We start from the raw sequence: 72,089 nt of genomic DNA, 5'->3' as shown, positions 1-72,089 counted from the left end.
CCCTGGGCTGGGTATATACTGTGCCCTGGGCTGGGTATATACTGTGCCCTGGGCTGGGTATATACTGTGCCCTGGGCTGGGTATATACTGTGCCCTGGGCTGGGTATATACTGTGCCCTGGGCTGGGTATATACTGTGCCCTGGGCTGGGTATAGCCTGTTCCCTGGGCTGGGTATATACTGTGTCCTGGGTATATCCTGTGCCCTTGGCGGGGTATATACTGTGCCCTGGGCTGGGTATATACTGTGCCCTGGGTTTGGTATATACTGTGCCCTGGGCTGGGTATAGCCTGTGCCCTGGGCTGGGTATATACTGTGCCCTGGGCTGGGTATATACTGTGCCCTGGGCTGGGTATATCCTGTGTCCTGGGCTGGGTATAGCCTGTGTCCTGGGCTGGGTATAGCCTGTGTCCTGGGCTGGGTATAGCCTGTGTCCTGGGCTGGGTATAGCCTGTGTCCTGGGCTGGGTATAGCCTGTGTCCTGGGCTGGGTATAGCCTGTGTCCTGGGCTGGGTATAGCCTGTGTCCTGGGCTGGGTATAGCCTGTGCCCTGTGCTGGGTATATACTGTGCCCTGGGCTGGGTATATACTGTGCCCTGGGCTGGGTATATACTGTGCCCTGGGCTGGGTATAGCCTGTGCCCTGGGCTGGGTATATCCTGTGTCCTGGGCTGGGTATAGCCTGTGTACTGGGCTGGGTATAGCCTGTGCCCTGGGCTGGGTATAGCCTGTGCCCTGGGCTGGGTATAGCCTGTGCCCTGGGCTGGGTATATCCTGTGCCCTGGGCTGGGTATATCCTGTGCCCTGGGCTGGGTATATCCTGTGCCCTGGGCTGGGTATATCCTGTGCCCTGGGCTGGGTATATCCTGTGCCCTGGGCTGGGTATATCCTGTGCCCTGGGCTGGGTATATCCTGTGCCCTGGGCTGGGTATATCCTGTACCTTGTGGCTCCATCCCTGGCACTGAGCAGGTGATCAGGTACAACTCATTAGAGTTCTGTGAATTATTAGTACTGTATCAGGTGTGGTGTATATATAACATAGGAATAAAGTGCAGCATAAACCCTGATGCGAAGGTAGTCACCGCTCCATTTTTCTTCTATGGGAGTTATAGCCACAGGCAGTCTCTTCTGCATCCGGGATAGTAGGATATGCACATCATTGGGTCATGTGTAATGTAAATGTATGATTAGCTGTATTGTTGTTGAGGACACAGACACTCTCTAACACTTTTATAACCAGTATGGGTGGGGGTGACGGCTGCAGGGCCATCAGTCATATAGCGATGAAAAGATAAACAGCGCTCTATGGTGTAGATCGTAACAAACTGGTTATAGTGAGCGGAGAAGTTTGGAAACTCTCACCTAGAATGGTTGTGCAAACCTGAGGCACAACACTCACAAGGGTGTCAACCAAAGTGAACTGCAACCGCTCCCGTATACTCCTCTACAGCCCTTCTTACACAGGGCGACAAGAGGGAGCAAGCGAGCTCTGACCTGACATGTGCCGACAGTGAGCGAGGAGGAGCAGGTGAGAGCTGGGGAGCTGCGGGTGAGCCCCCCGAGTTATCGTCTGATCGTCCGGGCATCCCATAGGAGACAGCTGCCGCTACTCCTATTACACGGCGCGATGGCAGCATATCCTTAACATGCTGATCGTTGCCATTTTCAACCTGTTGAAAGACAAAGATCAGCCAACATCGTGCATGTTGGCTGATCGTTATCATCTATTACACAAAGCGATTATCGGCCAAATGCGGTCAATAATCGATTTGTGTAATAGGGCCTTAAGGGAATAGAAAACAGACAAACTTCCTTCACTTCAATACAAGTTCAAAAAATCATAATGGATTAACCCCTTGCCTCTTCAGCCTGTTTTGGCCTTAAAGAGGATGTATCATCAGGTACATCCTCTTTAATCTGACACAGGGATAGAACGGCGCCATCACAGTGAAGCCGGTGCCGTGGACCGTTTTTGAACCGTGGCCTGGTTCCCATGTACGGCCCCGTTCTATCTACGGGTCCCGGGCCGGAGCTGAATCACATGAGGCTGGCCGTCCCGTCCCCAGTGGGAGGAATCCTCTGCCCCTGTATGACGTGGCTCCATTGATTTTTATGAAGCCGTGTCATACAGGGAAGGGAATTACTTCCCACTGAGGCCGGTCCGCCTCCTGTGCTTCAGCTCCAGCCCGTGGATAGAACGGCGCAGTACACGGGAACCTGGCCATGGTTCAAAAAACAGACCGCGGCATCGGCTTCCCCGTGACGTCGTTGATCTATCCCTGCGTCCTGATGGTACATCCTCTTTAATGCCCGGGGCCTATTTTTCAAATCTAACCTGTCTCTCATTATGTAGTGATAACTCTGCGGTGCTTTTAACTATCGCGGTTATTCTGAGATTGTTTTTTCGTGACATATTCCTCTTTGTTTGTGGTATACTTTGGTAAAAAAAAAAAAAAAAAAAGACATTTGCGCAAAAATTAGAAAAATTTACATTTCTTTATATTCAAAATTCTCTTTTCCTAAGAAAGATAGTCATGCCACATGAACTAATTACTGCAACATCTACAACATGTCTGCTTTATGGTGACGTCATTTGGTGAACGTCCTTTTACTTGTTAGGATGTTAGAGGGCTTATAAATTTTACAGCGATTTTTCAAATTTTCTGGAAAATTTCAGCTCTGATTTTATCAGGGACCAGTTCAGTTCTGTAGTGGATTTGTGGGGCCTGTATGTTAGTTACCCCCATAAATCCTTCCACTGTAAATACTGCACCCCTCAAAGTATTCAAAGTAACATTTCATAAGTTTATTAACCCTTTAGGTGTTTCACAGTAATTGGAGGGGAAATTTATTAGGGTCAGATATTCTATTTTAATAATTTTTTTCCTCTTACTCAGCAAATACTAACTGAGAAATGGAACTCAATATTTATTCCCCTTATTCCAGTGTTTCTAGAAATCCCCCATATGTGGCCGCAGTGCGTCATCTGACTCTACCACAGGCCGCAGACATGACAGAGACCTGGTGAATTTTGGGGCCTTTTTTTATTTCAGGGTTTTTTCTAGCAATTATACCATGTCACAGAGGCCTTGTGGTGCCAATATATTTGTGTAAGACGAATTGACGTTTCCATCGGTACCATTCAGGGGGACATGTGACACCCTAATCATTTTTTATTACATTTTTTATGAGGTGGTATGAATAAAAAACACAAGTCTTGCCACCCATGACCTTGGAGTCTTGAACACCCATGACATTGTCACCAGGTCACCGCTTATTCCTCCTTGGACCACTGTATACCAGGACCACCCCACAAGAGCCGCTGTTCTGGAGATACTCTGGTCTGGTCGTCACCCCGATCCTTACTCTTGCTCATTCTTTTTGCAACAACATATCCACGTCAAGAGGTGACTGTTTACTTGCTGCCATGTGTATCTCTCCCCTTTACAGGCGCAATTGTTCTGAGATAATCCTTGTTATTTACCTCTCTTATGGTTTATGTGATGTTCCGATCTGATTCATATATTATTGCTTCTCTTTGCAGTGGACGGTTTTCTGGCCGACACAAGTGCCGTATGAGCAGCTGGGACCACTGGGATCATTAGCACAGTACATGGTGAAGAATCACTACAGCCTCTTGTATTATGGGTATGTACATTCAGGTGACTGTGTGTATATGAGAAATAGCACTATATCTGCCCATTATATAATGTGTATATTAGGACCAGCACTGTATCTGCCTATTATATAATGTGTATATGAGAACCAGCACTGTATCTGCCTATTATATAATGTGTATATTAGGACCAGCACTGTATCTGCCTATTATATAATGTGTATATGAGAACCAGCACTGTATCTGCCTATTATATAATGTGTATATGAGGACCAGCACTGTATCTGGCCATTATATAATGTGTATATGAGGACCAGCACTGTATCTGGCCATTATATAATGTGTATATATAAGGAGTAGCACTGTATCTGGCCATTATATAATGTGTATATATAAGGAGTAGCACTGTATCTGGCCATTATATAATGCGTATACAGTATATAAGGAGTAGCACTGTATCTGGCCATTATATAATGTGTATATATAAGGAGTAGCACTGTATCTGGCCATTATATAATGTGTATATGAGGACCAGCACTGTATCTGGCCATTATGTAATGTGTGTATATGAGGAGTAGCACTGTATCTGGCCATTATGTAATGTGTGTATATGAGGAGTAGCACTGTATCTGGCCATTATATAATGTGTATATGAGGAGTAGTACTGTATCTGGTCATTATATAATGTGTATATGAGGACCAGCACTGTTTCTGGCCATTATATAATGTGTATATGAGGAGTAGCACTATATCTAGCCATTATATAATGTGTATATGAGGAGTAGCACTGTATCTGGCCATTATATAATGTGTATATGAGCAGTAGCACTGTATCTGGCCATTATATAATGTGTGTATATGAGGAGTAGCACTGTATCTGGCCATTATATAATGTGTATATGAGGAGTAGCACTGTATCTGGCCATTATATAATGTGTGTATATGAGGACCAGCACTGTATCTGGCCATTATATAATGTGTATATGAGGAGTAGCACTGTATCTGGCCATTATATAATGTGTATATGAGGACCAGCACTGTATCTGGCCATTATATAATGTGTATATAAGGAGTAGCACTGTATCTGGCCATTATATAATGTGTATATGAGGAGTAGCACTGTATCTTCACATGATATAATGTGTATATGAGGAGTAGCACTGTATCTGGCCATTATATAATGTATATATGAGGAGTAGCACTGTATCTGGCAATTATATAATGTGTATATGAGGAGTAGCTCTGTATCTGGCCATTATATAATGTGTATATGAGGAGTAGCACTGTATCTGGCCATTATATACTGTGTATATGAGGAGTAGCACTGTATCTTCACATTATATAATACACATTATATAATGGCCAGATACAGTGCATATTATTTGGCATCCCACTCTCCAGCTCTCGTATCCTGTTCCCTGACCCCCACTTCCTCCGACTGTCAATCATTCGGAGGAGGCAATGGCCAGAGGATACTGCTGGCGGACAGAGAGCAGGAGGGGAGAGCTGGAGAGCTAATACTGGAGCACTCAGAAGCACAGAAGGTATGTATGCACTGCGTGTGTGATCTGGAAACTTCTTAAAGGTTCCCTTTGCTATCGTCCGCTAACCTCATGTTTACAAAGGAAGATGTGTGGCCAATAGTGGTAAATTATGAAGCAGTCCAAAAGCTGCGATCAGGTACTCTTTAATATGCACAGCACTTACTAGGCCAGTTTAACCAGTGTGGCTAGTTTAGCAAAAAATATCATCTGATCATATTATCTATCCCTATTGCGTAATAAAGTCAATCCCCAGCCAGAAACTTGGGAACTAAAACCTGAGCCTGTGTTGGAGATTCTGCCTCCCTACGTCTTCCTTTAGCCGTCCCAATCTAATGACTGCTGCTTCAGCCTTGTGACCACCTGATGTGTCACTGAGGGGGTAAAAAAGAAACGGAGGGCGCCTTCTGGTGCAAATTCGCAATGACAATAGAGTGATCGTAAAGTGCAAAATGGTTTCCAACATGTGTAGACTCCACCGGTAGTAGCAAAATCAACTTTGTCAACGTGTTTCGGCTTATTAAACAACGGACAAGCTTGAAAAATGCTTGTTCGTTGTTTAATAAGACGAAACGCGTTGCCAAATAAAGTTGGTTTTGCTACTATCGGTGGAGTCTACACATTGCGTCTCTGTATACATAAAAACCCAAATTTCAGGATTAACAGAGAAACTCGCTGTTGATCCAGCAGCGGCCCGTAGTGACAGGTGCACTTTAATATGGACCTTTTTTTTTTTTTTTTTAATATCTGTGTTACATTCACAAATCCCGGCCCAGCATTGGATCTGGTGAACCAAACTGACAGCTGTCCCACCATGGGGCCATAATACTGCTGTATAATAGGCTTGTGTGGACCTAGGCTAAGGCTTTGTTTACATGTGCATAAGGAGGCTCCATTGCAGATTCCGTCCTATTGGATGTATCTTTCTCATCAGACCTTAGTGGACTCTCATGGGCTCCAAAATAGTTTCGTGGTGTCATACAACCTATCCATCATTTACTTTATAAGCAGAAGTGACGATGGGGATGTGAACAGAGCCATAGCTGTAGGCTCCCGGCAGCATTAGTACATAGACTTGCTCTTTGGCCTCTTGTAACACACTCTGATATGGAAACAAATATCAGTGATAGCGAGGAACTCCCGGTGCACAGTCCACATTCCACACCCGACCTGCAGCACTTATAGCTGGAAGTATTCATGGTAGTTAATTGTTCCCACATATAGATGTACAGTTATATTCTGCTGCACTCTCCTTACCACAATAGGACGTGACAATATATCCTGGGGATGTTGTGAAATTTGCTCCTCATCCATTAGTCCAGGCATGGGGAACCTTCGGCCCTCCAGCTGTTGCAAAACTACAATTTCCATCATGCCTGGACAGCCAAAGCTTTAGCTTTGGCTGTCTAGGCATGATGGGAATTGTAGTTTTTCAACAGCTGGAGGGCAGAAGCTCCCCCATCCCTGCATTAGTCACGGGCTGGTCTGTAGACCACTGATAGAAGGGAGTGTACATTTTATCTGCTGCCCTTTGTATTTTTGCTATTAGATAATTGCAGTTCATGTAGTTTCCTGGCATCCTGTGGGCAGAAGTTTAGTGTATTTGCTGTATGATTAATATTCTGCCATAGTAACAGTATACCCATGTCTCCTTTCAGGTTTTGGGCAGCGTGGGCCGTGCACTTTGCTGAGGCTTTTTATAGTTTACGACTCTGCAGGTCAGTATCTAATGGTGTGTTTACACAGACAGATTTATCTGGCAGATTTTGAAAGCCAAAGCCAGGAATGGATTTGAAAAGAGGAAAAATCTCAGTCTTTCCTTTATGACATGTTCCCTGTTTATAGTCTCTTCCTGGCTTTGGCTTAAAAAATCTGTCAGATAAATTTGCCTGTGTAAACACACCATAAAGCTACATATATGATCCATCACTGTAAACACTGTTCATTAGAACGTCAGCCCTAAAAACAATATTGCAAACATCGTAAAGTGTCCCTGTAATCATAAAAAAAAAATGTGACATGTTGCAAAGATATGTGAAAAGTTTTGATCAGTCTTGATCTGAGTTCTTGGGTTCCCAGCAATTTTATGATAGAGCTGGGAGAAGCAGGTGGTTGAGCACTTCTCTCTCCAGCTCCAGCACATTCTGTGCTTATGCACTGTGAACCCAGCCTAGGATGTAACTTCTTACCTTCTCTTTTCTTATTACTTATTAGATATTACTGGTGCTCCTGTCTCTCCTCTTTTCATTGGAAATCCATTCTTATTTTTACATTTCATGTCCAATTCTCACTGTTTTTCTGAACAGATAAACCTCTTCAAAACCCTACTGTACTATCCCAATGTGTACACTAGATGGCAGTATGTTCCAATAGGAGATTTCACCAAAACAGCCGTTAAACATAACAGAAAGTATAAGGGCTTATTCCCACGTTATATAAAATACGGAACCTACAGACAGGTAAGTGCTGTAGTGGTCTCTATCCCTGCCCGGCATCATGTGTGAAAAGAGGGAAAGAATTTAAATCTTCACAGCACTGTAATAAAACAGCCGCTCGTTCATTATAGTGTTGTGAAAATTCAAACACTCTTCCTGCTCCCGGCGTTCTATTGATACATGATGCCAAGTGGGGATAGAGTCCACTACAGCGCTTGCCTGTCAATAGTTTCCATATTTTACGGAATGTGGGAATAAGCACCATAGTAAAAAAAAGAAATAAAAAACACTAAAGAAACCACCTTAAAATTAGCATGAAATTTGCAGTAAGGTTATTGGTGCTGATTTTTATGTGGTTTCTTATGTGGCTTTTCCGTTTTTTAGTACTATTCACATTTTACAGAAACAGATGCAAATACGGATGATTTTTGCAGATGATTTAAAAATAGCGGGAGGTCTTACGGTCCTGAAAAATTACTGAACGTGTGAATGAAGCCTTAGTGACTATTATCAATGTTAAGCTATGTTCCCACACAGTATTTTGGTCAGTAATTTGCAACCAAAACCAGGAGTGGATTGAAAACACAGAAAGGATCTGTTCACACACTGTTGAAATTTAGTGGATGGCCATCATTTAATGGCAAATAATTGCTGTTATTTCAAAACAACGGCCGTTAATTGCCATTGAATGACAGCCATTAACTAAATTTAATCAGTGTGTGAACATAGCCTTTCTGTGTTTGCAATCCACTCCTGGTTTTGGTTGCAAATTACTGAGCAAAAATACAGTGTGTGAGTGTGGCCTGAATGAAAGGTGGCGCTTCAGTTAACATCTCTTTTTATTCTATTTTTTTTTTTTCTTCAGTGCTAAAGGCATCACAGACTCTGGGGCTAGAATGCAGTGGCTTATACAAACTGCCCTCTTCGGAATAGCCTCTCTCTCCCTCCTACTCTCATACAAACCAGGAAAGAAACGAAGATAAACCAGAGGAAAGTCTGAACTAGTGACCAAGGCCAATGTGCTTCCTTGGTTATTACATAGTTAACCCTTTCCGTTTGAGGGATTTATTATGTAAAATCCTTCTAGGAGTTTTTTTTTTAAATTCTTCATTTCCAGGTCATACAGCGTCAGAATCTAATGTGAATCCAGACAAAAGAAACAAAAAGAAAAATTTTAATAAAAACTCCTGCCGCTGTGATGAGAGTTTATGTTTGTGGGATGAAGAGCAGTGGTCGCCTTCCTGTGGAAGGGGAAGGAATGGATTACTAACACGTCATGTATGAGCTGATTCTGGATTCTAGACAATAAACTGACTTTTTTGTGGTTTCCGAAACGTAAATGTTCTTGTCTGTTTTATTTTAGTATTGTGGTTATGGAGAAAATGTAGATGTTCAACCAATCTACTTGCTTTCCTACATCTGAAACTGAGAAATCTGTATGCAGTGCAATATAAATCTAGGTCCACACTGTGCTAAAAGAAGCAAAAAGGACTCACAGGACTAAAGCAAGAAGGACTCACATCAACAAATAGTCTGGCTCCAGGGTCATTGGTGCAAAGCGTATCTGTCATAATAAACATTTGATATGTCGCTGGGACATGTGAAACGTTTTGATTGGTTGGGGTCTCACTACTGAAACACTTTTCCGTTGTGAGTCATCTGACAATGACAAAGTCAAGCTGTGAGTCATCTGACAATGTAGCAGAGGGGGGCTGGCCCTCTGTGACAGATGTCATCGACACGCTGGCCGTGATCCACAGAGATCAGGTACATATGAATTTTATTACTTGTTTTAATTTCCTTAGAAAACCACTGGAGTTGTCCTTTAAGCCACCAGTATTCAAATGGCGAATGATTGAGTCGGTCTCATCTCTAATATTAGATGGCAAAGCTCTGGGAGTCCAGTAAATCTAAATGGAGAAAACCATAGCAGGAGTAGCAGGTCCATCAAAACAGCCATTTAACAACTCCTCCATGGGAGTCCTGATCAATGCCTAAAGAACTGCAGGTCTTACCTGCCTTAGTTAAAGGAGTACTCCAGGCACCCCCTGTAAAATCTAAACTCCTCACACACTAGGGGATGGTTACTGGCTTCCTCTCTGTCACATTTCTTCCCCCTCTGGCTGCTCTAGCTGCCCCCTGCACTGTTCTCTGTTGCTGCTGATTACATCTCCAGCTTCCTGTTTGGACCAGTGCCTGTGTGCTGCATATTCCTACAGTCCCCACAATGCCTTGTTTCCCTGGCCTGCCTCTGTATATCTCCCACCTCCTCCTCCCACCCACAAACATGGCCACAACCCCACCTTATTCTCCTCTATTCCCTGCCTCCCTCCATCTATTCCCCTCCCACTGCACAGCTTAGTCCCCTACACCAGTGCTTCTCAAACTGTGAGGCGCCCCCTAGTTGTTGGTGAGGCCCAGCAGTGGAGCCAGTTTTCACAAAAGTAACTATGATCTGCACAGTCCTTTTGCTGTTTGCAAAGATCTCCATTTTAGCAACATTATTAATTTATGTTGTACTTTATTAGCAAATAGAGCTTGGGAGACGGGTGAAAGGTAGCCCTAGCATTATTTTCAGCTTTTAAATGGACTTTCACCACAGATGCTGAGGCCCAGGCACCCTCTTGGTCAGTCTGGTGAGGCCCAGGCATTGCCTTGATTTTGGTGGGTGAGGCTCCAGTAGAAAAAGTTTGAGAAGCGCTGCCCTACACAATACTGACAACCCAGCCCCCTTATTTGGGTGTCCAGTGAATAAAAACTACAGCCACCATTGTCTACTTTTAATATGGCATGATGCTGAGGGTTGTGGCTGTGCAACCTGGAGTTGCACTCTAGATAGTGTAAAGTTGCCGGATCCCGGAAGAAGCAGGAGGGGGGGAGCGGAGGGGGATGATGGCTGCGGAGGGGGATGAGCGGCGATCTCATAGCGATAACCCAGCTACTACTCTACGAGTACTCTACTCTATGAGCAGGTGATGGGAGTAGTAGTTCAGTGTAGTCCAGAGCGGCGGTGGGCAACGGCGGTTCGGCGGGCTTACTGTGATGGATATCCAAATGTACTGATCGATTACATTTATGGAATACTTTGGGGAGCAAGGACACTTGCTCCCCAAAGTATTTCATAAATGTATTCAATCAAAAACACTGTATATTACATTTACATACACATCCATTGTAATTCCAACGGAGTATCCAGCAGGGGCGCACTATATATAGAAGTCAATGGTACTCATTGACTTCTATATATAGTGCGCCCCTGCTGGACACTCCATTGTAAGTACACCCCTGGTTCGTGACGTCACTTTGTTTAGACAATCTGAAGTCTCCCTGATCTACTAAATTAAGGGAAATAGCCCTATATGTGCATTTCCCATAATTAATGTACATTAGAAATTTGTCTAACTTTCTGTAAGTAATAACATTAAAAAATTTTAAGTTTTGGCCTCACTTCTCCTTTAAAGGAAAATGAGAACGTATATCCCTTTAAGTGTTTGCTAATCCACATTTTTAATTTTCTTTTTGTTGCGCCCACATATTGTAGGTTACATGCCGTGCATTCTGCTAAATATACCGTGTATGTTGTGGCACAACTAATAAAACTTTTTATTCTAAATGTGCGACCTGTAACGCACGAAGTGAAAGTAGTTTGTTTGGTGGCAAAAATACACATGGGACACCTAGATGCGGCACATTTATAGAAACCAACCGTCCTGAGCCAGTTACCTTTAGTTCCATCTTCTGTACTTGGTTTCAAAGTGGAGGGAGACAACATATTTCCTAAAGTTCCCCTCTTCTAGCCACGCATCTGACTTCACTAGAAAGGACCTGTTCACACTGCCGAGTGCAGTCAGTGCGGAAAGCCTGCATCGGAAGTGACGTCAGGCGGGAGCCTATGCACGTGCCGGTGATACTGGAAGTGATGTCATGGGGAAGCCCAGGATGGGAGAGGAGCACAGCCCCACGGCTGTCATCCGAGTACTGGCCTCAGTAAACTAGATTCTATTTATGATAAAGAGACTCTGTGATTCCTCATCCCGCACCAACACAGTACACACACAATCCTTGTCACAGCCCAAGGGACCCCGCAACAGCCCGGCAGATCACTGACCACAGGGGGAAAAGGTGTATCCGTCCCTTTAAAATAAAAGCAGGTGTGCCATCATACCTGTGTGCCCAATAGGTACTGGCTTCACATCACAACACCCTAGGGTCCGGCTACATCTTGGCCAACCACCATAGAGCTTAAGTCACACTTCACCATATAGCAAGTGACCAGCCGTATCGCCTTTATAACACCATAGATGTGCACCACAGGTGATCTCACCGGCTTGCCCGACAACAAGCACCAGTCTAGGTGGGCGCACAGTGGTCCGCTAGGGCTTACCGTGCCTCCCAGTGAACATACACACAACCCTCAGTACAGATACAGTTAAGTAAATTTATTGGTTAGAGTGACACACATCAATTCCCAAAGGAATGAGAGCAATGGAGTGTGGGGTCCCAAGGTGTTGGGGGATGATCTGTGGGGTCAAGCACAGTGGCAAGTACAGGTCCAGGTGGAGAAAGATAGAAGGAGGAAAGGCAGATCATGGAAGGCCGGTGGCAGGGTATCCATGGCAAAGATGGTCCCACTGATCCTCTCGCCTGTAGGGCACAAGGAGAGAATAGCTATGGTAAGTATATGAACATTACAGGTTATTCAACACAGGGTCTGAGGTCCAGGGGCAGGATAGCAGGGGTAGTGGGTGAAGGAAGGACACGGGGGGAGAGATGGGGAAGGGGGGCAGCTCGGGTGACATGAGGGAACGAGTCAGCAAGACGCAGGGGCGGCAGTGAGTTCTGCAGTCTCCGACAGGGCTTGTGAACTGCAGTGCATCAGCAGCGGCATCAGCGATGGCGGCAGCAGGGATGTGGTGGTGATGGGGATAGCCCTGGTACCATTCCCCCAACTATGACATCAACAGTCATGCTTGTAGTTACCTCCTCTGTTGTCTGTTGCGGTTTTCTGGCTTGGTGTTTCCTCCCAGCTCTCCGCGGCTGTGGTCGTTTTTTGGCTGTTCATCATATGACTGGGCCCGGGAGCGGGTGTGGGGAGGATCTCAGTAGGCTTGCTGAGCACACACACGTCCTTTTGCCAATCTCTTACATGAGCGTCCTGTGTATGACACAGGTGTGTGAGAATCTTCCTGTTCCCACCTTTGTTACTTCCACAATTCTGTTCTCATAGTCTGTAAGGACCTGATTGGTTGTTTCCACTATGGAGGTAAAATCAGATAACTCTCTGTAAGTTTGTAGTGTTGTCTCCAATTCAGTTACAGCAGCATCCAATGTGACAAGTTTGCTCTTACCTTTAGCTATAATGGTCGCCATGAGGGTGCAAGAGACGGTGGATAAGGCAGCATTCCTCTCAATGGGATATTCTTCGCCTTCCATGGGATCGGGAGGTTTTCTTACTCGTAGACCCCTCGGGATCATCTTTTCGTCCACATATTCTTTGAGTGGAGTAACATGCCACCAATTTTTTTGTTGTTTTCTTTTTTTTTTTGTAATTCCATATAGTTCTCCCCACCTCACCTCATCCATCACCTTCATCCTCTCCTCCACAACACCCGCTCCTCCAGCATCTCATCAACCACCTCGACACTCTCCTCCACCACCCTGTCCTCCTCACCTCTTCCTCCACCACCTCATCCTCCTCCAGGACCTCCTCCTCCACCACGACCTCCTCCTCCACAACTTCCTCCTCCTCCACGACAACCACCTCCTCCTCCACCACATCCTCCTCCACGACCACCTCCTCCTCCTGCAACACCTCCTCCTCCACCTCCTCCAGCTGTAGCCCCTCCTCAACTACCTCCTCCAGCACCATCACTGCCTCCATCACCACCAGTTCATCCACTACCATCACTACCACCTCCACCAGCACTACCGCTCCGTCCACTACCACCCGCCTCATCGCCATCACCACCTGCACCAACACCTGGCGCACCACTCTTACCACCAATCCTTCCACCACAAAGTCGTCCAGGACAACCACCAAATCCTGCATCAACACCATCACATCCTCCACCACTACCCCTGCCATCTCCTCCTCCACCAACACTACCTCCCCACCAAAACTACCTCCTCCTCCGCCAACACCAACTCTTCTGCTCGCTTTTCTCTGTCCTACAAATAAAGAACAGTAAGGAGTTACTCGATGGGGAATATGTGGTCCTCAAGTTGTTGCAAAACTACAATTCCCATCATGGCTGGAGAGTCAAAGGCAAAGATTTCAGAGCTCAGCCTCCCCCTCCCTATACAATGATCTCTGCACAGGCCACAGGACATGCCTAGTAAACTATACAACTGATGTGAATAGGGGCTGCTCCAGCCTATTGTGCCTAGTATATACCTGTAGGGATCAGGATAGAGGGGTAATCCTATCATATATAATATAGTATATACCTGTAGGGATCAGGATAGAGGGGTAATCCTATCATATATAATATAGTATATACCTGTAGGGATCAGGATAGAGGGGTAATCCTAACATATATAGTATAGTATATACCTGTAGGGATCAGGATAGAGGGGTAATCCTATCATATATAATATAGTATATACCTGTAGGGATCAGCATAGAGGGGTAATCCTATCATATATAATATAGTATATACCTGTAGGGATCAGCATAGAGGGGTAATCCCATCATATATAATATAGTATATACCTGTAGGGATGAGGATATTCTAGCAATAGTTTCATCCTATATTATAGAAGAGAAGGAAGGACACAGCAGACTTACCTCCACCAACCACGAAACACCTCTAGAGATTCTAGAGCTCTGCAGCTGCTTATATACAGTGTGTGATGTCATCATGACCTATACAGGAGCCTTTTGTGATGTCATCATGTGCGGGGGAGGGGCCACAATAGCCAATGATGTCATCTGCAGGGGAGGGGCCAACAACCTCCATGTGACAATGTGCAGCCAATCCAATGGAGAGAAAAATATAAGTGCAATGCGGAGACAGTGTCAGCACTAATAGTGAATATGACAGATAATAGATGTACAATCTCCTGTGCATGATAACACTGTATACTGCCCCTCTATATAATCCACACATACATCACTCTGCTCTATACACTACAGTGTCCCAGAAAAGCCACGCCCCCGTGACGCCCCGCCCCCTGTGCCCGCCCCCATGCATAGAAGCTCAGGCTTATAGATGTAAGCAATGTGCTGTGGCAGTTATAGCTGGAGGCTGTATATTCTCCCTGCAGCCACTAGAGGCCGCTCTCTCCTCCCAGCTCCAGGGCCTGGCAGGGAGGACACTCCTGCAGCTAGAGAGCCTGAGGGGAGAGAGGAGGCTGCCGGGAGCCGGGACCTATGTGTAATGGGAGATGCTGCCCAGGAATGGTGCCTGCCTGCAGTTCTTATATACAGGTGTGTGGAGCAGTATATAGTATATATCATGTGTGGTGACCAGGGATCTGTATAGAGGTGACATGGTGTAAAGTGAAACTGGCTCAGTTGCTCCTAGCAACCAATCAGACACCACCTTTCATTTTCCAAAGAGTCTGTGAGGAATGAAAGGTGGAATCTGATTGGTTGCTAGGGGCAACTGAGCCAGGTTCACTTTATACCATGTTTGATAAATCTCCCCCTATGTTCAGGTGTATGATGCTGTATACAGGGGGAGAGGAATGGGGGGAGTGTGCATGTTTTTATAGTGGAGAGGGGTGGGGGGAGCTTGCATGTGCTTATAGTGGAGAGTGGTGGGGGAGTGTGCATGTTTTTATAGTGGAGAGGGGTGGGGGAGCGTGCATGTGCTTATAGTGGGGAGCGTGCATGTGCTTATAGTGGAGAGGTGTGGGGGAGCGTGCATGTGCTTATAGTGGGGAGGGGTGGGGGAGCGTGCATGTGCTTATAGTGGGGAGGGGTGGGGGAGCGTGCATGTGCTTATAGTGGAGAGGGGTGGGGGGAGCTTGCATGTGCTTATAGTGGGGAGGGGTGGGGGGAGCGTGCATGTGCTTATAGTGGAGAGGGGTGGGGGAGCGTGCATGTGCTTATAGTGGGGCGGGATGGGGGAGCGTGCATGTGCTTATAGTGGGGAGGGGTGGGGGGAGCGTGCATGTGCTTATAGTGGAGAGGGGTGTGGGAGCGTGCATGTGCTTATAGTGGAGAAGGTTGGGGGAGCGTGCATGTGCTTATAGTGGGGAGGGGTGGGGGAGCGTGCATGTGCTTATAGTGGAGAGGGGTGGGGGGAGCTTGCATGTGCTTATAGTGGAGAAGGTTGGGGGAGCTTGCATGTGCTTATAGTGGAGAGGGGTGGGGGAGCGTGCATGTGCTTATAGTGGAGAGGGGTGGGGGAGCGTGCATGTGCTTATAGTGGGGAGGGGTGGGGGAGCGTGCATGTGCTTATAGTGGAGAAGGTTGGGGGAGCGTGCATGTGCTTATAGTGAAGAGGGGTGGGGGAGCGTGCATGTGCTTATAGTGGAGAGGGGTGGGGGAGCGTGCATGTGCTTATAGTGGAGGGGTGGGGGGAGCATGCATGTGCTTATAGTGGAGAAGGTTGGGGGAGCGTGCATGTGCTTATAGTGGGGAGGGGTGGGGGAGCGTGCATGTGCTTATAGTGGAGAGGGGTGGGGGAGCGTGCATGTGCTTATAGTGGAGAAGGTTGGGGGAGCGTGCATGTGCTTATAGTGGGGAGGGGTGGGGGAGCGTGCATGTGCTTATAGTGGAGAGGGGTGGGGGGAGCTTGCATGTGCTTATAGTGGGGAGGGGTGGGGGGAGCGTGCATGTGCTTATAGTGGAGAGGGGTGGGGGAGCGTGCATGTGCTTATAGTGGGGAGGGATGGGGGAGCGTGCATGTGCTTATAGTGGGGAGGGGTGGGGGGAGCGTGCATGTGCTTATAGTGGGGAGGGGTGGGGGAGCGTGCATGTGCTTATAGTGGAGAAGGTTGGGGGAGCGTGCATGTGCTTATAGTGGGGAGGGGTGGGGGAGCTTGCATGTGCTTATAGTGGAGAGGGGTGGGGGAGCGTGCATGTGCTTATAGTGGAGAGGGGTGGGGGAGCGTGCATGTGCTTATAGTGGAGAGGGGTGGGGGAGCGTGCATGTGCTTATAGTGGAGGGGTGGGGGAGCGTGCATGTGCTTATAGTGGGGAGCGTGCATGTGCTTATAGTGGAGAGGGGTGGGGGAGCGTGCATGTGCTTATAGTGGAGGGGTGGGGGAGCGTGCATGTGCTTATAGTGGGGAGCGTGCATGTGCTTATAGTGGAGAGGGGTGGGGGAGCGTGCATGTGCTTATAGTGGAGGGGTGGGGGAGCGTGCATGTGCTTATAGTGGGGAGCGTGCATGTGCTTATAGTGGAGAGGGGTGGGGGAGCGTGCATGTGCTTATAGTGGGGAGGGGTGGGGGGAGTGTGCATGTGCTTATAGTGGGGAGGGGTGGGGGGAGCGTGCATGTGCTTATAGTGGGGAGGGGTGGGGGGAGCGTGCATGTGCTTATAGTGGAGAAGGTTGGGGGAGCGTGCATGTGCTTATAGTGGGGAGGGGTGGGGGAGCGTGCATGTGCTTATAGTGGAGAGGGGTGGGGGAGCGTGCATGTGCTTATAGTGGAGAAGGTTGGGGGAGCGTGCATGTGCTTATAGTGGGGAGGGGTGGGGGAGCGTGCATGTGCTTATAGTGGAGAGGGGTGGGGGGAGCTTGCATGTGCTTATAGTGGGGAGGGGTGGGGGGAGCGTGCATGTGCTTATAGTGGAGAGGGGTGGGGGAGCGTGCATGTGCTTATAGTGGGGAGGGATGGGGGAGCGTGCATGTGCTTATAGTGGGGAGGGGTGGGGGGAGCGTGCATGTGCTTATAGTGGAGAGGGGTGGGGGAGCGTGCATGTGCTTATAGTGGAGAAGGTTGGGGGAGCGTGCATGTGCTTATAGTGGGGAGGGGTGGGGGAGCGTGCATGTGCTTATAGTGGAGAGGGGTGGGGGGAGCTTGCATGTGCTTATAGTGGAGAAGGTTGGGGGAGCTTGCATGTGCTTATAGTGGAGAGGGGTGGGGGAGCGTGCATGTGCTTATAGTGGAGAGGGGTGGGGGAGCGTGCATGTGCTTATAGTGGGGAGGGGTGGGGGGAGCGTGCATGTGCTTATAGTGGAGAAGGTTGGGGGAGCGTGCATGTGCTTATAGTGGAGAGGGGTGGGGGAGCGTGCATGTGCTTATAGTGGAGAGGGGTGGGGGAGCGTGCATGTGCTTATAGTGGAGGGGTGGGGGAGCGTGCATGTGCTTATAGTGGGGAGCGTGCATGTGCTTATAGTGGAGAGGGGTGGGGGAGCGTGCATGTGCTTATAGTGGAGGGGTGGGGGAGCGTGCATGTGCTTATAGTGGGGAGCGTGCATGTGCTTATAGTGGAGAGGGGTGGGGGAGCGTGCATGTGCTTATAGTGGAGGGGTGGGGGAGCGTGCATGTGCTTATAGTGGGGAGCGTGCATGTGCTTATAGTGGAGAGGGGTGGGGGAGCGTGCATGTGCTTATAGTGGGGAGGGGTGGGGGGAGTGTGCATGTGCTTATAGTGGGGAGGGGTGGGGGGAGCGTGCATGTGCTTATAGTGGAGGGGTGGGGGAGCGTGCTTGTGCTTATAGTGGAGAGGGGTGGTGGAGCGTGCATGTGCTTATACTGGGGAGGGGTGGGGGAGCGTGCATGTGCTTATAGTGGGGAGCGTGCATGTACTAATAGTGGAGAGGGGTGGGGGAGCGTGCATGTGCTTATAGTGGGGAGCGTGCATGTGCTTATAGTGGAGGGGTGGGGGAGCGTGCTTGTGCTTATAGTGGAGAGGGGTGGTGGAGCGTGCATGTGCTTATACTGGGGAGGGGTGGGGGAGCGTGCATGTGCTTATAGTGGGGAGGGGTGGGGGAGCGTGCATGTGCTTATAGTGGGGAGGGGTGGGGGAGCGTGCATGTGCTTATAGTGGGGAGGGGTGGGGGGAGCGTGCATGTGCTTATAGTGGGGAGGGGTGGGGGGAGCGTGCGTGTGCTTATAGTGGAGAGGGGTGGTGGAGCGTGCATGTGCTTATACTGGGGAGGGGTGGGGGAGCGTGCACGTGCTTATAGTGGAGAGGGGTGGGCGAGCGTGCATGTGCTTATAGTGGAGAGGGGTGGGGGAGCGTGCATGTGCTTATAGTGGAGAAGGTTAGGGGAGCGTGCATGTGCTTATAGTGGAGAGGGGTGGGGGAGCGTGCATGTGCTTATAGTGGAGAGGGGTGGGGGAGCGTGCATGTGCTTATAGTGGAGGGGTGGGGGAGCGTGCATGTGCTTATAGTGGGGAGCGTGCATGTGCTTTTAGTGGAGAGGGGTGGGGGAGCGTGCATGTGCTTATAGTGGAGGGGTGGGGGAGCGTGCATGTGCTTATAGTGGGGAGCGTGCATGTGCTTATAGTGGAGAGGGGTGGGGGAGCGTGCATGTGCTTATAGTGGGGAGGGGTGGGGGGAGCGTGCGTGTGCTTATAGTGGAGAGGGGTGGTGGAGCGTGCATGTGCTTATACTGGGGAGGGGTGGGGGAGCGTGCACGTGCTTATAGTGGAGAGGGGTGGGCGAGCGTGCATGTGCTTATAGTGGAGAGGGGTGGGGGAGCGTGCATGTGCTTATAGTGGAGAAGGTTAGGGGAGCGTGCATGTGCTTATAGTGGAGAGGGGTGGGGGAGCGTGCATGTGCTTATAGTGGAGAGGGGTGGGGGAGCGTGCATGTGCTTATAGTGGAGGGGTGGGGGAGCGTGCATGTGCTTATAGTGGGGAGCGTGCATGTGCTTTTAGTGGAGAGGGGTGGGGGAGCGTGCATGTGCTTATAGTGGAGGGGTGGGGGAGCGTGCATGTGCTTATAGTGGGGAGCGTGCATGTGCTTATAGTGGAGAGGGGTGGGGGAGCGTGCATGTGCTTATAGTGGGGAGGGGTGGGGGGAGCGTGCATGTGCTTATAGTGGGGAGGGGTGGGGGGAGCGTGCATGTGCTTATAGGGGAGGGGTGGGGGAGCGTGCTTGTGCTTATAGTGGAGAGGGGTGGTGGAGCGTGCATGTGCTTATACTGGGGAGGGGTGGGGGAGCGTGCATGTGCTTATAGTGGGGAGCGTGCATGTGCTTATAGTGGAGGGGTGGGGGAGCGTGCTTGTGCTTATAGTGGAGAGGGGTGGTGGAGCGTGCATGTGCTTATACTGGGGAGGGGTGGGGGAGCGTGTATGTGCTTATAGTGGGGAGGGGTGGGGGAGCGTGCATGTGCTTATAGTGGGGAGGGGTGGGGGAGCGTGCATGTGCTTATAGTGGGGAGGGGTGGGGGGAGTGTGCATGTGCTTATAGTGGGGAGGGGTGGGGGGAGCGTGCGTGTGCTTATAGTGGAGAGGGGTGGGGGAGCGTGCATGTGCTTATACTGGGGAGGGGTGGGGGAGCGTGCATGTGCTTATAGTGGAGAGGGGTGGGCGAGCGTGCATGTGCTTATAGTGGAGAGGGGTGGGGGAGCGTGCATGTGCTTATAGTGGAGAAGGTTAGGGGAGCGTGCATGTGCTTATAGTGGAGAGGGGTGGGGGAGCGTGCATGTGCTTATAGTGGAGAGGGGTGGGGGAGCGTGCATGTGCTTATAGTGGAGGGGTGGGGGAGCGTGCATGTGCTTTTTGTGGGGAGCGTGCATGTGCTTTTAGTGGTGAGGGGTGGGGGAGCGTGCATGTGCTTATAGTGGAGGGGTGGGGGAGCGTGCATGTGCTTATAGTGGGGAGCGTGCATGTGCTTATAGTGGAGAGGGGTGGGGGAGCGTGCATGTGCTTATAGTGGGGAGGGGGGGGGGGAGCGTGCGTGTGCTTATAGTGGAGAGGGGTGGTGGAGCGTGCATGTGCTTATACTGGGGAGGGGTGGGGGAGCGTGCACGTGCTTATAGTGGAGAGGGGTGGGGGAGCGTGCATGTGCTTATAGTGGAGAGGGGTGGGGGAGCGTGCATGTGCTTATAGTGGAGAAGGTTAGGGGAGCGTGCATGTGCTTATAGTGGAGAGGGGTGGGGGAGCGTGCATGTGCTTATAGTGGAGAGGGGTGGGGGAGCGTGCATGTGCTTATAGTGGAGGGGTGGGGGAGCGTGCATGTGCTTATAGTGGGGAGCGTGCATGTGCTTTTAGTGGAGAGGGGTGGGGGAGCGTGCATGTGCTTATAGTGGAGGGGTGGGGGAGCGTGCATGTGCTTATAGTGGGGAGCGTGCATGTGCTTATAGTGGAGAGGGGTGGGGGAGCGTGCATGTGCTTATAGTGGGGAGGGGTGGGGGGAGTGTGCATGTGCTTATAGTGGGGAGGGGTGGGGGGAGCGTGCATGTGCTTATAGTGGAGGGGTGGGGGAGCGTGCATGTGCTTATAGTGGAGAGGGGTGGTGGAGCGTGCATGTGCTTATACTGGGGAGGGGTGTGGGAGCGTGCATGTGCTTATAGTGGGGAGCGTGCATGTACTAATAGTGGAGAGGGGTGGGGGAGCGTGCATGTGCTTATACTGGGGAGGGGTGGGGGAGCGTGCATGTGCTTATAGTGGGGAGCGTGCATGTGCTTATAGTGGAGAGGGGTGGGGGAGCGTGCATGTGCTTATAGTGGGGAGGGGTGGGGGGAGTGTGCATGTGCTTATAGTGGGGAGGGGTGGGGGGAGCGTGCATGTGCTTATAGTGGAGGGGTGGGGGAGCGTGCTTGTGCTTATAGTGGAGAGGGGTGGGGGAGCGTGCATGTGCTTATACTGGGGAGGGGTGGGGGAGCGTGCATGTGCTTATAGTGGGGAGCGTGCATGTGCTTATAGTGGAGGGGTGGGGGAGCGTGCTTGTGCTTATAGTGGAGAGGGGTGGTGGAGCGTGCATGTGCTTATACTGGGGAGGGGTGGGGGAGCGTGCATGTGCTTATAGTGGGGAGGGGTGGGGGAGCGTGCATGTGCTTATAGTGGGGAGGGGTGGGGGAGCGTGCATGTGCTTATAGTGGGGAGGGGTGGGGGGAGTGTGCATGTGCTTATAGTGGGGAGGGGTGGGGGGAGCGTGCGTGTGCTTATAGTGGAGAGGGGTGGTGGAGCGTGCATGTGCTTATACTGGGGAGGGGTGGGGGAGCGTGCACGTGCTTATAGTGGAGAGGGGTGGGCGAGCGTGCATGTGCTTATAGTGGAGAGGGGTGGGGGAGCGTGCATGTGCTTATAGTGGAGAAGGTTAGGGGAGCGTGCATGTGCTTATAGTGGAGAGGGGTGGGGGAGCGTGCATGTGCTTATAGTGGAGAGGGGTGGGGGAGCGTGCATGTGCTTATAGGGGAGGGGTGGGGGAGCGTGCATGTGCTTATAGTGGGGAGCGTGCATGTGCTTTTAGTGGAGAGGGGTGGGGGAGCGTGCATGTGCTTATAGTGGAGGGGTGGGGGAGCGTGCATGTGCTTATAGTGGGGAGCGTGCATGTGCTTATAGTGGAGAGGGGTGGGGGAGCGTGCATGTGCTTATAGTGGGGAGGGGTGGGGGGAGCGTGCGTGTGCTTATAGTGGAGAGGGGTGGTGGAGCGTGCATGTGCTTATACTGGGGAGGGGTGGGGGAGCGTGCATGTGCTTATAGTGGAGAGGGGTGGGCGAGCGTGCATGTGCTTATAGTGGAGAGGGGTGGGGGAGCGTGCATGTGCTTATAGTGGAGAAGGTTAGGGGAGCGTGCATGTGCTTATAGTGGAGAGGGGTGGGGGAGCGTGCATGTGCTTATAGTGGAGAGGGGTGGGGGAGCGTGCATGTGCTTATAGTGGAGGGGTGGGGGAGCGTGCATGTGCTTATAGTGGGGAGCGTGCATGTGCTTTTAGTGGAGAGGGGTGGGGGAGCGTGCATGTGCTTATAGTGGAGGGGTGGGGGAGCGTGCATGTGCTTATAGTGGGGAGCGTGCATGTGCTTATAGTGGAGAGGGGTGGGGGAGCGTGCATGTGCTTATAGTGGGGAGGGGTGGGGGGAGTGTGCATGTGCTTATAGTGGGGAGGGGTGGGGGGAGCGTGCATGTGCTTATAGTGGAGGGGTGGGGGAGCGTGCTTGTGCTTATAGTGGAGAGGGGTGGTGGAGCGTGCATGTGCTTATACTGGGGAGGGGTGTGGGAGCGTGCATGTGCTTATAGTGGGGAGCGTGCATGTACTAATAGTGGAGAGGGGTGGGGGAGCGTGCATGTGCTTATACTGGGGAGGGGTGGGGGAGCGTGCATGTGCTTATAGTGGGGAGCGTGCATGTGCTTATAGTGGGGAGCGTGCATGTACTAATAGTGGAGAGGGGTGGGGGAGCGTGCATGTTCTTATAGTGGGGAGCGTGCATGTGCTTATAGTGGAGAGGGGGGTGCGTGCATGTGCTTATAGTGGAGAGCGTGCATGTGCTTATAGTGGAAAGGGGGGTGCGTGCATGTGCTTATAGTGGAGAGGGGTGGGGGAGCGTGCATGTGCTTATAGTGGAGGGGTGGGGGAGCGTGCATGTGCTTATAGTGGGGAGCGTGCATGTGCTTATAGTGGAGAGGTGTGGGGGAGCGTGCATGTGCTTATAGTGGGGAGGGGTGGGGGAGCGTGCATGTGCTTATAGTGGGGAGGGGTGGGGGGAGTGTGCATGTGCTTATAGTGGGGAGGGGTGGGGGGAGCGTGCGTGTGCTTATAGTGGAGAGGGGTGGTGGAGCGTGCTTGTGCTTATACTGGGGATGGGTGGCGGAGCGTGCATGTGCTTATAGTGGGGAGCGTGCATGTACTAATAGTGGAGAGGTGTGGGGGAGCGTGCATGTGCTTATAGTGGGGAGGGGTGGGGGGAGCGTGCATGTGCTTATAGTAGAGAGGGGTGGGGGAGCGTGCATGTGCTTATAGTGGAGAGGGGTGGGCGAGCGTGCATGTGCTTTTAGTGGAAAGGGTTGGGGGAGCGTTCATAGGCTTATAGTGGGGAGGGATGAAGGAGCGTGCACGTGCTTATAGTGGAGAGGGGTGGGGGAGCGTGCATGTGCTTATAGTGGAGAGGGGTGGGGAGTGTGCATGTGCTTATAGTGGGGAGGGGTGGGGGAGTGTGCATGTGCTTATAAAGGAGAGGGGTGGGGAGCGTGCATGTGCTTATAGTGGGGAGGGGTGGGGAAGCGTGCATGTGCTAATAGTGGAGAGGGGTGGGGGAGCATGCATGTGCTTATAGTGGAGAGTGGTGGGGGAGCGTGCATGTGCTAATAGTGGAGAGGGGTGGGGGGAGCGTGCATGTGCTAATAGTGGGGAGGGGTGGGTGAGCGTGCATGTGCTTGTAGTGGAGAGGGGTGGGGGAGCGTGCATGTGCTTGTAGTGGGGAGCGTGCATGTGCTTATAGTGGGGGGGTGGGGGAGCGTGCATGTGCTTATAGTGGGAAGTGTGCATGTGCTAATAGTGGAGAGGGCCGTGCGTGCATGTGCTTATAGTGGAGAGGGGTGGGGGAGCATGCATGTGCTTATACTGGAGGGGGGTGGGGGAACGTGCATGTGCTTATAGTGGAGAGGGGTGGGGGAGCGTGCATGTGCTTGTCGTGGAGAGGGGTGGGGAGCGTGCATGTGCTTATAGTGGAGGGGTGGGGGAGCGTGCATGTGCTTATAGTGGAGAAGTGGGGGGAGTGTGCATGTGCTTATAGTGGAGAGGGTTGGGGGAGCTTGCATGTGCTTATACTGGGGAGGGGTGGGGGGAGCGTGCATGTGCTTATAGTGGAGAGGGGTGGGGGAGCGTGCATGTGCTTATAGTGGAGAGGGGTCGGGGAGCTTGCATGTGCTTATAGTGGAGGGGTGGGGGAGCGTGCATGTGCTTATATTGGGGAGGGGTGGGGGAGCGTGCATGGGCTTATAGTGGAGAGGGGTGGGGGAGCGTGCATGTGCTTATAGTGGAGGGGTGGGGGAGCGTTCATGGGCTTATAGTGGAGAGGGGTGGGGGAGCATGCATGCGCTTATAGTGGAGGGGTGGGGGAGCGTGCATGTGCTTATAGTGGAGGGGTGGGGGAGCGTTCATGGGCTTATAGTGGAGAGGGGTGGGGGAGCGTGCATGTGCTTATAGTGGAGAGGGGTGGAGGGAGCTTGCATGTGCTTATAGTGGGGAGGGGTGGGGGAGCGTGCATGTGCTTATAGTGGGGAGGGGTGGGGGAGCGTGCATAGGCTTATAGTGGGGAGGGATGAAGGAGCGTGCACGTGCTTATAGTGGAGAGGGGTGGGGGAGCGTGCATGTGCTTATAGTGCAGAGGGGTGGGGGAGTGTGCATGTGTTTATAGTGGAGAGGGGTGGGGGGAGCATGCATGTGCTTATAGTGGGGAGGGGTGGGGGAGCGTGCATGTACTTGTAGTGGAGAGGGGTGGGGGAGCGTGCATAGGCTTATAGTGGAGACGGGGGAGCGTGCATGTGCTTATAGTGGAGAGGGGGGAGCGTGCATGTGCTTATAGTGGAGAGGGGTGGGGGAGCGTGCATGTGCTTATAGTGGGGAGGGGTGGGGGGAGCGTGCATGTGCTTATAGTGGGGAGGGGGGAGCGTGCATGTGCTTATAGTGGAGAGGGGTGGGGGAGCGTGCATGTGCTTATAGTGGGGAGGGGTGGGGGGAGCGTGCATGTGCTTATAGTGGGGAGGGGGGGAGCGTGCATGTGCTTATAGTGGGGAGGGATGAAGGAGCGTGCACGTGCTTATAGTGGAGAGGGGTGGGGGAGCGTGCATGTGCTTATAGTGGAGAGGGGTGTCGGGAGCTTGCATGTGCTTATAGTGGGGAGGGGTGGGGGAGCGTGCATGTGCTTATAGTGGGGAGGGGTGGGGGAGCGTGCATGTCTCCCCATATAATATAACAGCCTAGATGACCCCCTATAATATTAGATTGGCAGAGGAGTCCGGTAGCCCCCTTAGTCGTCATGTCGCTGCATACACTGTACTATTATTGGCCACGGTGCGAGGAGTTGATTGACACAACCCTGCAGAGTATCGCACCCCTCCTACTAATAGCACAGTGGGGGGGACACACTGTACAAGCTCCGCAGCCCCTTTAAGCAGGTGATGGAAAGGGGGCGCCTGTTCCTTATATGTTGGAGGTTTATATACAATCTATGTTGAGGCATTTGCCGTCTCTTGACGTTAATGGGGTCACCTCCACTGGTACAGCTGTGGATCAGCCTCTCGTCTCTCCCGTTCTCCTCGCCAGGTGATTGATGGCGGACGTGGACAGATAATCGGCTGTGTGACGGATTTGTATACCTGCAGCCGATTTCTCTGTGTGACATCCACAGCTTCTACATCTCCCTGACACAATGTCCCCCGAGCTGTGACTGTCCAGCAGGGGGAGTAACCTCACACCTCACACCACTCCGACATCCCAGACATAATAACATGATTAAAGGGGAAGTCACCAACACAGTTCTTCTTGCAAATCAGCTGTTTCCAGGAATTTGTAGTTTACTTCTATTAAAACATCTTCCAGTACTTATCAGCTGCTGTATGTCCTGCAGGAAGTGGTGTATTCTCTCCAGTCTGACATAGTGCTCTCTGCTGCCACCTCTGTCCATGTCAGGAACTGTCCAGGAAAAGAACAGAGGGCAGGAGAAGAGCGGGGAGAGGTGAGAGGGGACAGGTTATTCAACCATTAGCCGTCGGCTGTGCATCACTATAACACATATTGCACGGTCGGCAGCCATGATTGTTTTCTCTATTACACAGAGCGATAATCTGCCGGATTCAGCCAATTATGGCTTCCTGTAACAGGGTCCTTAGGCTACATTCACACATAGCAAAACTAGCGGAATTCCGCTGCGGAATTGTCCGCCGTGGAATGCCGTTAGCCTCCCTCACATAATGGGAGTCTATGGGAGGCGCGCGCTGCTGTTGTCACACCGTCTCACCGCGCTGAAGAATAAACAAGTTCATTCTTCAGTACGGGGAGAGCAGCCGCGCGCCTTGTATAGAAAAAAACACAATCGCACAATCTGCCAATTAGGGCAAATACTATTCACTGTTGGATCACCACGGATCCCTAGAGTCCAATATAGCAAGAAAGATAGTGAGAGTAAATCGGTGTTAACCACACCTGTACCTGCGTATCCCAAGATAGTCGTCCTCTTTCAGAGCTGGATACCCATGAAGGAAGGAATCCGCACACTGCTGTCCAGACCGCAATTTATTAACAGATACTTGGTACAATTTTGCTCACAGGCTGATCGACACACTCAAGTGTCCACCTGGTGTCCTGCGGACGTTTCGGAGGATAAGGCTCCTCCATCCTCATGCGCAAGGACGTGAGGGGCGGAGGGTCTAATATACGTGAGTCAGAAATAACGTATTACCGAATCTACAATAAATGCATAAATATGTACTAAATAGAATTAACAAATGACTATTCATATATCACACGCATGACCGTACTAGAAGGAAAAACCATAAACATCTGTACTAATCCTTACAAAAATACCTTAAGGGTGCCTTCACACCTAGCGACTCGCAGCGTAAATTACGCTGCGAGTCGTCTAGGTCCTGGCAGATCACTTTCACTACATACACGCAGCGGTCTGAACGACCGCTGCGTGTATGTAATTCTGCCAGCCCCTTAACCCCTTTAGCTTCCGCCCGCCTCCCGCTCTGTATACATACCTCTCCTCACTGCACCGGGTCCTGGCGTACTGCTCTCCTGCCCGGCCAATCAGTGGCTGCGGCTGGGCAACACACTGATTGGCTGGGCGAGAGAGCAGTACGCCGGGACCCCGTGCAGCGAGGACAGGTAATGTATACAGTGGAGTGGGAGCGGGAGGCGGGCGGCAGCTGAAGGGGTTAAGGGGCCGGCAGAATCACATACACGCAGCGGTCGTTCAGACCGCTGCGTGTATGTAGTGAAAGTGATCTGCCAGGACCTAGACGACTCGCAGCGTAATTTACGCTGCGAGTCGCTAGGTGTGAAGGCACCCTAAAACTACATGCCTCATTGAGACCCTTAGGACTCAATGTCTCAAGCTCCGTGATCCAAAATACTTCACGGCGGAGAAGACGTCTACGATTCTCTTCACTATCATTACATGCCTCCAGTTGTTCTATCACCTGCCACCGTAAGTCACAAATATTGTGGCGGCATTCTAAAAAATGCCGGGCCACTGTCGTTTCTCCAAATTCACTTTTTTTTCTCATCCTTACCTTTTTCTTTTTCTTTCCCTGTTGTAAATCTCCTAATCGCCGATTTATGCTCATTGAGCCTCAATTTGATCTGTCTGCTAGTTTGCCCAACATAACCCTCATGGGCACTTAAGTAAATATATTACATTGGCAGGTATGAAATCCTTTTACGGGATATTTGTTGCCTTTCATCGGGTGGCATATACAGTATCACTCCCTCTGATTATACTATTACAATGCTGGCATTCCATACAGGCAAAGGTGCCTTTCCGTGCTGCTGCTAGGAATGTCTGTCTGCTCTCTTCCCTCTTTTTAATGTCACTTCTGATTTTTCCTGTAACAGAAAATGGGTCTTTCTTTATATTCTGAACCATATTTGGGATCACTACTTAACAGGTTCCAATGTTTAATAACTGCTCACCTAATTAAACTCGAGTGTTGATCATAAGTCATACTGTACATTAGTTTATTATCACCTTTCTTCATGTTTTTCTTCTTACGTTTTCTCACCTCACCTCTATCTGCCTTGCCTACTTCCCTACTTATCTTCTCAAGATCTCGTTTGTCGTATCCTCTCTCCACAAATTTTTTTGGTGAGTTTTTTTGCATTCTTCCAATATTCACCAATAGAGCTAGAAATCCTCCTAGCCCTAATGTACTGAGATTTGGGTAAACGTTTGAAGACATGGGGTGCATGCTGGCTAGTTTTATGCAGTGTGTTATTCCTGTCAGTAGGTTTAGAGTATAGCGTGGTCCCAAAACCATTACCCTGTCTTTTCAACTCAACATCAAGAAAATGAATAATATCTTTATCATACTCCAGAGAGAACTTGATAGATGGGTGACATGAATTGATCATATCAACAAAATCGGTGAGAGCCTCCTCACTCTCTGTCCATAGAAAGCAGACATCGTCCACATAGCGAACCCACTTGGACGATGTCGGCAAACGACCAATTAAAAATATTTTGCAAATTATGCACCGATTTACTCTCACAGCAGCGCGCGCCTCCCATAGACTCCCATTATGAGAGGGAGGCTAACGGCATTCCACGGCAGACAATTCCGCCGCGGAATTCCACTAGTTTTGCTACGTGTGAACGTAGCCCTAGATGCCACTGTACATGTGATATATACCTGTATAACACTTGTCTCTCTCTTCCTTCTGCTCTAAAATCCCTTCATTTATCGAAGCCGGGAAATGGGGACCGACCACCGTGAAGCTCCGCCTAAGAGATACTGTCCACCGACGTAATGAAGCCCTGCCTAAGAGATACTGTCCACCGACGTAATGAAGCCCCGCCTAGGTGACACTGTCCACCGATGTAATGAAGCTCCACCTAGGTGACACTGTCCACCGATGTAATGAAGCTCCACCTAGGTGACACTGTCCAACGATGTAATGAAGCCCTGCCTAGGTGACACTGTCCCCCAATCTAATGAAGCCCCGCCTAGGTGACACTGTCCCCCAATGTAATGAAGCCCCGCCTAGGTGACACTGTCCCCCAATGTAATGAAGCCCCGCCTAGGTGACACTGTCCCCCAATGTAATGAAGTGAGAGTGATTCTTTACATAAAGTTTTTTTTGTGGACATAAGATGAAAATTCCATCCAACCATTAGCAGGTGGCAGGCAATCGGTAATATACAGTCAGGAAACGTATCTGACACCACTTGGCTCCACAGATTCTCTTATTTTTACATATAGTAATTCTATAAGAAAGACGCTGGGCAAAAATGGCAATGGGTTGCAAACCACTGCCGAATGAAAAGAACACAAAGTTTTAATATGATATTTTGTGAACTAATGAGTCAAAGGGCCCTAATAAAAAGAAAGATTGTTGTGCGAAAAATCGGTATATATTTCAAATTTAAGCGATAATCTTTCTGTGTGTATGCAGCAATCGTACCGTGTATTGGGGAGAACGATTTCAGGTTGTTCGCAAAAGCGCTCGTTTGCAATCGTTTAAAGTTAATTGGAGAAAAGATAAATTGCTTTGTCTAATAGGACCTTAATGGTGCGTTTACACGGAACAATTACCGTTTGAATTTTTGCGATAACGATTGCATTTGTGAGATAATCGCTTGTCTAAACACAGCAAACGATCAAGCGACGAGCGAGAAATCATTCATTGTGAACTTTCAACATGTTCTCAAATCATTGTTGGTCGTTCGCTAATAATTCGCAGATCGCTGCGTGTAAACAGTCTTTCACCGATTCACCCTATGTGTGAGATGGGCTTAAGCGATCTTAAAATGATCGCAGTAACGATTTTTTTAACGATTTTTCACTTCGTCTAAACGCTGATTGTTATAAAAATCTAATTGTTGCTTTAAAATCGTTAAACGATCGATTGGGCGAGTTATCGTGTAAAAGCAGCATTAGGCAAAACCATATAGAAGAGATGGGTCCCATTAGGTTGGATGTAAACACCTCATTCTAAATATCACCAGTCAAACACAGTGGTGCTGGTGTGATGGTCTGGAGCTTCATGATGACTGGAACCATGAATTCTGCTCCCAGCAAAGATGGCGCAACCAGGCTTTACACCAGCTGATGAGTACTGGAATACCAGAGTTTTTAAATAGAATTAATATACACATCTAAATAACTTTCTAAAACCAGTTGATTTAAAGGAATACTCTAGTATTTTTTTTTCTTTCAAATCAACTGGATTCATAAAGTTATATAGATTTGTAAATTACATCTACATAAAAACCTCCAGTCTTCCAGTACTTATCAGCTACTGTAGGTCCTGCAGGAAGTGGTGTATTCTTTCCAGTCTTACACACTGCTCTTTCTAAAGCAGTAGCAAATCCACATAGAAAACCTTTTTTTTCTCTGGACAGTTCCTGTCTTGGACAGAGTTGGCAGCAGAGAGCACTGTGTCAGACTGGAAATAATACACCACTTCCTGCAGGACATACAGCAGCTGATAGGTACTGGAAGACATGCAATTTTTAAATAGAAGTAGATTACAAATCTATATAACTTTCTGAAACCAGTGGATTTGAAAGAAAAACATTTTTGCCCTTTAAAGGCAATTTTTTGTCTTCCGTAGTACCCCTTTAACTAACCACTCAAACTATATTTCTAACATGTTTTAAAGCGATGGGAAAAGGTAATTTTGCTCAAGACCTTACTGTGCGACTCATATTACCCCTGAGCTGCTACTGTTGCTAATCTAATACACTGGTAAGTAGAGAAGACATATGAATATAATACAGTTTATGTACAGTTAGGTAAAGAATCCCAGCAGTGTTCAACAATAGATGTTTAATATGGATTTTCCACACAGGTGAACACATTTTCATTGCATAGCTACATGAACCGCTATATTCACTGTCCACAGTTTTCTCTGAGAATGAGTCACGTGAGTATCATCAATGGAAAGTAAGCAGGTAATCTCACAGACAGCTGAAACATTGACTTTTATGTATATGTAGCAGGGCCGTCATATAGTAGTGGAGTTCAGATCGCCAAAAGCAACAGTTTTTATACATAGTTCCCATTATATCTATCTGCCTTCATGCTAGGTGAGGTGTGATAACAAGTAACATCCTATCCCAATAAGAGTAATATATTGTAACTGGATCAAGACGTGTATCCGATCACAGGCAACAGCACATGCTTCGCTCTAGTCTGTATACATAAGTATTCATTTAAAGGGGTTGTCCAGCGAAAATCTTTTTCTTTCAAATCAACTGGTGTCAGAAAGTTATATAGATTTGTAATTTACTTCTATTAAAAAATCTCATGTCTTCCCGTACTTATCAGCTGTCAGAGTTCCTGTCTTGGCCAGAGATGTCAGCAGAGAGCACTGTGTCAGACTGAAAATAAAGCAGCATTACATACAGGAGCTGATAAGTATGGGAAGACATGAGATTTTTTTATAGAAGTAAATTACAAATCTGTATAACTTTCTGACATCAGTTGATTTGAAAGAAAAATATTTTAGCTGAACAACCCCTTTAATTTAAACCTAGAAGTAAATATCCTGGTGTTAGGCTACATGTATATGAGTTATGTATTGTGCATCACATGTGGTTACTATTCTGTTCTTGTTCAGCCTTGGGTGTTATATTAAATCCCCATAAAAACTATGCGGTGACATGTTTTTTCTCCCACTCACATTTGGCATCATTTAAAATTCTATGTGCAGATTAACCTATATGTCCATCATAAGACTATTATTCTGTCATGTATCCACAAACATTCATACTTAGGGGGGCTTCTAGTTTTATGCAGATATTGCTTCCTCTAGAATAGATACATAAGAAGTTATAGGCAATGCCAATCTATACTGTAGGATGATACCTTGTAGCAAACTACTAGAGAGATTGTGCTGCTGAGGTGTTCAGCTTATAGAGCATAACCAAGAGGCGTTGCAATTGCATTCAGGGTGCGTTCTGACACAGTTTTCATCAATATAAATAAATAGCTGAATTCTGCTATAGATTAAAGCCAATCTGTACCGGCATGTAGCCGTCCCGAAACCGCTGGTACAGCGTTGTAGAGGCCCTCATGCTGCATTTGCTGCTGGGGTCAGCCTTTCTCCCTGTGCTGGTATTTTGAAGAAAAAATACTTTTATTGCTGTGGTGTGGCAGGGAGCCAATCTGGTGCGACCTAGAGCGTCTGTGCCCTAGGCCTACCTCGCCTCTCTCCTTGCCTCAGGCGCGGCAGGCCTAGGGTACGAATGATAAAGACCAACATAGATTGACTCCCTGCCACGCTGCAGCAATAAAAGTAGTTTTCTTCAAAATACCAGCACAGGGAGAAAGCCCGACCCCCAAACCAGACGCAGCAGTACCAGCGGTTGGGGAGTGGCTACATGCTGGTACAGATTCACTTTAAGTACATGTGAATGTGCCCTATACACATAAACAAGAATGTTCTCATCCACAAACAAGAATCCAGACTATGGCCACAATCATCACAGTAGAAAATTACAGAACTTCATTATACAGTGATCAAGCATTTATGTAAAGAAAACCAGAAAACCCCTTTAGGTAAGTATGTGTAACATCTATTATTCTGTTGCCTGATACTGACAGGCATGGACAGTGTTGTTGGGGTGTTACAGGGATATCTCCCATACAGTAGCACATACAGGGGCATAGCTAGGATTCACGGGGGGCCCCATAGCAAAAAATTGTAAGGGGCCCCCCTCCACTACGCACAACACAAAGCACTGCATATATATATATCTACTTTACTGCTGGTGCGCTCATAACCCCTGACCTCTGCACGGAGCTCTGCACACTTTCCTTTTCTACTTGATTGTCAGCTGGAGAACACACTGCAGTACATAAGGGTCTAAGCAGAAGGACACACCTCTCTTACCTCTTCCCCCGGGCCCCCCTCCTGCACAGGCCCCATAGCAACTGCCTACCCTGCCTCTATGGTAGCTATGCCACTGAGCACAAAGCAATACCACACCATGCTTCTGTAGCAATGTAGTGCTTAGCTCTTCCTGTATCTGAGAATTGTTGCTGCTGCACTAATTCTGCTTTTTGGAGTAGGCTTCAAATATGAGCCCTAGTTACAGTCACCTCCTCCAGCAATTGGTTATATCACTGATGGTACAGAGACGGAGAATAGGCATACAGTAACTCCCAACCATACTGGACAGGTGTCCTGCTACCTCCCGCCATGGCAGGGCAAAATCCGCTCACCCTTTTCCAAATACCACTCCAGAGTCCTGCCTCCCGAGTCTGCAAACTTGAATGGATTTGCTTATCTCTCTAAATAGTATATTGCAACACGAGTTCCAAAAGAAAAATCTTATCCGTGGAGTACAAGAAAGAGATTGTTGTCATGGAAAAAAAATAAGACCTACCCAGAAAATTAGCTTTGGCCCTCATAATATAAGACCCTGTCTCATTTTTGGAGGAACACGGCATGTAACACATTGTTTACTTGTTTTCTGTGTAGGTCAGGTTTATGCAGTTTGCTCTGCCTTGACCCTTGGATATTCCAGCTGTTTCCTGTGCTGTATAAATAATGGTATGATGGTCTGGTGTTCACATACTTTCTTCCTGTATAATGTACATTCGTGAGTGTGAGGACATACAGTCATTTGTTTTATTGCAGAAGCCCAGTTCATTGTATATTAAGACTACAGAAAACTTCTTACATATTGAAGAAGCTGACAGTCGAGGCATCTTCTCAGATATAGTGCGACATATTGTGACCAGACCTATTATACTGGCTGTACATCAAGAAAGAAGCAACACTTCAGTTGCATTGACCGCTCAAATAAGAGGAACATGTTGCTTTACTGAAAGAGTAGTAGATACTTGGAACAAACTTCCAGCAGATGTGGTTGGTAAATCTACAATAACAGAATGTAAACCTGCCTGGGATAAACATATATCTATCTTGAGATAAGAAAAGAAATACTAAAAGGGCCGACTAGATGGACCAAGTGGTCTTTTTCTGACGACAATCTTCTATGTTTCTATGGGTGTGGGTATCAACCATTGGCTGGCGGCAGGAGAATTGATAGAAAATAGAAGGTAAAGCTCTTCAAATCAAATGAAACCCCAATTTCTTTTTAATATTAAAATCCAGACACCGGCGTGTTTTTAGCACTACGTGGTTCTTATTTACAGTATGGTTAAAAAAGGAAACTAACAGACAATGTGAACAAGAATGATTTAGTGTTTGAAATGCACTGGATTCTGCCAATGTGCACATGGATTTGGAGACACGTTTCAGTGGATTAACAATATTTAAATGAGGCTATTATTTGGGGTGCAGGAAATAGTGTATCTGGGCTGAATGATATAGTAGATTCCAAACGTCTTCCAAGGTACAGAAAGATAACACACCATCTAGTATATTCTCACATACATAATTCTCACCTGATAGTAAGACCTAGACTGTTACTTAAGCAACATTGGTCACAGTCTATGTTTTACCACTTATCCAAGCCTTTACCGCTTGTATCCGGAGTCTGACACTGAACAAAAATGTCTTTTCATGTATCTCTCAGAAATAGGATTTTCCCCAAGCTGATCGTCTTCATTGATCTATCCACTTCAGGGTAGAATACCTGTCTGCAAGGGCCGTCCTCAGCTGCAGAGAGTGGGTCTTATCTCTAGTCTCCACCAGGCATGTTACCTGTATCAATAAAAAACAAAGTGCAGTAGTTACAGAGATTTGTCCTACAGCAGCCACATGGATGTCAAGATCTCAAGATGTCAGAAAACAACCTATTGACGTCTATAGGAGAGTGGTGTGGGCATGCTTGGGGGCATAAACAAAGGGCCAAAAAGGAAAGAAGCGGCTTTATGCAAAGGCCTTCTACATGCTTATTTGTGTCTCCCATTGAGCTTTTAGAGTGGGCAATTTGTCATTCTTCAAACATTAAAAGGGATATTCTCATCTTAACATGCAGTGTTAACCTTGTAGGACTCCTCAAGTTAAACACTTAAAGAGGATGTACCACTAGGTACGTCCTCATTAACCTGACACAGGGATAAGACGGCACCATCACGGTACGGCGCCTTTACGGCGCAGTTCTTTCCACGGTTGCCGGACGGTGCTCAAGCACTGGAGGTAGGCCGGCTAGTCCCCAGTGGGAGGGAATTCCCTCCCTTCTATGATGCAGCTCCATTAAAATCAAAGGAGCTGCGTCATAGAGGGAGGGAATTCCCTCCCACTGGGGGAGGCTCGGTCTACCTCCAGTGCTTGAGCACCGGCCGGTAACCGTGGAAAGAACGGTGCCGTACAGGGGAACCGGGCCGCGGTTCGAAAAACGGACCACGGCACCAGCTTCCCCGTGACAATGTCGTTCTATCCCTGTGTTAGGTTAAAGAGGACGTACCTGGTGGTACATCCTCTTTAAACATCCAAATATATTAATTTAGCAAACTTGCCTCCTTCTGATATGCTGCTTTTTTCTTCCTTATTCAAAATTGATTTCTAAATAGGGTATAGTGTATGAAAAGAATTGAAGCCTTTACTTTTGACCTGTGTGTAACGGTTGGTCTAGGCATGAGGAAGTGGATCCCCTGGATCAGTAAGGAGTGCTGACGTACCCTCTCTAAGGAGCAGAGAGTCCGCAGTTTTCACCAGAGCCCGCCACAAGGCAGGATCAGCTTCACTTAGGGAAACTGCAGGTCACTATCCTCAGAGAAAGGCCCACTAACTGAAGAGAGTGATGAAGTACCTGACCCCGGGACTAGATGAAGCACAACTGCCAACAAACTTCAATGCACTATGAGATGACGACGACCAGACCAAAACTGAGCAGAGAGCCAGGCATGCAGATCCTAATGGGGCGAATGTTGCTATGAAGCATAGGAAATGGCAGAAAGCCAGGGAGCACAGACATTGTTGCTGACTGGAACAACACCAACAACTTAGTTTAGAGGTCTGGAGGAGATGGCAATAAATATCCTCAGCTGATCAGCCTAAAATTTACTAGAATTTGTGTGCTGAGCCTTTAAATAAAGTTGAACAGACATGTGCCTGCCACCAGAGGGAGCCCAATCCATCAGGAAGCCGGCTCAGCACAGGTGAGAAGATGCCGGAAGACAAGCAGAAGAGCAAACAGATGACCGAAGCGCAGTGTGATCCTCAGTAAGTATGGGATAGCGGACATGACCGCATGCCGTTACACTGTGTTTTAGATGTCAGGCAGATGGTCATGTCCTGCAGAGCTTGTCTTTCAGAAGAGCTTTTACACTTCCATTTAGAATTTTTTTAACATGTAAAAAAAAAAGTTTGAAAGCTTATCCAGCAAATGTTCTAAAATAAAAAATCTCCCACTAATCTATAGATACAGACTGATACAGGATCCATGCAGACTATATGGTTTTTCTCCAAACAACAACATATCTGGAGTCATCTACTGAACAAGTATTTTTTTTCTTGTATCACCACTGCAGAGATGGCCATTCAACTCCTAAACCATTCTATTATCCTGAGGTTCTATATATAATGAGACACGATTGTACGTTTATGTCCTATGAACTGATACATTATCACAAGCATCAGAGAAAATCTTTTTTTCCTTCTATATAAATAAACATAGAAGCAGATGTTACTCTGTATGTTTTGACGTAACCAAAAATATCCCCGCATGTTGAGAAAGAGAAATTCCATCCTTTTCAGTTTATTCTATAGAGGTCAGTGACAATATTATTAACAGCGGGATTTTGATCAATATGACAGGGTTCATGTATGTATCATGATTCATATGCAGCGTTACAAATAGATGTCACACACTTGGTAGACATAGTATGTGTGCTTATTATAAAGTAAATATCATTATACAAACAGATATGATGCACATAACTAATCTCACCATAACATATAAATACTGTTACCATACTGTACATATAAATAATACAATATATGGGCTGAAGAATTTCTTGAGGCTAAGTAAGTGAAAGAAATCCAAGAAAAGTTGCTTAGGTTATGGTTTTGTCCTGGGCGTGACTTTTTTCTGAATTAGTGTAATGGTGAGTGGACACAGGATCGAACTGGTCTACAGGGGAGCAGGGGGATCCCACGGTGGGCCCTACCCTTTGGTGGGCCCCCAAACAGGAGATGGGCCTTTCTGTCAGGATGACATAAATCACCCAACACTGCTGCACATGAACCCGGTCACGTACTGCCTTTATCTAGTAACCTGGGGTTTCATCATATTATATAAAGGCAGGGAGTGACTAGAGTGACAAGCAGCAGCATGTAGTGTGCAGATTTAGCACAGCCCCACTCTTATCCCCTGGAACCCTCTGCCACCTCCCCCTCTCTGGCTGCCTCTATCTGCTCTATTTGCAGCTGCTGGCAGCCAGGACACACAAGGAGACCGCTGTCCATGTCAGGAACTTAGGGCCCTATTCAACCGGACGATTATCAATCAGATTATCGTTAAATCGTTTGAATCTAAATGATAATCGTTCGGTTGAAATGTAGTTAACGATTAACGACCGAACGAGAAAACCTTGATCGCTCTATAAGACCTGGACCTATTTTTATCGTTGCTCGTTCACAAATTGTTCGCAAATCATTCGCATTGAATAAGACATCGTTCGGTCGTTCGCAGTAGATACAAACGCAATAGCGACGAAAAAACGATCACAAATACGATCATAATTAACGATTATCGTTCCATGGAAATGAGTGAACGTTTTCAGGTCTTTCGCAATAGCGGTCGTTTGAGATCGTTAATCGTTAACGATTATATAAACGATAATCAACCGGTGGAATAGGGCCCTTACTCTGGACAGAGGTAGCAGCAGAGATCACTGTGTCAGACTGAAAAAAATACACCAATTCCTGCACTACATACAGCAGCTGATAAGTACTGGAAGACTGGAGTTTTTTTAGTTTTTTTTTTAATAGAAGTAAACTACAAATTTCTGTCACCAGTTGATTTGAAAAAAATAAAAATAGTTTTAGTACCCCTTTAACACTGAGGACTATTTTACTTTTAAACAAACAACTCCTGTTTGTGCAGTCAAAGCAGTTTCTCCAGTGATCAACTAATCGGGTAATCACTGATTTCCTAGGAAAGCCTGAGAAATGTAGTTTTACATGCCCCCCAATACTGCTTGTCTTTACTATGGAGGATTTCCAGGTGGGGATCCCCTCCTTCTCTATTCACTTCAACAGCTTTATTATTAATACTCTTTGGCAGCCCGTTCCACATACAATTACATCAGATTGTCAGCAGTCTCCTTCATGTTAACAAATCTGCCGTATATACCTGTATACCAGTGGATTCTAGTGACCGGAAATGCTGGGAATTGTAGTGTATAGAAATATCAGTGAACTACAAGTATCCCTTCAAAGTTGGGAGGTATGGAGGAATAGCTGACTGCAAAGCATTATGGGGGAGCTCGATGTCATGTGTTTTCAGTCATCATCATCATAGGCTTTACAGCAATGGAGCAGCTTTATTAATCTCACAGTCTGATTCGCCTATAGTAACCAATCACAGCTCATCTTTTATACCTTATACAGTAACTTATAAAATTAAAGCTGAGCTCTGATTGGTTGCTTTGGGCGGGTTAGACTGTCTAAGTTGCGCACGGCAATCAATTACAGTTGAGCTTTTATTTTACCAGAGTAATTTGGGAACCAAAAGCTGAGCTGTGATTGGTTGCTATGGGCCACATCAAACCATATTATTTAGTGTTCTTAGTGTGGCCTAACCATAAGCTGTTTGCTTGGTCACAAGTGTGTTTAGTGACCTGTGCAGTAAAGCACATCCCCAGTCATTAATGGGTTAATTGGTTAAATGGGTGTTTACTTGACGTAACCATGGCAACCAAGCACTGTGATGACAAGCGCTTATGTCATAAAGGAGGTTCCATAAAACAATGCACCGCGCCCTGATCAGTGCCATCTTGGATGCGCCAGAGGACCTTGAGCTTGATTACTTTACTGCCCCCTACCCTGCGCCAGAGGACCTTGAGCTTGATTACTTTACTGCCCCCTACCCTTGATGAAATTTGGAGGTTCTAGCAGGTAAAAGGGGTGATCTGCTTTAGACTACGCCTTCATCAAGTCTCCACCTTTTTGAGGAGTGGACCTGGATCTGTGAGGGAGAAGATATACAGCCACCTAGCCATCAATAAGGTGACAGATATTGCAGCCAGATCTCTCTCACATCCAATTTATTATATTTATAGTATGGTATTACCCTGTAAGCCCAGGGGAGGGGCAACTCTCCAGCCAAGGCTCCCTCAAGGTTTCCCCCACAGGGGGTTTTTCCTCGCCTGAGTGCTGGAGGGTGACTCTTCGTAAGTCGGGGATCTGCAATTTTCAGTGTCATGTATTTTAAATAAAATTGGGACCCTTTGACACCTGATTACAATGTGTTGTGTCTTTATGTTGCGTTCTTGGGCTTGTGCGTTGGGGATCCGTCACATATTGCAGAATCATAAAGCTGGACATCTGCCTGCTACACAGATCTATCATCTGCACAATGCGCACATGTAGGATGAAGCAGTGGCTAGTAGAACTCCTGCAAGTATGTGTATATCCCTGGTTTAAAGGGACACTCAAATCTTGCATCACAAGGTTTATACCCACATCTGCAAGGTTTGTCAAAATGTGTTTTCAAGTGACACCAATCATAGCAACATGGAAACCACCATTAATATATACAGGGTCACTTCTTCCATGAGGCAGAATGAGCATTCTGCCGTTGGCGGCAGATTCTGAGGTCCTGCAGGGGGCGGCAAAATGTTCCCCCTGCTGTCATTTTAGTTAAGCTTCACCTGTCCCGCCGTCCTGCTGCCCACACTCAACGCTGTCCCCCATGTCCCACCGGGCTCCTGCGACGTCACCCGGCAGCTCTCATACCCCTCCATGCTGTGGTAAGTGCCCGGGGTTGGCGGGGGTCGTGCTGTGGCAATTAGGTCGCCAGGGGGGGTTGGTGGTGGTATTACACTTGTTCCGGACGCGAGGGGCGTGCTAGTGAAGGGGCAAACCTCAGGCGGCGGAAAACCCAGAATCGGCCCTGAATATATATCATATATATGTTGCAGGGAAATTAATCAGCAATAATTTTATCAAAATTTCTAAGGATTTGATGTACGTATTGTGCATGATGTACGTATTGTGCGTGTGTGTGTGTGTACTATGTATGTATATATGTCACGTGCATTTCTTTATACCTGTGTATGATGTGTGTATTGTGAATGAATGTGTGTGTGTACTATGTATCATATAGGCAATGTGCATTTATTTATTTATTACTGGAGTCATAAGAATGTAATGTGTCGAAAGGCGATCATCAGAAAAAAATTACAGAAATAACTTGTAACTCTTCCCTTATTTTCTATCGAACCATCACGTGGTTTCAAAATTAGGAACATGTTGAATGACAAATGGGCTCCTGAGAGGAAAGTGCGTCATGTTTTATGCAATGATATGACTGTGAGATGAATAAGAAGCATGGGAGACACACAGAGGAAAAGAACGCCTTCATTTTAACCTAACAAAAACCTAAAGCTCCCAGGCCTTAAAGTGTGACGGACAGCACCCCTACAATGTGTCACTGATAGTGATTAATATGTGTGGGATTATGTACAAACACTGGAATAAGACTAAAAGTGTGACAGACAGCGCCCCTACAATGTGTCACTGATAGTGATTAATATGTGTGGTATTATGTACAAACACTAAAATGAGACTTAAAACCTTTACCTTAAAACTATCATTATTATATATATATATATATACTCAATAGTACAGTATATGTATGCGTGTGCGGCTTTCAGCATAATGGGACCAGAAGTGGAGGAGTTAAGGTTGTGTGTTTATTTTCAGTTACCATAATGGGAACCATTTGTGAATTACAACAGCAAATTCCATGTCTGGAGGGAAAACAAGACAAAAAGTTTGAGGGCTCAGAGCCAGGATTGTACAGGCCTTTGTGATTCATTATTTGGCAGTGGTTGATAGGTTCCAAGCACATCTGGCTATTTACAATGATTTCTCCAATAAACGCACAGCAAAAAGTAACACTTCTCTGATTTGGGACACTATGGAAGCTGGGAGAAAGTAAATGTGGAGTTAAGGCCCTATTCCACCAACAGATCTGACGACAGATTATCTGCCAAAGATTTGAAGCCAAACCCAGAAACAGACTATAATCAGAGAATAGGTCATAAAGGAAAGACTGGATTTCTCCTCTTTTCAAATCCACTCCTGGGTTTGGCTTCAAATTTTTTGGCAGATAATCTGTCGTCAGATCTGTTGGTGGAATAGGGCCTTAACTGAGGTGGGCAACCAGTCATGTGGCTGCTTTCATTTCTAAAGGATCTCTGAAAAGTAAAAGGCCAACTATTTGGATGAGATCGGGTTGCCATTAACAGCTGCTCCACGTTCCCCTTGGACCACTTTTGAATACATCTACCCTCTTGTCCCTTTTGTTGGACTAAATTTTACCAAAACCTTAAAACAGTATTGTGATTTACTTAAAGGGGTTGTCCGGAAAGCAGAAGGCGGCTAATGGTCCTTTTACACGGGACGATTGATCGTTCGTTTTTGCACGATAACGGTCAAATTCGAAAGATAATCGTACGTGTAAACGCAGTGAACGATCAAACGACGAGCAAAAAATCGTTCATTTTGATCTTTCAACATGTTCTCAAATCATCGTTGATCGTTCGCAAAAAATTCGCAGATCGTTCCGTCTAAACATTCTTTCAGTGATTTCACCTATGTGTGAGATAGGCTTAAACGATCGCAAAACGATCGCATAGCGAATTTTCCATACGATGTATCGTTCTGTCTAAACGCTGATCGTTATAAAAAAAAACATTGTTCATTCAAAATCGTTAATCGTGCGATCGGGCGAATTATGCGCACAGTGTAAAAGTACTATAAGGGCCCTATTCCACCGGACGATTATCATTTGCATAATCGTTAACGATTAACAATCTCAAACGACCGCTATTGCGAAAGACCTGAAAACATTTACTCATTTCCATGGAAAGATAATCGTTACTTACGATCATATTTGCGATAGTTTTTTCTTCGCTATTTCTTCGCTATTGCGTTCGTATCTACTGCGAACGACCAAATGACGTCTTATTCAATGCGAACGATTTGCGAACGTTTTGCGAACGAGCAACGATAAGAATAGGTCCAGGTCTTATAAAGCGATGAACGATTTCTCGTTCGGTCGTTAATCGTTAACTGCATTTCAACCGAACGATTATCGTTTAGATTCGAACAATTTAATGATAATCTGAACGATAATCGTCCGGTGGAATAGGGCCCTTAATCTTCTGCTCCCGCCACTCAAACTTTTTCGCACACACACCCTCATTCTGGGACATGGGGGGAGGTCTGAGTCCCGATTATCCCGATGTCCAGTAGCTTCACAGTGTTGCAGTCTTCTGCTCCCCAGTTATCCAGGCTTAGAAAACTATGGCCACATTCTTCCAGAAACAGCACCAGCTCTTGTCCTAAGTTTGGGTAGGGTTTTGCAGCTCAATTGGAATAGAATTTAAATAGCACACACATCCTGGGTTTTTGAAAATAAGTAGCTGTGCTTTTTATTTCTGGATAATCCCCTTAACTGTTGCTGTGTCGTTGCACAGGGTCTCAGTGGCAGCCTGTGAGCCGCACATCTACCATTATAATGTCTATATTCTTAAATAGTTATATGGACAGAGATTCATGTGGCAAACATTAGATATATAGGACCTACTCCTCGAGAGCCTACATACCATTTACATGTGGCAACATGTTTAACATACCATGGCACATGGGATTTGCCATGAACATGTACAGTTATGCATAAATAAACCTATATACTTCTATCTATCTAACTATATTTAACTGCGAATCTAACAATTTCTGGGACAGTCACACTTATGCCATCTGAAATGCTACTACTGCATGTTATGTACCCGTTAAAGGGGCTTAGGGTACTATTACACAGAGCCAGCCATACGTTCATGGAGAGGTGATATAATACAGTTTACACAAGCATCAGCCGGCCCGTCGGCCACGCATCGCTATTACATATAGTGATGTGCCATCTGGCAGCTGACAATTTTAGGTGAGAAACAAAAGGCACAATCAGTCATTGATCGTTGTCAGCGGCTGATAGCTGTCCCTGTTACACAGAGCGATAATGGAGTGAATAGGGCCCTTAGATGGAGAACCTCTTGGATGTATGATGTATAAATAACAAACCTTTATTCTGTAAATGTATACATTCCTGTTCCTGACTTACATTGACACATAACAACATACACATGGTACACATTTGCCACAACAATGTGATATATGACAACAATGTAAAGTGAGATTAGTAGCTTATCGGCTGTGGGTCTGACTATGATCACTATGTCTACGACTAAAAAGTAAAAACACATGGCGGCAGAGCCTACCTCCAAGGTGAACAGGTCATTGCTCAAGAAGATGTTTTCTTTCTGCATATCCAGAACCCTAAAATCAATAAACTTTGTTATTATCACTGTTACCGGAGACTCCCTATAAAGCCATATATAGTAACATATAAAGTTAATTATTGCAAACAAAAAGGCTATAATACACATTCTAACAAGTATACTAATAATAATGCTTTGGACTTCTCTCTGCCAACAAATGTAGTACAAAGTTAGCCAAGAAAAGACCGCGTGAGCTATCTGGCAGTGGCGCTGTGCTGGCAGCTATACCCACCACAAGGCGTTCAGGACAATTTCTTCTCCTTACATGTAAATTCCTAATGGATTTTCCAAATTTAAAACTTTGCTAGTTATTTTAAAGAAACATTGAATCAAAATTCTCAAAAATAAAGAAGCGGGAGAGGGCACTCACCATAAATCGTGATCTTCTTTATTTCAGTGTTCAGTAAAAAACACGCAGGACATACTGGGCTGAATCAACAGGACGCCAGCATTAAGATGAACTCAGGTAAAAGCTGGTTCGCGCGCATGCGCGCTTCTTCAGACGCGCGATTCAGCTGTTACCTGAGTTCATCTAAGTGCTGGCGTCCTGTTGATTCAGCCCAGTATGTCCTGCGTGTGTTTTACTGAACACTGAAATAAAGAAGATCACGATTTATGGTGAGTGCCCTCTCCCGCTTCTTCCTTTTTGAGTACTCTAGACGCATTTGATTTCTTTGGGAAAGTGAGCACCAAACAGTGACTTCGTAAATACTGTGCGCCCAGACTCGCTACAAAGATTTAACCCCATACCGTTCATGTCCCTCTAAGGTAGTCCCGGAGTCCAATGCTCTGTATTTGTGGATTGAATTAAAGTTCCTATATTACTACAAAACATAACTGGATCTCCCCAATGTGTCTATTATAGAGCGGCGATGGGCACCATATCTAAGAATAGGGCCCGCTTTGGTCCCAGTTTACACCACCAACTGCATTCAACAAGAAGATTGGTGGCGTAGGTGCCTGTTTACCCCGTCTCCTCTATATGATTCTCATATACTATAGCAGAGGGTATTAAAATAATTAAATTGAATTAATAATTAGAATTGCTACATCCAATTTGATTAGGGCCCATTCACACTGCGGATTCGGGTCGTTGATTCCAGTCAGAACCCCGCACGCAGACTCTGCGCCGAATCCCTCCTGCTATGTCTTTCAATGGGAGGCCTTCCCACTCAAAGAATTGACATGTCCGTGCCGAATCTTCGCACCGAATCCGTAGTGTGAACAGGACTTTATGTTTGTTTGTTTCTTAATCTCAATTCTAAAAAAGTTAAATAGTAACATAATATTATTAAAGCTTTACAGTGTTCAAACAGCAAAACTCTATAGCATCTATTCAGGGGTGTCAGAATCGGGTAATCCAGTGGCGTAACTACCAGGGTCGCAGTGGTCGCCGCTGCGACCCGGCCCACCGCAGGTCCCACCCCCCCATCAATCACTCTTATGACCGCAAGCATTGTTTTGCTTGCGGTCACAAGAGTCCGGATCCGTCTGCCTCTGGCTGATGTGCGGCTGCCGGGGGTGTCCGTCCTATCCCCGGCAGCACGAGCATCAGAGAACTCCCTGTGTGCCTGGGGCCCTGACTCCCGGACATCAGCCCGGGGGCAGACGGAGGCTGCAGGAGGAGAGAGGCTCGACGGGGGAGCACGTTGTGAGGTGAGTTGTGTGTTTTTTTTTGTTTTTTTTTATCTGCCTGCACGGGGGTCGGGCTATCTATAAGGGGGGTAATAGGGGGCTATCTATAAGAAGGGGGGAAGAGGGGGCTATCTATAAGGAGGGGGAAAGAGGGGGCTATCTATAAGAAGGGGGGAAGAGGGGGGCATCTATAAGGGGGGGGAAGGGGCCATCTATAAGGGGGGGAAGGGGCCATCTATAAGGGGGGGAAGGGGCCATCTATAAGGGGGGGAAAGGGGGCCATCTATAAGGGAAGGGGGAAAAGAGGGGGCCATCTATAAGGGAAGGGGGAAAAGAGGGGGCCATCTATAAGAGGGGGGAGAGGAGGGCATATACAAGGGGGGAGTGAGGGGGCCATCTACAAGCGGGGGAGAGAAGGGGCCATCTACAGGGGGGAGAAGGGGCCATCTACAGGGGGGGGGGGAGAGGGGGCCATCTACAAGGGGGGAGAGGTGGGAGCCATATATGAGGGGGGCAACATAGGGGGAGAGGGGGCCATCTATAAGGGGGACAACACAGGGGGCTACATATAGGCCGTGGCATATATTATTAGGGGGTCACATAGTCAGCCTACCCACTAAATGAGGGTGTAAAGGGGCCAGTACAGATGTGCAGTTTATAGAGAGATGGGGATGGTGCCAGAGTGAGAAGCCTAATATGTTTCTCTGGCAGATTCTGTGGATTCGTGACTCGGAGAAGTTCTCATGATGGCCCAGGGCAGATGGAGAAGATGAAAAGGGAAGAACTCCAATCAGAGAAGACGTCCCCTGTGAGTCACTAAATATAACTGCACTGTAATGTATATGGAGTATAGAACATGTGTACAGCTGGGTCAGCCTCTATATGACTGTATGAGGTGATAGTGATCTGTGTACAGTGGATCTTTTTCAGTAGCAGCGGTGGTATTAGTGCATGTGGTGGTATTAGTCAGTAGCAGCAGTGGTGTTAGTCAGTATGTGGTGGTATTAGTCAGTATGTGGTAGGTTATTTGTTACTTGTATACGGTACTGTGTTTTATTTGTCTTAGTATACTGGATTTGGTCTGTAACAGTATCGCAGTAATACGGTTGGTGACAATATTTTCTCTTCCTATATGCTGGTATTATTGGTAATATCTGTCTTGGTGTGTGTGTGTGTATATATATATATATATATATATATATATATATATATATATATATATATATACACCAATAGCATCACTTGGTCGTGAGCGGAGGAGGGGGGGGCCCAAGTTGACCTCTCGCACCAGGGCCCAGGAGACATTAGCTACGCCCCTGGGGTAGTCCACTGTTCCAACTTATTTGGACTATCTGCCATAAGCGACGGCACAAAACTGAGTGACATTCCCTATTGTCACTAGGTGCACAGAGTTTATCTAATGCACAGAAGTCAGACAGACTAGCATGTCAATGTCAGAATAAGAATCCAAAGTACAATGTGAGAGTTATAATACTTGGAAACCTCCCTTGAGACATTCTAAATTCACATCAGATTCATATCAGAGCAAGGACACGGGCGCAGTGAAGTCGGTCCTGAACCGCTGCACATATTCTGCTTCTCTGCTTGTAGTTCCAGTCCTGAATGAAAGTTACGTCACTGCTGAAGAAATGTACACTGAAGTTGCCGAAACCGAATCAGGTCCGTGCTATGTATGTGACAATGGTAGAACTTTAGCAATTGCAGATGGCAGAGGCCATGTGATCTACTGACCGACAAAGAAAAGCATTGCCATTAGGTAATGCAATTAAAATTAGAAAGCATAAACACTTTTTTTCTGTTTCGGGCTGGAATATCCCTTTAAGCTAAAAGTATGCTTGGCTGTATAGACTTTCAAAAAATCTTTTGAATATCCCAAACGACAAAGAGTTACCAATCTGTAAAAAAAAATTCCATCTCCAATGTGGGCGTCAATGCACTTTATACCTCCCTACAAATTCTGTGTTTGCCACAATAGGATTACTTAGAAATCTTCCTTTAGTAACAAAATATAGTTTAAACCCCACAGTGTGGACTAAACTGTTTCTAACCTTAGTGGTGAACTTGTATAATCACCTGACTTCTTCTCGACCAATGGCTTCCAAAAGTTTAATGATCTCTCCGGGAAAGTCTGGCAGGACAATAGAAAATTTGCACACACGATGATCCAGAACTAGAGCTCTGTCCAGACAATGGCGGAGTAAAGGCAATGGCAGGTTCCCACTACACACAACAACGGCAATCCTAAAGAACAAGAAGATTTATTATTATTTAGTATTATTTAAATAAGACCAATTGGTATGCTTATTCCATATTCCTAAATGCCACCATACACTTTATACTAAAGTCAGCTGAACCCGCCTTTGGCAGGTGTATGGGGGCCTCCTGAGTCCTCATTGACAGATAATGTCAGTGGAGATAAAGCCCGTATTACACGTAGCAATTATCGTTCATTTTGATCGTTTTAGCAATTTTTCTAAACGATAATCGTTCCGTATAATAGGGCCTTAAGACTCCAGGCATGATGACTTTGCACCGTCTGACCCTTTTGTTCTCAGAGGGACAACAGGATGCTGTGTCTGAACCATTATGGGGGAATGGAGTTGGGAGAGGATCTGTTGGAGGTATAGAACCCTTAAAGTGATATTGTTAACCCCCTTACTACATTCTTCGCACCACAAGCTTAGATCTTGCACCTGTATACCTGTATAATACTTGTCTATTCTAAAATTGCTTCATTTTATTGGAGGACAGTGTCACCTAAGCGGAGCTTAATGATAGCCATAAGATGGGGCCCAACTGCCGTGAAGCCCCGCCTAGATGAAATGAAGCGAGTGTTTGGGGGGGTGACAGTATCGGTTTAAAGCGTACTGGTAACAATGCCTGCTGTTGGCAGTGAATTCCTTTCAGAAGCCAAAAGTTTGGGTACCCATGGAGATAACTATGCCATGACGGTTATACACGTGACCCCTATCATGGTGTGGTCATCTCTATGGATACCTAAACTTCTGGCCACCGAGTGGAATTCACCTGTGATCGAGTCAGCGGATGTGGTGACAGGTATGCTTTAATTTAGTCCATAGTAACAAACAATCCCAAGTGCTGTATAGGTTACATGGTAGGTGCAGGTGTGCTCCACTAGAGCAACGGCCGTTTTGCGGACATGCACATAAACAGGCTTAGTGGTACCATTAAGATAGAATACTAAAAAATCAATTCTATCCACGATTGAGTTTGTTTCTGCAGATTGTGTACGGGATTTACAAGCCTCAAGTAGATACAGTAGACAGTCAACAAATCTGCTGTGTGTGACCTAAGTTCTATTGACTACTGACCATAATTGTGTTTGATTCTGAGCATACAGCCATGTAAGAGTCTATGTCATAGGCTGGATTACCTTTTTCCTTTCAGCTCTGGCATTGATCCGGATATTATAGCTGCAAGTCCCATTGCTCCTTCTGCATCTGCCGTTACTCTCTCACACTCCAGGAGCCTCAGCATTGACAACAACACGTCCTCCTCCCTATGGGGAGATGAATTATTTAGTCACTAACATATCTTCCCATACAAAGTACAGCAGACCACTGTCAAAGACCTTCTTCCAGTACATTACAATGGAGTCAATCTACTATTGCAAAAAAAAATGTGTACATGTCATATTTATTACGTGTTTTATACACTTGTGCATGATGGAGGGCATGTCTTTGTGGGAAGGGGGTGCTATGCTATGTGCCAAAATTGCACCAACGCTTTGGAATAAAGTCCAACTAATAGGTGGTCAAAATGTGGTGCATTTATAGCCAAACTAGTCAGCTAGTAAGATAGACAACCAGGGGAAAAAAATCACCAAAAAGTAAAAAAAAAAAAAAAAAGTTTAAAATAAATACTAAAGGGAGACTAACAGCAGGTTTGACACATCCAACCTGCTGTTATGTCCAGATTGTGCATGGGGTGCTGGGGATCCTCAGCATCTGGCTGCTAACTGCTAATATTACCCTGAAAACAGCGCCCAGGATTAAGGTAAAAAACCTACCTTAACCCTCAGTGCCCTGTGCCCTATGGGGACATATCAGCAGATTAGAGGCTTCTAACCTGCTGATAGTTTCCCTTTAAGCTGAGACAACAGTGGTACTCACCTCACTGATATAACCTGGTCTACAAGTTTCTTGGTCAGCTTTATAGTGTTTGCACCAAATGAAGGTCCTCCTAGATCTAAAAAGTACAAGAAGTAAGATTATATTTCTATTTTTCCACTCAAAAGGGTTTACTTTACTTCTCATTGGGGTGGTCATTTACATTTGGTCCCCATTAGTCACAGATGTTTATTGGTCATGATGTTTACATATACACATAGTAATAAATGTAGGCAATGGACCCACAGAGACAATTACTGTAACAGAATCATGTCTTTAGTCACAGTCCCAGAAATCCTAAAATTTCCCAGAACATAAATGACAAAGTCTGAGCTCTTTTATTGTTGTGTTCTATAAACGTAATCTTTTGGAAGAAGAAGACCTCTGATCCATGCGACCTCCTAGCATTTCCCTTGCTGTTTACTATAAGTAATGTATGCCATTGTGTGTTAAGCTATTGCTGTCTTTCTCATTCATGGCTATATGTGTCACAGAAAAACAAAACTCTGAAGATAGTTCAAGTTTCTAAGGCATATAGGACATCACTGAACAATGGTAAAATGTAATGGAAGAACCGTCATCACTGGGCTTGACTCTTCTTGGCATAGCTGCAATATTCCAAGAATTATTTTTTTTAATAAGAAACAGACGACATCTCATAGAAAGGCTTTGTGTGTTAAACTACTTCGTACTTTGCATTGTACCATTTAGAAACTCAATGTGCTCGAATTTCCTTCATGTCGATGAGTCTAATGACACCCACATTTCCCTCCTTCTCTTTACTGACTCGCCTTTTATTTTTAGCATCCTGAAAGTTAGGTTGGGTAACATTGCATATGGCATCCAGACATGGAAAGCTTTCTAATTCATTGGAGATAAAAGTAAAGTCTTTGGGCCAGATCACAAAGTATAAAAAAGACAATGGTGTAAACGTCCACAGCAACTAATCACAGCTCCTCTTTCCTTTTACCAGAGCTGAAAGCTGCGCTGTGATTGGTTGCTGTGGGACGTATATTTACACCAGTGTATGTTTACACCCTTTCATAAATCTCTCCCTTTGTCTTAGGTCCATTTATAGGATAAAACATAAGAAAAAGTGATTCCCAAATACAGAGATTGCCAACCTATGGATCTCCAGTTGGTGCAAAACTACAACTCCTGCCAGCCCCCCCCCCCCCCCCCCAAACAGTCTACAGGACAGATCTGGATTTTTACCTGTACCAACAGACTCAGAGTTATTTACTGTTTTACTTGTTTGTTACTAAGTTGAATAGTTTGAGACCAAAAACAACTGGATTCCATAAGTAGCCAGATGTCTCACCACCACGTCATCTGACCTTATGCAGGTTGCTGCTTGCTGGGTCCAATCGATACTAGATCCTAGCATTTACAGGGGTACTCTGGGCAAAATATATTTTTTATTATTTTATTACATATGGAAAGTTAGACAAATCACTTATATACACCATGTAGGGGAAATGCACCTAAAGTGCTGTTTCCCTCAATTTTGTAGATCATGCAGGCTCACTTCCTCAAAAAAACTGTGACGTCACATCTCAAGTGTTTTTCTTCCGGCAGGGTCCAGCAGGGGGCGCATGTAGAAGTATAGACTAATAATAGACGTCTATGTAGAAGTGCAGTGCTCTCTCCCTCCGTCTCCCTCCCTTCCCATGCTGGCAATGCCCCCCTCCCTTCCATCTCTCTGCCTGTCTCCCTCCCGGTCCCGTGCTGGGGGTTGAGCGTTCCTTATCTGCTGCTCACCCCGCTGCACCTCCTTCTAAGAAGCTTCCCGTGCTCTCCCATCCTCTATAAGCCCCTGCGGCTCCGTACCCTGCCGCCCGGTCCCGTACAGGAGCGCTCACCCCACCACCCTGTCCCATTGAGGTGAGCGCTCCTGCACCTCCTCCTGTCCTCTCTGTGCCCCTGCGATCCCCTCTGCACCTCAGCACTCACCCCGCTGCTTGGTCCTGTTCGGGGTGAGCGCTCCTGCACCTCCTCTTGTCCCCTCTGTTATCCTCCTCCTTCCTGTTATTCAGCCCCTGCAGCCCCGTGCTCCGCTGTGCCTCAGCGCTCTTTCTGCCGCTCGGTCCAGTCAAGGTGAGCACTCCTGCACGGGACCGAGCGGCAGGATGAGCGCTGAGGCAGATAAGGAACGCTCACCCCCCAGAACAGGACCGGGAGGGAGACAGACAGACAGAGAGATGGAAGGGAGGGGAGCATTGCCCGCATGGGAAGGGAGGGAGGGACGGAGGGAGAGAGCACTGCACTTCCACATAGACGTCTATTCTTAGTCTATACTTCTACATGCGCCCCCTGCTGGACTTTGCTGGAAGACATACACTTGAGACGCGAGGTCACTTTTTTTTGAGGAAGTAAGCCTGCCTAATCTACTAAATTGAGGGAAACAGCACTTTATGTGCATTTCCCATAAATAGTGTATATTAGTGATTTGTCTAACTTTCCATATGTAATAAAATATTAACAAATAGATTTTGCCCGGAGTACCCCTTTAACATGTTCCAATTTTAAGAACTGACGTCCTCTATGGCCTGATTCTTGCCTATTTTGTTAAAGTGGGGGTCAGGCTGCAAAAATCTTCCAACATCAGGAAGATAATTGTCTTGCTACTAAGGATTATGAAGGAAGTTTTTAGATGCTTTATAGTAGACTGGTTTATGCCTTGTGGGTTTCTTAGTTTCCTCTAAATCGGAGTTCTAAACTTACCTATACCATTCCCCTACAGTGCTGTTAAGCAGTTGTTGCTTTTTGCCAATACAGAGTAAAGACGGGTTCACACTTAGTAAGATAGTGGCTGTTCTGTAACACAGCCATGTCACAGAATGGCCGCTGTGAGTGAAGTTCACGCTGGCTGGTACTGCAGTACCGGCCAGATAAACTTCACTTCTTTCGGAATTTGGGTGCACCCGCATTCTAAATCACCGTAGAATACAATGTAAAGTGTGTCCGGAGCTGCACTTTACATAGTCTGCACTGTCAGTTTTGTGAGGCAGCTATTCAATGAATAGCGGCCCCACAAAACTGATAGTTTTCTATGCAGCCCCATGGAATCCTGGAATCCCAGCCAGAGTGTATACATAGTGTATACACTCCGTCCGAGATTCCATAGAACACAATGTAATTTTAATTTTCAATAAATAGTGGCCTGTGTTGCAATGGCTGTATTTTATTAAAAATTAATGTTGTGTGAACTTAGCATAAGGGTACAAACCCATTTGACGTATTTGCTGCGTGAATCAGTCTTAAAAATAAGCAGGCAAAACGCAGGTTGGCTTTATACGATTGTTCTGCGTTAAAATACGCAATTGCGTATTTTTGAAGCGTGAAGCTTGTTGTTAGCAAAGCATCAGTTGTTAACAACCTGTGCGAAAAACGCATGTAGCTTCACGCTTCAAAAATACGCAATTGCGTATTTTAACGCAGAACAATTGTATAAAGCCAACCTGCGTTTTGCCTGCTTATTTTTAAGACTGATTCACGCAGCAAATACGTCACGTGGGTTTGTACCCTAAGGGTACGTTCACATGAGGAGTAAAGCACAGATTTTTTTGCACCAAAACAGTGCTGCTCCCTTCCTAAAATGAATGAACTGATATGTCACTTTCCTTTAGCCCAATTCACTTCTAAGTTTCCATTGAGGTCAATGAGAGCTTCAGGGCCGCTCCCTGTATGGCTCGCAGGTTGTTGAGTAGTGCCTCAGCTCTTGCTCCTGTGAATGTACCCTAAAATTTTGGTTGTGTGAGATGCTGTGTGTCTCATAAGTTACACTGACTTCTTCTGATTTGATTATCTGGTTTACAAAACCATAAGAGTATGATGGTACTTTTATTTAAGAGTTAACCATACATAATATCATTAAAATGTCAGACGTATAAAAAAAATTGTAGGTGGAGAAAGTCCTTTGAAGTGCTACAGCAAAGTTTTCCATCAAGCAGAAATAGTTCTGGAAAAACGACTTCTAAACATTTTCATATGCATTGTGTACATTGCTTAGGGCGTCTCCAGCATGAACAAAAGGCAAACATATGTAGCTGATGTCAGATATAATATATAACCATATATGGGCTTTCTCTGGATGAAAAATATAGATTTCATTCCACTGGGAACATACGGTGTAATCACGAAAAAATGAGATTGTTGTACAGTGTAAGAAATATGGAAGACTTTAGAAAAAGTACAATATGTATGGACTTTGTTGAAATCTTACAAATAACTCATTTTAGCATACAAGTTATCTGTTATTAAAGGGGTTGTCCGGCGATAAAAAATTATTCACAGAATAACACACATTACAAAGTTATACAACTTCGTAATGTATGTTATGTCTGTGAATGGCCCCCTTCCCCGTGTCCCACCACCCCCACCCGTGTACCCGGAAGTGTGGTGCGCTATACATTACCTGTCACGTGCCGACCACGGTCTCCGATCCTCAGCAGTGACGTCTTCTTCGGGAGGCCGGCGGATCTTCCCGAGTGCCGGCCGCCCTCTGCAGCGTCATTCGAAGCTCAGCCGCGATTGGCTGAGCATAACTGTGCTCAGCCAATCGCGGCTGAGCTTCGGATGACGCTGCAGAGGGCGGCCGGCACTCGGGAAGATCCGCCGGTCTCCCGAAGAAGACGTCACTGCTGAGGATCGGAGACCGTGGACGACACGAGATGCGGTGAGTATAATGCACCACACTTCCGGGTCTAGCGTGGGTGGGGGGAAACACGGGGAAGGGGGCCATTCACAGACATAACATACATTACAAAGTTGTATAACTTTGTAATGTGTGTTATTCTGTGAATAATTTTTTATCGCCGGACAACCCCTTTAAAACACTTTCCAAGAGATAGAGGCAGTGCAGCACTTGCTTGTCTTTCCACGTATACTTTATTTAACCATATTCACATTCAGCAATGCAAGGTAAAATAGGCAACGAACGTTTCACGTTTAGTCGCGCTTCATCGAAGCGCGACTAAGCGTGAAATGTTCGTTGCCTATTTTATCTTCATCAGGGAGGGTGGGCATAACTCTGGGCTCTTGCCATGCTAAGGAACGCACCCTGTTCACTCGAACTGTTTCCATATTAGGCTGCTGACAGGTCCGCTAACTACTGTAGAAGTGTGGAATTTAACCCTAAATGAATATACCAAACCCACAGGCACTAGGCCCGGGATACAATACCCCATATATATGAAAACCTCCCTTAAAAGTTAACTTTTATACAAATTCTTTAAAATAAATAATGGTTGAATGCAAAATTAGTAAAAACACAATACATCTAGGGGGAGAATTATCAAACATGGTGTAAAGTAGAATTGTCTCAGTTGCCCCTAGCAACCAATCAGAATCCACTTTTCATTTTCCAAAGAGTCTTTGAGGAATAAAAGGTGGAATCTGATTGGTTGCTAGGGGCAACAGGGTCAGTTTCACTTTACACCATGTTTGATAAATCTCCCACTAGTGTTGACTGTCACTATTAATACAGATAGTTCCCCAAGTGGATATAACGTAGATTGTATCAAGCTGGGTCTGGAGTACCAAGCTTGTGAATTATACACTGAATGTAATGTTGATGTTAAAAATCACAATAATCAAGACCCCCATACATGTTTTGCTGCCAAAGTAACGTCATCAGGGAAAACAGGCGAATTTAACCCTACTCTTACCCCCATACAAGGGATGAGTAAGATAGTCGTGCTCTGTCAAGCAGTGCCCTGTTTTCAATGCTTGCTGTACAATAGGGAACTTTTCACTCTCCACACCCTAAACAATAGAAGATAATAAAACATATATGAGTACCAATATGTGTACAGTATTTACATTTACAAAACGTAGCATTGAGCATTGCATCACATAGAAGGTACACTATTACAGTGTGGGCCAACAACCATTAATATTGTCTTTCATGAGAAGGTGGGGAATAGGATGGATGGGTACTAGAAAATGACATCTCTATCAGGTTTAGGCTATGTTCACACTACGTATCTTTCCGGCCGTAGTGCGAACCGCGAATATACGCACGTAGTTTTGAGGTTGATGCGTTCGCTTGAAAGTATACGATATACGGCCGCACAATGCACACTACGTATGAGCTTACGGCCGGATCGTGACCTGTTTCAGATCGCTTCGAAACAAGCTAGGGAAACATAACTCTACTACGGGCGTATGTTCGCGGTTCGCCCGCATGTTCGCAATCAGGCCGCATGTCTATTTTTCCCACGGCCGTACTTTAAGCCGCACATGTACGGCTACGTACGAACTACGGCCGGACTCATACGTAGTGTGAACATAGCCTTACCATGCATATACTTACAATCACTGTGATCTTTGGATTCAGATGTTTTAGTGCAGCTGCTGATCCCGCTAATAAGCCACAATATCCACCTGCTGGGAATATTACGGTATCTAAATTGGGTACTTGTTCATATATCTCCAGCCCTACAGTGCCCAGTCCAGCAAGGTAACCAGCGCTGTCTTCTCTGAGAAGAAAACATAAAGAGATATTGTACGTGTATTATCTATAATAGCAGAAACTTAAAGGGGAAGAAAAAAAAAAGAGACATAATACAGCAGATAATGTGCATATGTGAAATCCAGAACAACCTAACTTTACACATTAGAGTATTGGGGACATTGGCTTGGAATGGCGTAAATTGAGATATATACATTTCTAAGCCGTTAAGATCTTTATCCATCTTCAAATCAACATTCATTTATGTGCTCATTTACTCAAATGACTCAAAGCACCAGAACTGTAATGTGTTAACAGTGGTTGTGAACAAAGGAGGTGGGGATAGTTAAAATGATACATACTCCTCAATGTAGAGATAACCATTTTCTTGTGCCAGCCTCCGGGCATGGCTTTGGGCATCTCTCGCTGTGGGTCCAAATAATATAACCATAGCCCCATAGTCACGGCACATTTTCACCCGGCTTGGGGATGTCCCAGCTGACACGATCACAAACACAGGGATTTGTAATTCTGATGCATGGAAAGCTACAGCCATAGCAAAATTACTGTCTGTAGCCACAATCACTCCTTTCCTCTGCTGATCCTGTGGAACAAAAAAAGTCATAATTTGTTGTGAAGACATTAAATTAAATAAATACAAGTAGATGGGGTAAATCTATACACAGATGTGTATAAGAGTGTGAATATTTATCGTATTCTATGGGTCTCACTCACTTACCTATAATCTACTGTTGACTGCTTGTTGTTGAGGGAAATCTGTCTCTAGTAACAGACAGACCTGTATAAAACACAGGAAGTGGAGGTATGGCTTAGCTACTACTGTGTGCAGGAGAGGGGGAGAAAGCCTTTGCTGTGTATCTGCAATTTGTGAGCCTGTCTGCCTATTCTAGAGGATCCGCAATGTATCTTAAAGGTAAATCAAGACTTTGGACTTATCTCAGCAGCATCTGTTCAGTGCTTAATGGAACCCATTCCTTTCTGAGCTGCTGTTAATTTCATTAATGCTCACATTGCACATAAGACAGTGCATCAATAACCCTCTCACGTGCTACCTATAGTAGTGAACTGTAACCATATGCCAGCACAGTGACAGCCTGTTCAGTCTAGAGTATTATGCCATGGCCTAGCAGGGGGGAGTAGGTGCTATGACTGGCCAGAGAAGAATTGTGTTGTCTGATGAGCTCAGTAACTGCAGTACCAAAAATCACCTTGTCACCAAGGTTATTATATATGATTGTTTAAAATATATATGTTATATATTTTTCAAGAAAAATACATTTTGGCTCAGGGAGAAGCTATACCATGTGCCAAAGAAATAACATTCTGTGCCACTTTAAAAATTCAGGCTATTAGGAGCATACGTCAAATACAAAAGCAAATTTTAGCAGACTTTTTATTTATTACCCCTATGTGTCAAAATCAGGGATCAGACTGTACCTCGTGGAGTGATGTGAGAAGGTAGAGAACACCCCTCTCCTTCACAGATCCTGTGTACTGCAGATATTCCTTCTTTAGGTAAATGTCGACTCCATATTGCTTTGAAATCCTTGAATACTGAAATAAGATTGTAAGAAAAGGAGAAGGGTTGTAAGTTTCAAGTCACGTAGAAGAAAGAACACACACAGCCTCATGTATGTAAAGATTCTACTTAAAGGTGTTGGGCACATTATAGTAAAATTGTTTAGTGCATAGTATAAGTAACTGAACTTACAGCCCTTACTGACAGCAGATCCCTGTGTACCTCAGAGGTAAAATCAGACACCCCTCTTCTAGTTTGTGTGTCCTGCTCTGTGGTCAGTGTGTCCATAAGATGGCCGACATGGAGGAGCATGTGACTATGCCTCATCCTCAGTGTCCCCCATAAGTGTATACAAGCTCAGAAGTGGACAAGGGGGTGGGGAATGGTCACATGTTCATCCATGCTGGCCATCTTATGGACAGACTCACCACAAAGCAGGACAGTAAAGCCTGGAGGAGGGGAGTCTGATTTTAGCTCTATGAAGTACACAGGGAGCTCTGCTCGCTCTGCTTCCAGCACAGTGAGCGTCGGGCAGAGGCTGCCAAACACCGCAATTATGTTAGGCAGCCTCCCCGTGGTAATGTATATAAAAATATAGAGTACACAGAGGGAACAGGACCCTGCTCTGTATAGCGGCAGTGCTAGAACAGAGCAGGGGATCAGTGTTGCCCCTTACTGCTGCCAGTCAATAAAAGTGAATATGTACTTAAAAATATAATTTTTTTTAAAATAAAGTTATATAAAAAAGTAATATAACTTTAATTCAGGAACAAATTTTGTCTCTGGAGTACCCCTTTAATGATCCCATTGGCTGATGGGAGTTACCGGTGAGCACTCTGTAATAACAGCTCCCGATTCACATTACTATCAAGTATACAGTAAGTGTTAATAATAAGTATTTTACTAGCCTGTACCTTACTAGAATACATGATCTGTAGTAGCAGTTACAGTGATTGTTAAAGTTAATAAAAACTATAGATCCACATCCAGTGGTATCTGTACCCAGTGCAATACTACCCATTGTATCTAATTCTAGTTGCATGGGTCTCGTACCATGCAGGGGGTCTTTTGCACACCACTTTGAATTTTAAAGGCCGCTGCGCTGATATCTTCAAATCTCAGGAACTCGTTCTTTGGCCGTACACTTGGCTTTCGGGCTTTTACAACAACAGGTTCAACAGCATCTCTCAATGGCTGCTCTGGGTTTCCCGAAATCTTCATTTCCCATGTGGTCAGGTTTCCATTGAGGTATTCTTCTTCCACAAAGTCCTTCAGCCTCTCAGGGTGGATTGGAGGACCACAGGGATCATTTTGATCACCTTGCACTGGGCCATTTTTCTGGGATTGTGGCTTGCTTTTCTCTACAGCTAGTTGTCTTTTGTCTGGACGGCCATCATTTCTACAAAGGAGAAGAGATCACACTACAATACAATATTATTACAGGTCTTAGTGTTTCCTAATAACATGGGACCTGAGTTTACAAATACACGTCTGTTATTTAGGAATAGCAGGAGATATATGATCACAGATGTAAATCCACTCGCCAAACAATGGCCAACGTGATTTATGTAGAAGCTGAACAAAACAGTTTAGTAAATGAAGACATGCAATGAATATAAAGCACATACAATATTCAGGGCTTCATTCAATTGATACAAAAGTTAAAACTTAGAGAGATCCAAATGTTTCAGTTTGTTTCATGTTTAGTTATACTTTCAAGTTTCACACCAGTGCAAGCGCGGGTAAGGAAACAGGATAGTGATTTAATATAGAAGCACGACTGAAGGTCTGTCAATTTTCTGCATATACTGTATACAAATACGGTAAAGCTCTTTGAGAGGTCATCATTTTTCAGGCTGTTGCTGTTTTTTTTTTTTATTCTTGTCAAAATCTGTCTCTAATTATATATGTGGAGCATTACACTTACAGCTATGCTGTAAGCTATACTCCCATTAAAGTCAATAGGGGTTGTGCAAAATGTATAAAACAGCTTGGCTGTTTTCAGCTTCATGGACACCTTCCTCAAGCCGCCTGCACGGGGCGTCAATCCCAAGAGGCTGGACCCACATTAATCATTATTATGACGTATCCACAGGATATGCCATCAATTTCAGGAAAGGAAATAAAGTAGATGAAATGAAATATTTAAAGGGATTCTTCAGAAATTTAAAAACATAGCTGCTTTGTTCCAAAAACAGTGTCACTCTTACCCTCAGTTTAGTTAAGTTCTATGTTTTTCTAATCCTGATAATCCCTTTAAATTTAACTGATTAGCAAAAAAAATGGAGAACTCATATCTAGATATATTTATCCAGTCCTCCTATACTTTATAATATATTTTTCCAAGCACTGTATGGCTTGTCTGTTTCTGGTAATTAGTGTATACACTTTGATGGTGCATTCACACCTACAGGATCTGCAGCTGATTTTCTGCAGCAGATTTCATTTAAATAACTGAACACAGCATCAAATCTGCTGCAGATCCTGTAGGTGTGAACGAACCCTAAAGTGGATATATTTGTGCATTAAAACATGGAAGCATCATAGAAATGAATGGCAATGCTGATTCATAATAAAACAATAGTGATATTTTCATGGATGATAAAATGGTGTATTACCACTTATAAGAACACATGAGTGACCAGAGAATTCCATTGCTTAAAGGAAAAGTCCAGCCATTTAAAAAATCACTGAAATTTGCAGCATTTCAGGCTCTGGGATCCCCGCTGGAAGGCATTTTCCACTGAGGTGTGATTATGTCACGACTTGGGGGAAAATACCCACCCCAGCTGATTGATGGGGCGCTCAGAAAATCAGTGACTGCAGCGGCTGCAGCGACTGACTGGCTGAGAAGGTAGTCCATCTGGGTTGTGACGTCAGCTCTGCAGGAGATCACAGAGTCTGGCGGGGGTCCTGAGTTGGGATAGGTTGTTATGTTCCCCCCTGCCCCTGCTGTTGAAAAAATTTTCACACGGCCGGACTTCTGCTTTAAGACAAAACCTCAAGTATGACATAATTTAGTAACTCAGTTAAAGTCATTTGTTCGGCCCCTTTTGGTATCCCATAATGGGTATAGGGGAGGTCAGAACAGGTGACATCAGGAACATCCAGTATGGTGGCAATGGGTTACCAGTATTATCCCAGATCAATCACTATAGATAGAATTACATAGAATAATAATAATATGAATAGAAAAATGTTATGGGCTATGTATGGTGTCATCATAGGCTACAGATTACACATTACGTAACATGACAACCTGTCACACACACAGACACCACAGATTGGAAATCACCTTAACTGGTAATTACTATATCACCAGGTTATTTTCCAAATTAACTTTATATGACATAAAAAGCTCACAACCACTTACAATACCACATAAAATTTACATGGGAGACTTCAATAGTAAGATCACTCTAAAGGCCGTTCAGGAGGTGAAAGTGACTCCCAACCTGTCAGATCAGCGCTTGCTTGCTGCTTGTTCCTCGCTTGCTGCTGGTGCTATTAAACGCGCAAAGAGTGAGTGGTTAAGGGCGGGGGAGGTGCGGGAGTTGCTGCCCAGATGATCTTTGGATCATCCAGTAAGCCCATAAAAGATAGTGCCAGTCTGCTGCTCTGTCCCTATTACACAAAGCATTGGCCAGCAGGCTGTCGTTATCATTAAAAGGCTTGTCTGGTAAAAACCTTTTAATAAATATGACCAGATTGCAAAGCATGGCAGCCTCAGATTCAATGGATACACTTCTTAATATATCTGCCATAGAGCATAGGGATTTAGGTAAAATTGACTATCTGTCCATGTAATAACATCCAATGATGAAACGACAAATGAAAAATTGTTGAAAAATTATCGTTGGTAGTTTGCCGATCGTTCGCAAATTAGTTGGTGTAATAAGTTGTTCGCCGCTAAAACATGTTGTGTGGGTCGTCCTGAGGAACGATTAACGACCATATAAAAACAATTGTTCATAACAGTATCGTTTGCTAAAAAGATCGCTAGTCGATATTGATAGCGAACAATCGTTATAGCGAATCTTTGAACGATAATCGCTAAGTGTAATACGGCCCTTAGAGTGATGTACACATACCCCAGTCTTTATAAATGCCCCCAGGGTGTTTCTCCACTCATCCTGATCGGTTGCAGTCTGAACTTTTGACATTTCTTTGTGAGCTATTTCTTGGTAACAAGAACGCTTTAAACAAATCTATATGAGTTGAATTACAAAGCAGGAACATGTTTTCTAGAGGTATCCCCCAAATGTCATCCCTAGGTCAACTAATCATTTCAAGCTCCATTCCATTCACGATTAACAGTCTACATTTACTCTTGCTGTGAAGATCCATCACAGTTCACTTCCACATCCTGATGTTTTCAGACGCTCTCAGACCTGACATCCTAGAAGTGATTTAGACTATTCTTCTTGGATATTTACAATGGAACAGCTGTTGCCAGAGGTTAAGAGGAGAGAGTTTCTCCAACCCTATGTTTAAACATGTCTGGAGGATTGGGGTTTATCTACTGAGTACTGAGTGCATGTTAATCTTTTCCTTTGGCTTTTGCGGTTGGTCGTGAGTCTTGGATACTGTATGGACTGAAGTACACCGCAAGGTGTTAAGACAAGTTGCTATAAACCCTTTAGGGTGCGTTCACACCTACCGCATCCGCAGCTTATTTTTATGCGGAAATCCGCAGGTCTGATAGTGCAGATTTCAACCTGCGAGAAATCCGCGTATGTGTGCGTTTTGCGTTTTTTCCGCAGCAAGTTTATCGCAACTGAAATGTCTGTTTAAAATGTCTCTCATTCTAAACGGACATTTCAGTTGCGATAAACTTGCTGCAGAAAAACCGCAAAACGCACACATACGCGGATTTCTCGCAGATTGAAATCTGCACTACCAGACCTGCGGATTTCCACGGAAAAATAAGCTGCGGATGCGGTAGGTGTGAACGCACCCTAAACATTTCTTTCTCCTTAACTTTTAAAAGTGATAACTCCTTTAATTTTTTTTTTTTTATCATTTTTTGGCTTGTTTTTTGTGGGACCAATCATACTTTTTAATAAAATCCTTTATTTTCTCATTAAATATAATGCAAACCAAAAAATATTTGTGGTGGTAAGTCTGAAAAAAACATTCAGCAAATTGGGAGGGGGCAGTTTAAAGAGCAGTTAAACTGCTCTTCTTTCTGTGGGTCAATACAATTACAAACATACACACTCTATATAGCTTGATTTTTTACAGTTTTAAAATTCAGATGCGGCACATCAGTGTGGGCCCCACATTCCGAATTCCCTGCTGCACACAATGGAGCGCGTGGAGCCGCACACTCCATTGTGTGAACGGACAGGTTCTCTGCGACCACTATTCAATCATTAGCAGTCGCAGAAAACATGTCAGTTTTTTGCGGGGCCACTAGCGATCCCGGCTGGAGCGTATACTATGTGTATACACTCCAGCCGGAACTCCCTCTAGCTGCAGCACAATGTAAGTAAAGTATTTATCACGGCCGTGTTGCAAATCAGCAGACTATACGTTTACCGAAAAGTAAAAACTATTATTAACTTAATCAAACAATGTTTGCAGCTATATGACGCTTGTCTTCCATTATCATCTCACATGCCAATTGTAAGTGCTTAGTGTGAGCGGTCATTCTTGGTGGCCTATGTGTCAGCAGGATTTGAGACTGTAGGTGCAAAGTTGTAGAGTTGTACTTTGTCACACTAATGTGGAATGTCATTTTGTAAGGTGACCATGCTTAGGCCTGGCTGTATAGTATAGCATTCCTGTCTTTAAATAGAAGGTATTTACGGGTCATCACTTTCAACACAAACCTATAAAAAGGAAAGGATTATTCATTGTATTACACTGGGTACTTAGAGGGACGATTATATGTTGCATACAGCTTTTCCGAGTTTATGCTTCCTCATGAATGCAGGATGTGGTTAGGCTTAGGGGCCTATTAGAGGGGCAATTATCGCCCGAACAGACCCATGTTGCCCTGTGTATTAGAACTAGTGATAAATAAAACGCCCATTTGTTGGCTTATTGGGCCTCTCTGACAAATGCTGAAAAATCAAGTAATAGGGGATGTACGGTTGATGGCTGATTGCAGCATGGGACACATAAATCATCCAGCAATTGTTTGTTCAGTCCAGACACATGACAGATGGAGCCTTGTGGTAGCTTGGTAAATAAATGCTGATCACCGAGATTGGCGCTTTACATATGAGCTTGAGCCATCTAATATGGCCATTAACAGGGGGGTTAAGGAGTGGTTTGAAAGGGCCACTAGTTCTGCTCAGTCCTCACTAGTAAATCAATAGTCATGACCGGACCTCACCAGTTAACATGTATCACTGTGCAGAGTCCATATTACTCTGAGCAACATCACACAAATACCACAATGCAACAATGTGGTATACAAAATACACACAGTAGTACCAAGCCGAAGAGTGCAGCACAACATACATCCCCACCAGAACCACTCTAGTGCAGCACAAGATACCTCCCTGCCAACACCATTCTAGTGCAGCACAACATACATCCCCACAACACCACTCTAGTGCAGCACAAGATACCTCCCTGCCAACACCACTCTAGTGCAGCACAACATACATCCCCACAACACCATTCTAGTGCAGCACAACATACATCCCCACAACACCATTCTAGTGCAGCACAAGATACATCCCCACAGCACCACTCTAGTGCAGCACAACATACATTCCTACCAGAACCACTCTATTCTACCACAACATACATCTCCACAGCACAACTCTATTCTACCACAACATACATCCCCACAACACCACTCTAGTGCAACACAACATACATCCCCACAACACCACTATAGTGCAGCACAACATACATCCCCACAACACCACTATAGTGCAGCACAACATACATCTCCACAGCACAACTCTATTCTACCACAACATACATCCCCACAACACCACTCTAGTGCAACACAACATACATCCCTACCAGCACCACTCTAGTGCAGCACAACATACATCCCCACAACATCAATCTAGTGCAGCACAACATACATTCCCACAGCACCACTCTAGTGCAGCACAACATACATCCCCACAACACCACTCTAGTGCAGCACAACATACATCCCCACAACACCACTATAGTGTAGCACAACATACATCCCCACAACACCACTCTAGCACAACATACTGTATATCCCCACAGCAACAATCTAGTGCAGCACAACATACCTCCCCATATGTGACAAATAAAGTAATATCATGTATATTTAGAGGGTAGCCAGGAAGCCAGGATAAATAAGTTAGTTTAATAGACTATAGCCAACCCTTTTAGCCCTGAGCAGGGAATGGCAGTGATATAAAGGAAAAGTGTAAACCAGAAGGAGGAGAAGCTAATACAAAGTAGTACCACAGCTTTCTGTCCGTGAATGGTCTCTCTGAGGCCAGCACAACATAGGGATACCTACATGCCTTCAGAAGAGCAACAATGTTGCAGTGATCAATGTATATTGCACTGTATGCAACATATCAGCCTAAAAGGTTTGCAAACCAACTCTAAGGCTCTGGGATGCCACTATATATATATATATATATATATATATATATATATATACAGCTCAGTAAAGAGCTTTTAGTAAGAGCAATGATGAAGAAATCCTAGGACTTTGCCCAATTATGAGAATCTGTATTATTTAGTCTCCATGACAGTTTAATGTGGTTAAGAGTTATGCGGATAAAGTGATTGTAAGTGTTCTGTGCTCCCCCTGCTCCGCTCACTATGACTGTTTTATGCTCACATTATTACATCATGTCCTGCGGCTATGTAGAAATACAGGGGGGAGCGATTACACAACCAACAAACTATTTTACTGTTGAAGTACATCAAATTGTATTATAAATGTCATTTGTATTAGTGATGTAGGATCAGCTTTCCGCCCTAATGATGGATGGATAATGAATGTAAGGGAACCTTTCATCAAGAACAGACACAAGGAGTATAGGATGTATGTTCTGTTATCGGGCCACCGATTGAGGAGCTTGACAGACCCCCAGCAAGAGCTTATAAAAACAACAGGCAGGCAGGGGTTAAGACTATGTGCCGGGAACCTACTTGTTAAGGACCAACCTCTGGACACAGCTGGAAGAAGAAGAAAGAAATGCAAGCGTATCATATAATGAGGCAGAACTGATAATATAGTGACTCAGAGGACAAACATGCAGATCCTGACCATTGACTGCCCAAGGAAACACTAGATGGTCCGACTTATGTAAGATCTCACGTTCAGTGCGGGTTTCTCTATCTTAGCACTATATACAGCATTGATTTAATTCACAAAGACCAAATCCAGTGGTACCTGATACAGCCATAGGCTAGGTTCCCACACAGTATTTTTGGTCAGTATTTTGGTCAGTATTTTGCAACCAAAACCAGGAGTGGATTGAAAACACAGAAAGACTATGCTCACACACTGTTGAAATTTAGTGGATGGCCGCCATTTAATCCACTTAATTTTACAAGGTGTGAACATAGCCTTTCTGTGTTTTTTTTAATCCACTCCTGGTTTTGGTTGCAAAATACTGAGCAAAAATACTGTGTGTGAACATAGCCTTATTCTGTATGTTTTCCAGGCAGTTCTAGGCATGTTACGTCCACCATCTCCAGGCAGTGGGATTTAGGTCATCCTAACCCAAACTTTCGGCAAGTTCTCTCATCTCCAATTATCTTTTCTGACATACATAAAATGATTATACATACGGGCACTGATTTACCACCCCGGACCATCTTAATGATGGGGCAAATTAGATATAAGACTGGGTTCACACTGTTTTTTTTTCATTTGTTTTTATAAAAAAAAAAATGGAAGAAAAACTGATGGAAAACAGATGCATTTGTGTGCATCCATTTTTTCCACTGTCTTCTATTATAAAAAGAATGGATCAAAACGCATTCATTTTTTTTAGCATACACAAAAATGTGGTTGGACACATTTTTGTGTACGCTAAAAAAAACGGATGCGTTTTGATACTTTTTTTTATAATGGAAGTCAAGGGAAAATGGATAAAAACTGATGCCCACAAATGCATGTGTTTTTTGTAAAAAAAAATGGATGAAAAAGACATAGTTTGAACCCAGCTTAATAGACAACCTCATCCTACTTTGCATCAGATAAAATACTCCTGTGTTTTGGGATCATGTCTGAGCCTGTAGACATATATCTGTTCACTGGATCATTTGCAGGCTCAAAAGTTATCCATGTGTTGTCAGTTCCAGAATATCCACTAGATAATAATCAGTTCACTTCTGCACAACCATTCCTGATGCAGGGACTATAGGTAGTCTGGAAAGTTTGCATTTTGTCTTCATCTTAGCAATTGAAAGGCATTTACTACTCTCTATATTGTATTGCTTCTATCTCCTGGCAAACATGGAACAAAGCTACAAACCATCTAGAACTTTCTTATAAGTTAAATTAAAAATGTTGGTGCCCAAAATAGATAACAGAAAAATAATTTACATAAAAATGTCAGTACTAGTTTATAACCTGATGAGAAGCAAAGAAGATGGAGTCCAGAAGGATCCTCGTGACCATTCTGCACCAGAACACAGTGTCCACAATCCCCCCGTACTGCTGTCACCCATGTCTGATTCTAAATATACAACCTGGCATAGATAGCAGTGAAGGAAAGTAGATTAAATCCTTGAGCCAATATACAGCTATTAACTGTTCTTTACTGTAATATATTAGCACAGCCAGTTATGCTGTTATCTATCTATCTATCTATCTATCTATCTATCTATCTATCTATCTATCTCCTATCTATCTATCTATCTATCTCATATTTATAGTTCCACCATGTCTGCAACTAAGCAAAATCTATATAACCAGTTTGACAGAAGATTGCCTGGGGTTATTTCTAGGTAAGATTATGTTCAGGCACCATCTTTGAAAGGTGTTGTCCAGTTATTGATAATTTACATGCAGCTGGGGCTGAGGGGAACATAACCAACATGTATACTTACCTGTCTCACTCCAATGCCCGTTCTCAGGCTGTTCAGTGTGTGCCGCCATCCTTTTCTTTAAAACTTCTGCTAACGTCTCATGTGGACAGGAAGTGCTTGCTCGGCATTGACTGCATAGAGAGGTCAGTGTAAAGTTTGAAGAGGACAGCGTCAGACACTGGGCAGCCTGAAAACAGTGCTGGGGGAGTGGGATAGGTAAGTATACATGTTTGATATATTCCCCAGCAGCTTCCTTAATTATTACTAGTGTAAAGAGACCCTTAGTGCTCAAAATAGCTTATTTTAAACGAAGAAAAAAAGTATTTAAGCCCTTTTTTGCATTTTGGATGTTTTTGTCCATATTTTGACAGTTTTTCGGTCTGTAGAAAAAGTTATAGACCAGTAATGGCTATTTTCATGGTTTTAATAAATCATTTTTTAATAATAAATAGGCAGTGCCTATTGTAAATGTCACTACCAGTGCCATATACTTTTACTGATGCACTGCCAATAATGATATTCTTTATACCGTAGCAGCCCGATCAATGAAGAAAAAACAAACAAACAAAAAAAAATCTCTGAAAAAAAAAAAAGCTCAAAAATTCAAAGGAGAACCTCTTAGCTGCCATGTCTGTTTACCTGCAGGTATTTTACATGACTATAAAAATACTGGGGCACTCTGCATTATGTCATTCCTCTGTTATTACTCCTGGAACTGTATGCACACATTGACAACTGGGCGTGACCACACTGTCAGATCTGATAGGTCAGCCACATTGTGTAGGCCCATGATAACACTCACACCTTTACATGGGGAATAAGACAGGAACAGGGAGTATAAGGACCCTTTTACATTATTGATTATGCTACAGTCGGCCCATGTAAAAGTGCGATCAGTCGACAAGTAGGAAATTGCTTGCTTGCTGGCTGATCGCATCTTTTTTACAGGCCTATAAATCATTGTTTTTCAGCTACACAACTCCCTGTGTAAAGAGAAGACGTGTGGCCAATAATATATGTAAATGGCCACATGAATGATATAGCGATTCGTTGTGTCTGGTGGACTGGTGTTAACACGTCAGCAAGTTACCTCGAACTGTCTATTCCGTTCTGCATACTAAATTCTGAGCCAACATACAAGTCACAATCATAGCAAACAGACAAGTACGGCTACTATTAAGCAAAATGCATTGTAAACAGCTTAAAGGGATTTACCTATATAGCACAGCTACAACAAATACAGCGATGTGAAGCAAGCACGCCACTACTGCCGCCAAGGGTGGAAGGAGAGGGTCTGGATACAGGGGGCCACCAAGGGCTCGCTCATTGCCCATGTCTCCTAAGGGTAAACAGCGGACTACAGAGCTCCCAACCTGTTCCAGAAGGGATCAGAATCTTCCTCTCGCTCAAAGTTCAGGGCAGGATCCCTGCTGTGTAAAATCTTGGAGTAAATAAACTGGGCAGCAAAATTCATAATTTGCTTCCTTGCTTTGTCTTCTCCAGATATTACACCAGGTAGCGGTGACAGCCCGCCCTATGTGGGGCTTTTTACCGGACTCCTCTTTTCTCTTTCTTTTACGTTGCGGTCACAGGACACTGGCATATACAGAGAGTGGCTAAGAGTTGGCTCCTGCTATATATAGAGCTTACTAGGCATGCCAACCTGTCCCTGCCAATTTCCCTCACACCTCGGATTATAGTGTACTTTGTAGATGGAGAATTGGCTAAGTCCCTTAGAGGCTTAAAGACTATCTCTTTGCTACATCACTGCCCCAGTTCATTATATTGTCAGGTTTAATCCTTACTGGTGGGAAGAGAGAGGCAGAAAAAAGCTATAAACATAGTTAATCCAATGCCTACTGTTACTGAATGGATAGGTGGACTCTGCATAACATGTTTATTAGGAAAATCAATGGAGAGACTTTATTGTCTGCTTCACAGCGTATGTGGTATTCGCTCAACAACCCAAATATATTGTTTCCTTGCTTGAACAAACTAAATAAAAGGGACTAAAGATGGATAGCTATTATTACATGAGATGCCGGCACAGGATTCAGCCCAAGGCCTCGTCTATACATTTTCTTATATACTTCATGTCTCAATGCTTTACTCAAGACATCTGTTTGCTTACAGTAAATGAGAACACTCCAGTGTATATTCACAGGCTGCCAACTGGTTCATGGTTAGTGGATATAATTGTATCCAGTGCTGGATTCCCGTAAGATACATTATTGCAATTTACCAAATCAATCTGTAACTGCTACTGATGGATTAGACTCCCCCGGAGCGCTAACCAAAGGGGGACATGATTTTGGGAGGGAGGACCTATAGCCCCTGCAGTCTTGCCTGTATAGTAGTATAGATTTAAGAACAGGTGGTTCTGCTTTAACCCCTTAAAGGGGTTATCAAGCGTTTTTTTTTTTATTATTATTATTTATATACTGCTGCCCTGATTTGTTTTATATTGTTATTGTGTATCTGGCACCGTATACAATTTTAATTGTTTTTTTTTTTTTTATAAGTTACATTTTGGCATTAACCCATTAACCCTTAGGGGACACAGCCAGTTTTCATTTTTGCGTTTTCGTTTTTCCCTCCTCGTGTATATAAGGCCATAGCGCCTGCATTTTTCCACCTAGAGACCCAAATGAGCCCTTATTTTTTGCGCAACTAATTGTACTTTGTTATGGCAGATGTAATTTTTGCCTAAAATGTGCCGGGAAACCAGAAAAAAATTATATGTGTGGTGAAATTGAAAAAAAAAATGTTTTTTTTTTATTTGGGGCGGGGGGGGGGGGGGGGGGGGGGTTGTTTTTACTCCGTTCGCCCTGGGGTAAAATTGACTCGTTATATATGTTCCTTAAGTTGTTACGATTACAACGATATGTAACATGTAAAACTTTTATTTGATTTGATGGCTTGTAAAAAATTAAAACCTTTTAAAGAAAATATATGTTCCTTAAAATCGCTCCATTCCCAGGCTTATAGCGCTTTTATCCTTTGGTTTATGGGTCTGTGTGAGGTGTCATTTTTTGCGCCATGATGTGATCTTTCTATCGGTACCTTGATTGTGCATATACGACTTTTTGATCGCTTTTTATTACAATTATTCTGGATTTGATGCGACCAAAAATACGCAATTTTGCACTTTGGGATTTTTTTGCGCTGACGCCATTTACCGTGTGAGATCAGGAATGTGATTAATTAATAGTTCGGGCGATTAGGCACGCGGCGATACCAAACATGTTTGTTTATTTATTTATTTATTTTTATTTATAAAATGGGGAAAGGGGGGTGATTCAGACTTTTATTAGGGGAGAGGATTTTGTGTTATTAAAAATACATTTTTCTTTTACTTTACACATATACTAGAAGCCCCCCTGGGGGACTTCTAGTATATGCACTCTGATCTCTCATAGAGATCCATGCAGTATAGTTATACTGCATGAATCCATGAGATCGGTGTTCTATTACTTTTGGCTGCTGCAGCCAAAAGCAATAGAATGCCGAGCCGGGATCAGCGCCATTACGGCACAGACCCCGGCCCGGGATGGATGCGGGGATCGCCCCCCCGCAATCGCACCGCAGGGGGGCGATCCCCCCACTAGACCACCAGGGATGCATATGAGCAAGTATTTAGAAGCAGCTGTCAACTTTGACAGCTGCTTCTAAGTACTTAATTAGTGGGCACGGCGATCGGACCGTGCCCGCTAATAGCCGCGATCCCGGGCTACATGCGGCACCCGGGATCGCGGCTGTTCAGAGGGGGGTCGCCGCGCGACCCCCCTCTGAACTCCCATAGCGGCACGAGGACGTTCAGTAACGTCCTGGTGCAGCTATGGGTTAACCCCTTAAGGACCGGGCCTGAAATGGCCTTAAGGACCGGAGCAAATTTTATGAATTTGACCAGTGTCACTTTATTCATTAATTACTTCGGGATGCTTTTACCTATCCGGCTGATTCTGAGATTGTTTTCTCGTGACATATTGTACTTCACATTTCTTGTAAATTGGAGTCGATACTTATAACGAATCTTTATGAAAAAACCCAAAATAGCGTGAAAAATTGTGAAAAAATGCATTTTTCCAACTTTAAAACTTTTCTGCTTATACAGAAAATGGTTATACCACATAAATTATATATTAAATAGCATTAGCAACATGTCTACTTTATGTTGGCGGCATTTATTAAACTATATTTCATTATTTTTAGACAATAGGAAGCTTAAAACATTAGCAGCAAATTTCCAAATTTTCAGTAAAATTTCAAAATCAGATATTTTTAGGGAACTGTTCAGGTTTAAAGTGTATTTGAGGGGACTGTGTGTTAGAAAGCCTCACGAAGCACCCCATTTCAGAAACTGCACCCCCTAAACTCTGCAAAAGCACATCCAGAAAGTTTTTTAACCCTTTAGGGGAGTCACAGAAATAAAAGCTAAGTGTGTAAGAAATTTGAAAATTTTAATTTTCTGTGCAGAGATTTTATTGTAATCCAATATTTTTCATAATTATAAACCTATTACCAGAGAAATGCACCCCAATATTGATTGCCCCGTTTCTGCAGTTTATAGAAATACCCCATATGTGGCCCTATTGCGCTATTTGACGCAACCACAAGCCTCAGATATAAGGGAGCGCCTAGTGAATTTCAATGGCTCCGTTATTTTTGGTCATTTTTGACTGTACCACTTCAGGTTGGCAGAGGCTCTGGGGTGC

General features: G+C 45.3%; 3 protein-coding genes across 9 annotated transcripts in view; 1 reads left to right on the top strand and 2 right to left on the bottom strand.

Moving 5' to 3' along the window:
- The window catches only part of TMEM254 (transmembrane protein 254), a 10,179-nt gene extending 1,492 nt beyond the window's left edge, over positions 1-8,687 (top strand). The window contains exons 2-4 of one of the 2 annotated variants that reach the window (XM_069979273.1): positions 3,544-3,647; positions 6,815-6,874; positions 8,457-8,687. In XM_069979273.1, coding sequence (XP_069835374.1) covers positions 3,544-3,647; positions 6,815-6,874; positions 8,457-8,574 — 282 coding nt within the window. In that variant the 3' untranslated portion in view covers positions 8,575-8,687. The remainder of the gene's footprint in view (positions 1-3,543; positions 3,648-6,814; positions 6,875-8,456) is intronic. The other variant, XM_069979274.1, reaches the window with a different exon arrangement.
- LOC138798718 (homeobox protein Mix.1-like) overlaps positions 1-13,152 on the bottom strand; it is a 35,717-nt gene extending 22,565 nt beyond the window's left edge. Inside the window, exons 1-2 of one of the 2 annotated variants that reach the window (XM_069979275.1) lie at positions 12,940-13,152; positions 12,572-12,846 (exon numbers count right to left, since the gene is read on the bottom strand). In XM_069979275.1, the coding sequence (XP_069835376.1) occupies positions 12,572-12,656 (85 nt within the window). In that variant the 5' untranslated portion in view covers positions 12,657-12,846; positions 12,940-13,152. Of the gene's footprint in view, positions 1-12,041; positions 12,236-12,571; positions 12,847-12,939 lie in introns of those variants that run through there. The other variant, XR_011364145.1, reaches the window with a different exon arrangement.
- Positions 13,153-32,429: 19,277 nt separating this feature from the next.
- LOC138799554 (L-threonine ammonia-lyase-like) lies at positions 32,430-68,970 on the bottom strand. Of its 5 annotated transcripts, none has more exons than XM_069980898.1 (12): positions 68,748-68,970; positions 65,485-65,511; positions 58,426-58,771; positions 57,291-57,407; positions 56,195-56,436; positions 55,695-55,860; positions 55,048-55,144; positions 49,382-49,457; positions 48,643-48,768; positions 47,322-47,489; positions 43,533-43,590; positions 32,430-34,782 (listed from the first exon to the last, which is right to left on the bottom strand). In XM_069980898.1, the coding sequence occupies exons 1-12, from the start codon at positions 68,846-68,848 to the stop codon at positions 34,684-34,686; spliced, it is 1,623 nt and encodes a 540-aa protein (XP_069836999.1). In that variant the 5' UTR covers positions 68,849-68,970; the 3' UTR covers positions 32,430-34,683. The 5 variants fall into 5 exon arrangements, with proteins under 5 accessions (XP_069836999.1, XP_069836998.1, XP_069837001.1 ...); XM_069980897.1 differs by having other exon boundaries at positions 68,590-68,840; XM_069980900.1 differs by lacking the exon at positions 65,485-65,511.
- Between the last annotated feature and the right edge of the window lie 3,119 nt (positions 68,971-72,089).

Source organism: Dendropsophus ebraccatus, chromosome 8, assembly GCF_027789765.1.
Source record: "Dendropsophus ebraccatus isolate aDenEbr1 chromosome 8, aDenEbr1.pat, whole genome shotgun sequence".
NCBI classification, from domain to species: Eukaryota; Metazoa; Chordata; class Amphibia; order Anura; family Hylidae; genus Dendropsophus; species Dendropsophus ebraccatus.
This window is presented reverse-complemented; position numbering and strand designations above follow the sequence as displayed.

Bases quoted from the DNA above. Each gene is read 5' to 3' on its own strand.
- LOC138799554 (XM_069980897.1), bottom strand. From the start codon at position 68,708: ATGGGCAATGAGCGAGCCCTTGGTGGCCCCCTGTATCCAGACCCTCTC. The intron at 65,512-68,589 runs GTAAATCCCTTT...TTCTTCTTCCAG, and splicing joins GTTGTAGCTGTGCTATATAG to CTGTGTCCAGAGGTTGGTCC. The intron at 48,769-49,381 runs GTGAGTACCACT...ATCTCCCCATAG, and splicing joins GACCAGGTTATATCAGTGAG to GGAGGAGGACGTGTTGTTGT.